The sequence below is a fragment of the Narcine bancroftii genome, chromosome 3 (assembly GCF_036971445.1).
Source record: "Narcine bancroftii isolate sNarBan1 chromosome 3, sNarBan1.hap1, whole genome shotgun sequence".
Lineage (NCBI taxonomy): Eukaryota > Metazoa > Chordata > Chondrichthyes > Torpediniformes > Narcinidae > Narcine > Narcine bancroftii.
The window spans coordinates 328,257,524-328,328,958 of record NC_091471.1 but is presented as its reverse complement, the minus strand read 5'-3'; the positions used below and the strand labels follow the sequence as shown (position 1 = coordinate 328,328,958).

Genomic DNA, 71,435 nt, shown 5'->3' with positions numbered 1-71,435 from the left:
GAAAGGTCTATGGAAGGTTATGGGGTGGGTGTTTGGCATGGACTAGAAGGGCCGAACTGGCCTGTTTCTGTGCTGAAATTGTCTTATGTGATGTTGAGGCTTTATAAGGCACTGGTGAGGAGTACAGGGTACAGCTTTGGACTCCTCGCTCAAGAAAGGATCTGCTGGCATTGGAGAGGGTTCAGAAAAAATTCACAAGAGCAATCGTTGTGATGTATACAGGTGAACATTGAGACCTTTGGGAGCCTGGTGGGACTCGGTGTATGGGGTAGTGAGAGGTTAAAGCGGTGCTGTACTCTGGTGCCGTTCTCACACTGGTGCTGCCTGGTACAGCCTTGAGGTGCCTAGGAATCGAATGAAAACACATGGTAAAGGAATGCAAGAAAAGATGTCCTGGGTTTTTTTTTTGTCCCCTCAGATGAGTCTGAGAATTGTAAACTACCCTTTGTTCCAAAAAACATGTTTTTTCACCGTGTAGGACAGGCTTGGGAAAGGGGGTGCTGCTGGTCATGAATGTAATGCTTTACTCTGAGATCATGCAAGTCTGGGGCTGATGTAGCCTTTTATCTAACTACCTTATTTGAATGTATAAATAGCTGGTGCATCCTTTTGTCGGATGGAGACACTATGAGACTGCCTCCAGTGTGATGGCAAGGGGAGGACTCTTCCAGGCAACTTGCTACTGAATAAAGAGTTAACAAGGAGATTTCTGAGTGCTGTGCTTGATTGCATCAGGAGTGACAGAAACCAGGAATGAAGCGATTAGCACATGAGGAACGTTTGACAGCTCTTGGACAGGATTCCTTGGAGTTCAAAAGAATGCGGGGGTGGGGGAAACACCTCAGAACTATTTTGAAGGTTGAGAGGCCTGGACAGAGTAGAATTAAAACACAAGAATCTGCAGACTCTGTGGTTGAAGTATAAACAAGAGAGCAAAACTTTAGGATTTAAGGGCGCCCATTTAAAACCGAGATGTGGGGGGAATTTCTTCATCCAGAGAGGGTGGAACCTCGGAAATTTGGTGCCAAGAGCGGCTGTGGAAACCAGGGTGGATTTAACGCAGAGATTTGATGGGTATCTGAATAATCGGGGTATCAAAGTTTATCGGGAAAAGACAGGAGAATGGGAGAACAGGTTCAGCTCATGATGGCATTGCAGGGGTAGACTCGACAGGCCAAATGGCCTACTGCATTCTGACCTTCCCCCACCATCGAGAACACCTACGGGGAAACGCTGCTGTCGGAGCGATTATCAAGGATCCACACCACCCAGCAAAACTCTCTGTTCTCACTGCTGCCATCAGGAAAGAGTTCTGGGGCCACAGACATCGTACCACCAGGTTCAGGAACAGCTGCTACCTCTCCACCATCAGTCTCCTCGACAACAAACTCATTCAGGGGCTCATATAAGGACATGCGCTTTAGTGATTTTTACCCTCTCTGTATCGCCCAGTTAGTTTGTTCACATTTTTTTTCCATTTATGTGTTCATTTTGTTTTTGCACTGCCAATTAGTGGTAATTCTGCCGCCGGCAAGAAAAAAAAATCTCAGGGTTGTATGTGATGTTATGTATGTACTCTGGCAAAGAATCTGGGAGATCTGAGTTGTCTTAACTGCATGGGAGAAATATAAAAATATTCACCATTTCTTTATATGACAATAAACTCAATTGAATCTGATGGGGTTTCAATGACAATGTGTGCTGGGGGCAGGGGGGAGGGGGAGGCAAGGGGGCAAGAGGGAGGGGAGAGAGGGAGGGGGAGGGGAGGGAAAGGGGAGAAGGAAGGGGGAGGGAAGGGGGAGAGGGAAGGAGGAGAGGGAATGGGAGGAGGGAAGGGGGAGAGGGAAGGGGAGGGAAGGGGAGGAGGGAAGGTGGAGAGGGAAGGGGGAGAGGGAAGGGGGAGAGGGAAGGGGGAGAGGGAAGGGGGAGAGGGAAGGGGGAGAGGGAAGGGGGGAGAGGGAAGGGGAGAGGGAAAGGGGAGAGGGAAGGGGAGAGGGAAGGGGGAGGGAAGGGGGGAGGGAAGGGGGGAGGGAAGGGGGGAGGGAAGGGGGGAGGGAAGGGGGGAGGGAAGGGGGGAGGGAAGGGGGGAGGGAAGGGGGGAGGGAAGGGGGGAGAGGGAAGGGGGAGAGGGAAGGGGGGAGGGAAGGGGGGAGAGGGAAGGGGGGAGAGGGAAGGGGGGAGAGGGAAGGGGGGAGAGGGAAGGGGGGAGAGGGAAGGGGGAGAGGGAAGGGGGGAGAGGGAAGGGGGAGAGGGAAGGGGGAGAGGGGAGAGGGAAAGGGGGAGAGGGAAGGGGGGAGAGGGAAGGGGAGAGGGAAGGGGAGAGGGAAGGGGGGAGAGGGAAGGGGGGAGAGGGAAGGGGGGAGAGGGAAGGGGGGAGAGGGAAGGGGGGAGAGGGAAGGGGGGAGAGGGAAGGGGGGAGAGGGAAGGGGGGAGAGGGAAGGGGGGAGAGGGAAGGGGGGAGAGGGAAGGGGGGAGAGGGAAGGGGGGAGAGGGAAGGGGGAGAGGGAAGGGGGAGAGGGAAGGGGAGAGGGAAGGGGAGAGGGAAAGGGAGAGGGAAGGGGAGAGGGAAGGGGAGAGAGGGAAGGGGAGGCGCTCCACAATCCTCCGCCCCGGCTCACCACTCAGCAGCTGGCGCATTCGGTTGAAGAGGCCCCCCTGTGCAGACATGAGGCTGGCAAGGATCCAGAGTAGTCCCAGTGCCAGCACGAAAACTACAATCCGCAGTGGTCCTGAAACAAGAAGCACAAGCAGATCAGAACTATCCTGAAGGCTTCTCAGATCATAATCACAGCTCCAAAAGGCAGTTGAACCACAACATGGGGTTCTGTTCCCTGGTGTTGGACAGTGACAGTATCATCCCCACCAGTACTATGCCCCGGTGTACACAATGACAGTCTCATCCACACCAGCACTGTACCCAAGCATTACACAGTGAGAGACCCATCCCCACAAGTACTGTATCCCGGTGTTCCACAATGACAGTCCAGTCCACATTAGCAGAGTACCCTAGAGTTATACACTGACAGATCCGTCCCCACCAGTACTGTACCCTGATGTTTCACAGTGACAGACCCGTCCCTACCAGTACTGTACACCGGTGGAACACAGTGACAGAACAGTCCGCACCAGTACAGTACCCCAGTGTTACACAGTGACAGACCCGTCACCACCAGAACTGTACGCTGGTGGGACACAGTGACAGTCCCATCCCCAGCAGTACTGTACCCCGGTGTTACACAGTGACAGCCGGTAGCCACCAGTACTGTACCCCAGCGTTACACAGTGACAGATCTGTCCCCACCAGTACTGTACCCCGATGTTACACAGTGACAGACCCGTCTCCACCAGTACTGCAACGCAATGTTTCACAGTGACAGACCCGTCCCTACCAGTACAGTACCCCGGCGTTACACAGTGACAGACCCGCCCCCACCAGCACTGCACCCCAGCGTTACACAGTGACAGGCCCTTCCCCACCAGTACTGTACCCCAGCGTTACACATTCACAGACCCGTCCCCACCTGTACTGTACCCGGCATTACACAGTGACAGACCCGTCCCCATCAGTACTGCACCCCAGTATTACACAGTGACAGACCCGTCCCCACCAGTACTGTACCCCAGTGTTACACAGTGACAGACCCTTCCCCACCAGAACTGTATGCTGGTGGGACACAGTGACAGACCCATCCCTACCAGTACTGCACCCCGGTGGTACACAGTGAAAGACCAGTCCCCACCAGTACTGTCCCCCAGCGTTATACAGTGACAGACCCGTCCCCACCAGCTCTGTACCCCACTGTTACACAGTGACAGACCGGTCCACAACATTACCATACTACAGTGTTACACAGTGACAGACCCATCCCCAGCAGTACTGTACCCCGGTGTTACACAGTGACAGACCAGTCCCCATCAGTACTGTAACCCAGTGTTACACAGAGACAAACCCGTCCCACGAGCTCTGTACCCCACTGATACGCAGTGACAGACCCGTCCCCACCAGTACGGTACCACTGTGGTACACAGTGACAGACCCAACCCCACCAGTATTGTACCCCGATGTTACACAGTGACAGACCCGACTCCACCAGTACTGTAACCCGATGTTTCACAGTGACAGACCCGTCCCCACCAGCACTGTACCCCGGCGTTACACAGTGACAGACCCGCCCCCACCAGCACTGCACCCCAGCGTTACACAGTGACAGGCCCTTCCCCACCAGTACTGTACCCCAGCGTTACACATTCACAGACCCGTCCCCACCTGTACTGTACCCGGCATTACACAGTGACAGACCCGTCCCCATCAGTACTGCACCCCAGTATTACACAGTGACAGACCCGTCCCCACCAGTACTGTACCCCAGTGTTACACAGTGACAGACCCTTCCCCACCAGAACTGTATGCTGGTGGGACACAGTGACAGACCCATCCCTACCAGTACTGCACCCCGGTGGTACACAGTGAAAGACCAGTCCCCACCAGTACTGTCCCCCAGCGTTATACAGTGACAGACCCATCCCCACCAGCTCTGTACCCCACTGTTACACAGTGACAGACCGGTCCACAACATTACCATACTACAGTGTTACACAGTGACAGACCCATCCCCAGCAGTACTGTACCCCGGTGTTACACAGTGACAGACCAGTCCCCATCAGTACTGTAACCCAGTGTTACACAGAGACAAACCCGTCCCACGAGCTCTGTACCCCACTGATACGCAGTGACAGACCCGTCCCCACCAGTACGGTACCACTGTGGTACACAGTGACAGACCCAACCCCACCAGTATTGTACCCCGATGTTACACAGTGACAGACCCGACTCCACCAGTACTGTAACCCGATGTTTCACAGTGACAGACCCGTCCCCACCAGCACTGTACCCCGGCGTTACACAGTGACAGACCCGCCCCCACCAGCACTGCACCCCAGCGTTACACAGTGACGGACACTTCCCCACCAGCACTGCACCCCAGCGTTACACAGTCACAGACCCGTCCCCATCAGTACTGTACCCCCGTGTTAAACAGTGACAGCCTAGTCGCCAACAGCACTTTACCCCGGAGTTACTCCGTGACAGACCCGTCCCTACCAGCACTGTACCCCGGTATTACACAGTGACAGACCCGTCCGCACCAGCTCTGTACCCCAGTGTTACACAGTGACAGACCCGTCCACAACAATACTGTACCCAGTGTTAGACCACTACGGACCCATCCAGAGCAATACTGTACCCCAGTGTTACACACTGACAGACGCTCCCCAACCAGTACTGTACCCCAGTGCTACACAGTGACAGATCCGTCCCCATCAGTACTGCACCCCAGTATTACACAGTGACAGACCCGTCCCCACCAGTACTGTACCCTATTGTTGCATAGTGACAGACCGGTCCCGACCAGTACTGTAGCCCAGTGGTACACAGTGACAGATCTGTCCCCACCAGTACTGTACCCTGGTGTTACACAGTGACAGACCCGTCCCTACCAGTACTGTTGCCGGTGGTACACAGTGACAGACCCGTCCCAACCAGTACTGTACACCGGTGGAACACAGTGACAGACCCGTCCCCAACAGTACTGTACCCCAGTGTTACACAGTGACAGACCCGACCCACCAGTACTGTACCACAGTGTTCAATAGTGACAGACCCGTCCCCGCCAGTACTGCACCCCGATGTTTCACGGTGACAGAGCTGTCCCCACACCAGTACTGTACCCCAGGGTTACACAGTGACACACCCGTCCCCGCCAGTACAGGACCCCGGCGTTACAAAGTGACAGACCCATACCCACCAGTACTGTACCCCATGGTTACACAGTAACAGACCTGTCCCCACCAGTTCTGTACACCGGAGTTACACAGTTACAACCCGTCTCCACCAGTAATGTACCCCAGTGTTACACAGTGACAGACCCATCGCCACCAGTACTCTATCCCGTCGTTACACAGCGACAGACCTGTCCCCACCAGTAGTATACCCCAGTGTTACACACTTACAGACCCGTCCCCACCAGTACTGTACCCCAGTGTTACACAGTGACAGACCCATCCCCACCAGAACTGTATGCTGGTGGGACCCAGTGACAGACCCATCCACACCAGTACTGTACCCCGGTGATACACAGTGACAGACCCGCCTCAACCAGTACTATACACATAGAAATGAATAAATGTATTCCATTAGAAAAAATAACATATAGTTTAAGAAATAATATTGAAATATTCGAACAAGTATGGGAGCCTTACATTAAATACAATAGCGAAAACCTACCGGGGACAAACATTACCTAAGTTGATGGAAGGAGAAGGAAAGAAAAGAATGGACTCTGTAGAATTTCTGGTGTATTTTTGTTGAATGACAACATTGTCTGACTGAATTAATGCAACCTAGATTGTATACCTAAAATGGATGGGGGAGGGGGGGGTGGGGGGGTGGCTTGGGAGGAGGGAGGGGGGGGAGAAAAAGTCACTGTAAATGTGTGAAAAAGAAAAAGTGTATATCATGGCTATTGTGATTTATGGTGTGAAAAATAAAAATTAAAAAAAAAATTAAAAAAAAAACAAAAAAAAAACCAGTACTATACACCAGTGTTACACAGTGGCAGACCCGTCCCCACCAGTACTGCACCCTGATGGTACACAGTGAAAGACCAGACCCCAACAGTACTGTCCCCCGGCGTTATACAGTGACAGACCCCATCCCCACCAGCTCTGTACCCAACTGTTACACAGTGACAGACCAGTCCACAATACTATACCCCAGTGTTACACAGTGACAGACCCCTCCCTACCAGCACTGTAACCCGGCGTTACACAGCGACAGACCTGTCCCCACCAGTTATCTACACCAGCGTTACACAGTAACAGACCCGTTCCCACCAGTACTGTAGCCCGGCATTACACAGTGTCAGACCCGTCCCCACCAGTACTGTAACCCAGTGTTACACAGTGACAGACCAGTCCCCATCAGTACCGTAACCCAGTGTTACACAGAGACAAAACCGTCCCACGAGCTCTGTACCCCACTGATACGCAGTGACAGACCCGTCCCCACCTATACTGTAGCCCGGTGGTACACAGTGACAGGCCTGTCCCCACCAGTACTGTACCCTGACGTTTCACCATGACAGACTCGTCCCTACCAGTACTGTACACCGGTGGTACACAGTGACAGACCCGTCCCCACCAGAACTGTATGCTGGTGAGACACAGTGACAGACCCATCCACACCAGTACTGTACCCCGGTGATACACAGTGACACACCCGTCCCCCTCAGTACTGTACCCCAGTGTTACACAGTGACAGACCCGTCCCCACCAGTATTGTAACCCAGTGTTATACAGTGACATACCCGTCCCCACCAGCACTGTAACCCGGCGTTACACAGTGACAGCCCTTCCCCACCAGTTATCTACACCAGCGTTACACAGTAACAGACCCGTCCCCACGAGTACAGTACCCCAGTGTTACACAGTGACAAACACGTCTCTACCTGTACTGCAACCTGGTGGTACACAGTGAAAGACCAGTCCCCACCAGTACTGTCACCCGGTGTTATACAGTGACAGACTGGTCCCCACCAGCTCTGTACCCCACTGTTACACAGTTACAGACTCATCCACAATACTATACCCCGGTGTTACACAGTGACAGCCGGTATCCACCAGTACTGTACCCCAGTGTTACACAGTGACAGACCTGTCTCCACAGTACTGTACCCCGATGTTACACAGTGACAGACCCGTCTCCACCAGTACTGTACCCCAGGGTTACAAAGTGACAGACCCATCCCCACCAGTAATATACCCCAGTGTTACACAGTGACATACCCGTCTCCACCAGTACTGTACCCTAGGGTTACATAGTGACAGTCCTGTCCCCACCAGTAGTATACCCCAGTGTTACACAGTGACAGACACGTCTCTACCTGTACTGTACCCCGGTGATACACAGTGACAGCCCGTCTCCACCAGTACTGCACCCCAGTGTTACAAAGTGACAGACCCATCCCCACCAGTTATGTACACCTGCATTACATAGTAACAGACCCGTTCCCACCAGCACTGAACTCCGGTGGTACACAGTGACAGACCCTTCCCCACCTGTACTGTACCCCGGTGATACACAGTGACATACCCGTCCCCACCAGTACTGTATCCTGATGTTTCACAGAGACAGACCCGTCCACACCAGTAGTGTAACCCTGTGGTACACAGTGACAGATCCGTCCCCACCAGTACGGTACCACTGTGGTACACAGTGACAGACCCAACCCCACCAGTATTGTACCCCTATGTTACACTGTGACAGACCCGTCTCCACTAGTACTGAAACCCGATGTTTCACAGTGACAGACCCGTCCCCACCAGTACTGTACTCCGGCGTGACACAGTGACAGACCCGCCCCCACCAGCACTGCACCCCAGCGTTACACAGTCACAGATCCGTTCCCACCAGTACTGTACCACGGCGTTACACAGTGAAAGACCCGTCCCCATCAGTACTGCACCCCGGTGTTACACAGAGACAGACCCGTCCCCATCAGTACTGTACCCGAGTGTTAAACAGTGACAGACTCGTTGCCACCAGCACTGTACCCCGGCGTTACTCAGTGACAGACCCGTCCCTACCAGCACTGTACCCCGATGTTACATAGTGACAAACTCGTCCCCACCAGTACTGTACCCCGGCGTTACACTGTGACAGACCCGCCCCCAACAGTACTGTACCCCAGTGTTACAGTGACAGCCCGTCTCCACCAGTACTGTAACCCAGTGTTACAGTGACAGCCCGTCTCCACCAGTACTGTACCCCAGTGTTACACAGTGACAGACCCATCCCCACCAGTACTCTATCCCGGCGTTACACAGTGACAGACCCGCCCCCACCAGCACTGCACCCCAGCGTTACACAGTCACAGATCCGTTCCCACCAGCACTGTACCCCGGCGTTACACAGTGACAGACCCGTCCCCATCAGTACTGCACCCCGGTGTTACACAGAGACAGACCCGTCCCCATCAGTACTGTACCCCAGTGTTAAACAGTGACAGACTCGTTGCCACCAGCACTGTACCCCGGCGTTACTCAGTGACAGACCCGTCCCTACCAGCACTGTACCCCGGTGTTACATAGTGACAAACCCGTCCCCACCAGTACTGTACCCCGGCGTTACACAGTGACAGACCCGTCCCCACCAGCAGTGCACCATGGAGTTACACAGTGACAGACCCTTCCCCACCAGTTATGTACACCTGCGTTACATAGTAACAGACCCGTCCCCACCAGTACTGTACCCTGGCGTTGCACAGTGACAGACCTGTCTCCACCAGTACTGTACCCCAGTGTTACAGTGACAGCCCGTCTCCACCAGCACTGTACCCCAGTGTTACACAGTGACAGACCCATCCCCACCAGTACTCTATCCCGGCGTTACAGTGACAGACCTGTCCCCACCAGTGCTATACCCCAGTGTTACACACTGACAGTCCTGTCCCCACCAGTACTGTACCCCAGTGGTACGCAGTGACAGACCCGTCATCACCAGTACTATACCCCAGTGTTACACAGTGACAGACCCGTCCCCACCAGTAACGAACGCCGGTGGTACACAGTGACAGACCCGTCACCACCTGTACTGTACCCCAGTGTTACAGTGACAGACACGCCCCCCCACCAGCACTGCACCCCAGTGTTACACAGTGACAGACCCGCCCCCACCAGCACTGCACCCCAGTGTTACACAGTGACAGACCCTTCCCCACCAGTACTGTACCCCAGTGTTACAGTGACAGCCTGTCTCCACCAGTACTGTACCCCAGTGTTACACACTGACAGTCCTGTCCCCACCAGTACTGTACCCCAGTGGTACGCAGTGACAGACCCGTCATCACCAGTACTATACCCCAGTGTTACACAGTGACAGACCCGTCCCCACCAGTAACGAACGCCGGTGGTACACAGTGACAGACCCGTCACCACCTGTACTGTACCCCAGTGTTACAGTGACAGACACGCCCCCCCCACCAGCACTGCACCCCAGTGTTACACAGTGACAGACCCGCCCCCACCAGCACTGCACCCCAGTGTTACACAGTGACAGACCCTTCCCCACCAGTACTGTACCCCAGTGTTACAGTGACAGCCTGTCTCCACCAGTACTGTACCCCAGTGTTACACAGTGACAGACCTATCCCCACCAGTACTCTATCCCAGCGTTACACAGTGACAGACCTGTCCCCACCAGTGCTATACCCCAGTGTTACACACTGACAGTCCTGTCCCCACCAGTACTGTACCCCAGTGGTACGCAGTGACAGACCCGTCATCACCAGTACTATACCCCAGTGTTACACAGTGACAGACCCGTCCCCACCAGTATCGAACGCCGGTGGTACACAGTGACAGACCCGTCACCACCTGTACTGTACCCCAGTGTTACACAGTGACAGACACGCCCCCACCAGCACTGCACCCCAGTGTTACACAGTGACAGACCCGCCCCCACCAGCACTGCACCCCAGTGTTACACAGTGACAGACCCTTCCCCACCAGTACTGCACCCCAGCGGTACACAGTCACAGACTTGTCCCCACCAGTACTGCACTCTGGCGTTACACAGTGACAGACCAGTCCCCGTCAGTACTATACCCCAGTATTACAGTGACAGACCCGTCCCCACCAGTACTGTAACCTAGTGTTACACAGTGACAGACCCATCCCCACCAGTACTCTATCCCAGCGTTACACAGTGACAGACCTGTCCCCACCAGTGCTATACCCCAGTGTTACACACTGACAGTCCTGTCTCCACCAGTACTGTACCCCAGTGTTACACAGTGACAGACCCATCCCCACCAGTACTCTATCCCAGCGTTACACAGTGACAGACCTGTCCCCACCAGTGCTATACCCCAGTGTTACACACTGACAGTCCTGTCCCCACCAGTACTGTACCCCAGTGGTACGCAGTGACAGACCCGTCATCACCAGTACTATACCCCAGTGTTACACAGTGACAGACCCGTCCCCACCAGTATCGAACGCCGGTGGTACACAGTGACAGACCCGTCACCACCTGTACTGTACCCCAGTGTTACACAGTGACAGACACGCCCCCACCAGCACTGCACCCCAGTGTTACACAGTGACAGACCCGCCCCCACCAGCACTGCACCCCAGTGTTACACAGTGACAGACCCGCCCCCACCAGCACTGCACCCCAGTGTTACACAGTGACAGACCCTTCCCCACCAGTACTGCACCCCAGCGGTACACAGTCACAGACTTGTCCCCACCAGTACTGCACACTGGCGTTACACAGTGACAGACCAGTCCCCGTCAGTACTATACCCCAGTATTACACAGTGACAGACCCGTCCCCACCAGTACTGTAACCTAGTGTTACACAGTGACGGACCCTTCCCCACTAGTACTGTACCCCAGCGTTACACAGTGACAGACCTGTCCCCACCAGTACTGTACCCCGGTGTTATACAGTGACAGACCCGTCACCACCTGTACTGTACCCCAGTGTTACACAGTGACTAACACACCCCCACCAGCACTGCACCCCAGTGTTACACAGTGACAGAGCCGTCCCCACCAGTACAGGACCCCGGCGTTACAAAGTGACAGACCTGTCCCCACCAGTACTGCACCCCGGTGTTATGTACCTCTAACCCTCTCATGGCACTTTGAGGCTGAAGTTCCTCACCTGCCAGCCTCATCACGGCGCTCGGACCCAGCCACAGCCAACCTCAGAGCAGAGAGGGAGAGAGAGAGAAAAGGGAGCCACCGCCTCCCTCTCCTCACATCACCATCGGTGCTGCCAGCGGCGGACGGAAATGACGTCCTCTACAGCCTGTCACTCAACCGTTCGCCGGGCAATGATTGAAGCGTCCCGCCCCCCACCTGCCGCTCAACCTTTGGCCACGCGTTGATTGGAGTCTCCTGGTCATTGGAGTCGCGCGTTCCGCCCACTTATCTGTCGCTCAAATGCCATCCGCGCGCTGACTGCAGCCGCTTGGTGATTGGTGTTACGCGTCCCGCCTCCACGTGTCGCTCAAACTCTATCCGTCCGATGATTGGAACCGCTCTCTCGCCCACCACCATGCCCACCCGCCCATGCCGCTCAACCACTGGCCAGGCGTTGATTGGTGCCGCCCTTCCTGCCCCTTCCCACCTGTCGCACAACCGATGGCCGCGCGGTGATTGGAGTAACGTGGTGTTTGAAGCCGCATGTCCTGCCCCCACCTACCACTCAACCGCTTTCTGCATGGTGATTGGAGCCGAGCGTCTGTCACCGCCCTTCTCACCGGCCACTCATGCCCTTGCCAACCGGTGATTGGGTGTAGCCGAAAAAGGGGCGGTCCAATCGGCAATAGAGGGCGGTCGTGCGCGGGCGAGAGGAACGCGCTGCAGCGCCCCCTCTCCCCTCCGCGGTGGGAGGTCTCCTTGCAGGGGTGGGGGTGCTCCTGTGAAGAGGAAGATCCCATGAGATGAGGAGGCATTTAAAGAGTAGTTCCAATTTGGAGTGGGGATGAGGTGGGTGAGCATGGACTGGCAACTGTGATTAAAGTCAGAGGTGGATCCCTCCAACTGTAAAACATTATAGCTCAGGAGTAGGCCTTTCTGCCCATCTAGTCTGTGCTGAACCATTTTCCTGTCTCATCCCACTGACCTGTACCCAGTCCATACCCCTTCCATTCACAGACCCAACCAGATTCCTCATAAATGTTAAAATTAAGCCTGCATTCTGCTCATTCCACACTCCCACCTAAACCTTCCCATTTTCACACTTAACCCATGTCCTCTGGTTTGTACGTAGGTGGGAAAAGCCTGTCTACATTCACTTTGTCTATCCCCCTCATAATTTTAAACATCTCGATCAAATCTCCCCTCATTCTTCTACGCTCCAGGGGAATAAAGTCTGAACCTGTTTAACCTGTCCCTGTGTAGAGCTCGTCGAAAGAATCAAAGACGTTGATCCAAACCTAGGCTTTTATTAGCAAAAGACAGGAGCTCTTCACAGGTGGCCGACCAGTCCGGAATGATCCGACCTGGCTAGGGACACAACCCTTTAAGGCCCAGACAGTAGGCGTGGCTAAGCTCTCAGCCAATCGCTGTAAGCACAGTCTAGATACTGTAACTATATACACTATATACATTGGTGATAGGTCTGTACTATCACACCCTGTAACTCAGTTCCTGAAGTCTGGGCAACATCCCAGTAAATCTTCTCTGCCATCTTTCTATTTTATTGATACCTTTGCTGTAGTTTGGTGACCAAAACTGCACACAATTCTCCAAACTTGGCCTCACCAATGTCTTGTACAACTTTACCATAACATCCCAACTCCTGGACTCAGTACTTTGATTTATGAACGCAGACCTGGGGACTGCGCTGGAGCACGGGATTACAAACTCAGCACAAACGTCAGGGATAAAACACGAGAGTCTGCAGACACTGGGGTTGAGGAGAAACTCGGCAGGTCAAACATTGTCCTTTGTGTAGCAAAGATAAAGATGCAGAACCAATGTTTTGGAGGGGTGGGACGTGTGGCGCACTAGTCCTCTCACAGACTACCTTCATGATTTGTCCCCTGCCTGTCCTTCTTCTCCAACTCGGAGCACAGAGCTTAATGCTTTTGTACTTCTCCCCTAATCTCTTCACTCACATTCTAATTCCCAACCCCCTGCCAAACTAGTTTAAACCCTCCCCAACAGACCCAGAAAATCTACCCACCAGGGTATTGGCCCATCTCCAATTCAGTTGCATCCCATCCTTTCTGTACAGGTCAGACTTTATTCCCTGGATGAGGGGAGATTTGATCGAGGTGTTTAAATTATGAGAAGGACAGGCAGAGTAAATGTAGATCGGCTTTTCTCCACTGAAGGTTGGTGAGATCCAAACCAGAGGACACGGATTAAGGGTGAAAGGGGAGGAGATTAGGGGGAGCTTCTTCACACAGAGAGCGGCGGGGGTGTGGAATGAGCTGAAGTGGCTCTCTCTCTCTCTCTCTCTCTCTCTCTCTCAATTTTAACATTAAAGAAGAATTTGGACAGATACATGGATGGGAGGGGTATGGACTAGGTGTAGGTCAGTGGGACTAGGCAGAATAAGAGTTTGGCACAGTCTTGAGGGGCTGAAGAGCCTGTTTTCTGTGATGTAGGATTCTGTGGTTCTGATATGTTCACCTCATCCCCTCCTGCTCCACCCAGTTGTGCCCACCCTCCACAAATCTGAGACCACGGTGCCTGTGTGATGTTGCGGGTGGAAGTTGAGGTCAGTATGCGTGTCGGTAATCACTCCCCTCTCTTGTGGGGCCGGGGGTGAACTCAGTCTTGTCCCTTTGTTATGTCACAGAGAGGGGATGTGACAGAAAAGGTTAAGGGTACAGGGAAGCTGACAACAGGCCCCAATGGGGCAATGGCGGCAGGTTGGTTTTGTGTGTGTGTGTGTGTGTGTGTGTGTGTGTGTGTGTGTGTGTGTGTGTGTGACTATGTGACTGTGTGGGTGTGAGAGTCTGTTTGTGTGTGGGTGCATATGTCTGTTTGTGTCTGCACATGCGCATGTATTCATAGGTCTGTGTGTGTGGGTAGGTGTCTATTTGCATGTGTCTGTGCGCGCACGTGTGTGCATGTGTGTCTGGGGGTGTGTGTGGATGTCTCTGGGTGTGTATGTGTATGTGTCTGGGTGTGTGTGTGCACTTGTGTGCATGTGTGTCTGGGTGTTTGTGTGTGTGAGTGAGAGAAAGAGAGACTATGTGTGTGTGCGAGAGAGAGAGTGAGAGACTATGTGTCTCAGTGTGTGTGCATGTGTGTGTGTAACTATGTGACTATGTGGGTGTGAGAGTCTGTATGTGTGTGTGCGTATATCTGTGTGTGTCTGCATGTGCGTATGCATTCATTTGTCTGTGTGTATGTGGGTGGGTGTCTGGCTGTCTGTGTGTGCGCACATGTGTGTCTTGGTGTGTGTATGTGTTTGTGCACGCGCGTATGTCTGTGTGTGTCCGTGTGCATGTATTCATAGATCTGTGTGTGAGTGGGAGGGTGTCTGAGTGTGTCTGTGTGTGCGCTTGTGTGCATGTGTGTCTGGGTTTGTGTATGTGTGTCTGGTGTGTGTGTGTGTGTGTGTGTGTGTCTCTGTGTGTATATGTTTGTATAGGGTGTGTGTATGTCTGGCTCTGTGTGTGTGTGTGTGTGTGTGTGTGTGTGTGTGTGTGTATGTCTGTATATGTCTGCACGTGCGCATGGATTGATAGGTCTGTGGGTGGGTGTGTGTGCGCATGTGTGCATGTGTGCCTGGGTGTGTATGTGTATGTATCTGAGTGTGTGTTTGTGTCTGTGTCTCTGTGTGTGTGCGCTTGTGTGCATGTGTGCCTGGGTATGTGTCTGTATGTGTGTGTGGGTGTGTGTGTGTGCATGAGTGTGTGTTTGTGTGTCTGGGTGTGCATATGTGAGTGTGTGTGTCTGGGTTGTGTGTGTTTGGGTGGGTGTGAGTGTTTCTGGGTGTTTGTGTATGTGTGTGTGTGTGTGTGTGTGTGGGTGTATGTGTTTGTGTGTGTCTGGGTGTGTATATGTGTCTGTCTGGGTGTGTGTGTGTATGTGTCTGTGTTTGTGTGTGTGTCTGGGGGTGTGTGTGTGTCTGGGTGTGTCTGTGTGTGTGTGTGTGTGTGTGTGTGTGTTTGTGTTGTGTCTGTGTTTGTGTGTATGTATGTGTGAGAGAGTGAGAGACTGTCTATGTGTGTGTGTACGTGTGTAACTGTGACTGTGTGAGTGTGAGAGCCTGTGTGTGTCTGCACATGCGCATGCATTGATAGGTCTGTGTGTGGGTGGGTGGGTGTCTGTGTGTGCGTGCATGTGTTTCTGGGTGTGTATGTGTATGTATCTGGGTGTGTGTCTGTGTCTCTGTGTGTGCGCGCTTGTGTGCATGTACATCTGGGTATGTGTCTGTATGTGTGTGTGTGTCTGTATTTGTGTGTGTGTGTCTGGGTGTGTGTCTCTCTCTCTGATGGTCTCTGTATCTGTATTTGTGCGCATGTGTAGTTGCCAAAACATGTCCCTACCTTAGAAACGACTGGGTTTGTATGTGTGTCGGGGGCTTGTACATGCTCTCCAGGACGGCCATCGCAGGTTCGTAGTCCATGCAGTCCTTGATGGCCTGGAAAGCTCGTGGGCCCAGCTTTGTGCGGAACACCATGAGCCGTTTCTGGTTGGTGTTGATCACCTCTGCCTGTGTAAGGATGATCACCTCTATCTAAGCTCCATGTCCCTATCCAAAAGTCTCTTCAAAGACCCTATCGTATCCACCTCCTCCACCTCTGTTGCCGGCGGCCCATTCCACGCACCCTCCACCCTCTGCGTAAAAGAACCTTACCCCTGACATCTCCTCTGTCCTTACTGCCCAGCACCTTAAATCCATGTCCTCTTGTGGCTGCCCTTTCAGCCCCTGGGGAAAAGCCTCTGACAGTCAATGCCTCTCATCATCTTAAACACCTCTATCACTGTGGTGCACTGGGGTAGCAGCTTTCCTGAACTTAACACTGTACTAAGTCTGAACATCAGTTCAAACTGGCCCCCCACGTGACTGGCTCAGGAGGGGCCGGCTCAGGGTTATATTCAGGTCGGCTGATTGACAGCCGGCCAGATGGGGTCAGCCCCTTTGGTGGTCTGTTTGCCCATGCAGGTGGCTGGTGGTCATATCACCACAATCAAGTCACCTAATAAAGGTCCTGTTGCAACTTAACAAATCTCCGATGAGACCGTGCTTGGAGTCGGTTCTGTATCTTTATCTTTGCTGTATAAAGTCCACTGTTTGACCAGCTGAGTTTCCCCAGCATCGCGTGTTTATACCACACTTGGAGGATTGTGCTCAGTTCTTTAACATAACATAACAATTACAACACGGAAACAGGCCATTAGGCCCTTCTAGTCCGCACCGAACCAAACACACTTTTCTAGTCCCACCTCCCTGCACAATGCCCATAACCCTCCATCTTCTTCTCATCCATATACCTGTCCAACCTTTTCTTAAATAATACAATTGACTCCACCGCCACTATTTCTCCCGGAAGCTCATTCCACACGGCTACCACTCTCTGAGTAAAGAAGTTCCCCCTCATGTTACCTCTAAACCTCTGCCCCTTAATTCTTAACTCATGTCCTCTTGTTTTAATCTTTCCTCCTCTTAACGGAAATAGTCTATCCACATCCACTCTGTCTATCCCTTTCATAATCTTAAATACTTCTATCAAATCCCCTCTCAACCTTCTACGCTCCAAAGAATAAAGACCTAATCTGTTCAATCTCTCCCTATACTCTAGATGCTTAAACCCAGGTAACATTCTGGTAAACTTTCTCTGCACTATCTCCACTCTGTTTATATCCTTCCTATAATTAGGCAACCAGAACTGCACACAGAACTCCAAATTAGGCCGCACCAACATCTTATACAATCTCAACATCACCTCCCAACTCCTATATTCTGTCGGACTCTGGCTTTACCTTACTCTTAATTTAGTCTATGTGTAGTCTGAGTCCAGCGTGTTCTTTGAATGAAGTGATAGGAGAAGGTATTCGGTTCAACAGTCAATTTATTACACTGCACAAGAATAAAACTTAACAGAGCTCTGGGTCAGTCGTTAGTTCATAGGTCACCTGCACAGTGAGCTATTCCCCAAGACTGACCCCTATTGTCCAGTTGGCTCAGTTTATATAGATCAACCTTATCATACAGAACAAAAGTTGGCTTCCTTTGCTAGATTTCATTATCATACAGAACAAAAGTTGTCTTCCTTTGCTAGATCTTTTTGCATAAGGGTTATCACAAGTCATCTCCTGTTTTGCAGATATCTGGGGTGTAGCACTCCCATCTTAATCCTCCAAGCCAGACTATCCTGTTGATTGGATCAGAAATTAATTCATCCCCAGATATTTCTAATCACCATTTTGTTCCTGTCTGGCCAATTTCTGCTGTTCTCTTTAACACCTCCTCATGCCTTAATCTTCCTCCTAGACTGGTTTTCCATTCCCTTTGTTTCTTGCAGGCCATTCTTTGTTCTGGTCTGGCCTGTGTCTCCTGTGCTACTCACCACCTCCTTCAGTTTGAGCATTCCTCCTAAATCGTTTTATGCATTTCCTCTCCCTGTATTTTGGAGCAGACAATTTTGCTCAGCCAACTTTGCTCCATGCTGTGATTGCCACTTAATCACATTCTTCTTTTTCCCTGACCCATGCAGTACATATAAACTTATTAATTAATCATTTCTTCCATAATGTTTTAACCCCTCGATTCCAACAGTCCCCCTTTTGGTCTCATGAAAATGAGACCAACCACCAGTTAACTCTTGGGACCAAGACGTCAGGAGTTTTTGCAAGGACCGGCATCTCCAACCCCTTGTTAAACTTAACCTCACAAACTTGGCCATTATGAACACACTTCAGTCCAGTGGGGGCCCCAACACAGTGTTCACGAACGTCAGTCCAATCAGCAAAGTACTGTTTCGGTTCGTTATGGGCCTCCCAGGCTGACCACAAACACTTCGTACAGTGGTTTTCTTCCCCAGCCCCTTCAAGGGCTCGGAACACCAGTACCCATAGTCCCCACATAGTATTCATCCCAGCTCCCTTCATTGTTTTGATGCCTATAAATTGATTATACCGTCAACCACTGATATACAGTCACCGTAGTCCAATAGTCTCTTTAAAAAGGGACGTTAAGTGTTCTTAGTCCGTGGTTGCTTCACAGGTTCTCAGTCACCTCCGTTTGAATCTGTTCCAGTGTCCGTGTTGGTGGGTCCGTTGCTGCACACTGACTCCAATGATACCACGTCTCGCCTTTTCCCTGTAGTCGAACCGCATGGGACGTCCTCTCCACCACTCTGTAGGGCCCTGTCCACCTGGGCTCCGACCTCTTTCTTTTGATGACCTTTAGCAGAACCCACTCCGCGACTGAAGGTATCGGTGTTTTCCCTTTTCTGTTGGGACTTGTGACCTGTTGTGAAAAATCTGACACCAGAGCCGTTAGTTTATCATAATAAAGCTTGCATCCCATTGAACTTACCTCATTCTTGGTAGTCTGAATTCCAGCTCCCGGTCCCGGAAACTGGTGCCCTGTTTGTAGTTTATATGGAGTGAATCCTGTCACAGACTTACCGAACTCCTTATTGACATTAATGCCAGGAGCAATGCATCCACCCAATTTAGTTTGGTCCGTGCCTGTACTTTCCCGATCTTACCTTTTATTGTTTGGTTCATCCTCTCCACTTTCCCTTGGGATTGCGGATGGTACACCGTTCCAAAGGCATGTTTCAATCCCAACATTGCTTCTACCTCCTGTAGATCGTTATTTTTAAAATGACTTCCATTATTGGACCTAATTTTTCTAGGAAATCCGTGTCTTGGAATATACTGGTTGATCAGGAATTTACATACCGTCCTTGCATCTTCTCTTTTGGCAGGGATTGCCTCCGGCCACCCTGTGAACACATCTACTGCTACTAAGAGGTATCGATAGCCACTTACCCTCTCAATCATGTCCGTATAATCAAGTACGATTTCCTGCCCTGGTAACTTAGGTAACGGGAACTGTCCTTCATGTCGCTTTACAGTCGCCTTTACATTGAAAGTTATACATACCTCACACTCTCTAATATGGTTCTCCACCATCGCCGGCAGGAAGGGGTGCCACCAATGTATCAAGTACCTTATCATCTGCTTCTTTCCACAGTGTGTTAGCCCATGCTCCTCCTCGAGGAGGGGTTTCATGAGTCCAGATGGTAAAACTGGCCTCCCGTCTATCGATCTCCATAGTCCTTGATCCTTGGTTGCCCCCCTTTCCTCCCATACCATCCTTTCCTGAGGTGATGCCTTTGCTTGTTTCTGTATTATTACTTCTACCCTACACGGTGGTAATAAGTCATGTGCTGTTCTGTCTGCCTGTATCATAATAAACTGAGGGCCGTATCCTGCTGCCCTTTTAGCGGCCATGTCCGCTTCCTCATTTCCCCGAGCCACCATCGTATCTGTTCTATCATGTCCTTTACATTTAAGAACTGCTAATGCCCTTGGTTTCAGGAGGGCCTCCGCCAGTTTCCTAACGTCCTTCTCGTGTTTAATTGGGGTCATTGCTGCTGTTAAAAACCCACTTCTAATCCATTGACTAAGCTCAACCTGTATTGTCCCTACCACATATGCCAAGTCTGTATATATATTGACCTCCTTCCCTTCTGCCCATTCTAATGCTGCTATCATTCACTGTAGTTCTGCGAGTTGTGCTGACTCCTTTCCTCTCACCGTCCCTGTAATGATTTCTTCAAATCCTCCTGTAGTTTTTCGTACCACTGCATAGGCAGCTTTCAATCCATCTGTGGGGTGTCTGTAACAACACCCATCTGTAAACAAGGTTTCATCTGGTTCTCTTAAGGGTGTAGCCTGTAAGTCAGGTCTTATTTTAATATCCTTTACTACCCTCTTCTCACAACAGTGTGGTTCTCCCTCTCCCATATTGTCTGCCATGTTAATGCCTTCATGGGTAAACGTAACATTTGGAGCATTCAGGATCTTTTCTAGTCTCGTCTGCCTTAGCGAAGTCATTGTAAATGCAGTCGAGCTCACAAATGCTACAATACTATGTGTTGTTAATACCATCAGGCCATGTCCCATTACTATGTGTGCCACCTTTTGTAAAATCTTTGCTACTCCCGCTGCATGTCTCGTACATGGTGGGTGTCTGTCTTCCGTCGGGTCTAGTGTGATACTCACATACATGAGCACACATCTTCCACCCCCTTTTTTCTGAAAAAGAACACCATCAATTGTGTGTGCTTTTTCAGAAACATCCAAAAAGAAAGGTAGTTTATAATTTGGAATCGCCAAATCTATAGCTGTTGTAAGCACTTGCTTCAATAGAATAAAACTCATCTCAGCCTGTGCAGTCCAATCAAGTGTAGCTCCCAGATTCCTCATCCCCTGCTCATTCACCAAAGTTCGCAGTGGATGTGTCAACTCACCATACGATGGGATAAACTGCCTACTATAACCTGACAAACCCAAAAACGAAAGCATCTCCTTTACTGTCTTTGGTTTTGGATGATGTAGTATCGCTGCTCGATGTGCAGGGGAAATCCCTGTGCCTTTCGCTGAGACCATTCTACCTAAAAAGGTGACCACCTGTCTGCAGCATTGCAGCTTTGAGCGAGAGACTTTAAAGCCTGCCTTGAACAGCTGCACTAGCAGGAGACAGGTGGCCTCCAAACAGGAAGTATGATCAGGTGCTGCTAATAGGATGTCATCTACATACTGGATCAGAACTACCCCACCTGGCAGTGCTAGCCCCCCCAGCTGTTCTTTCAACACCTGATTGAAAATCCCTGGAGATAAGATAAAGCCCTGCGGAAGCCGAGTATACCGCAACTTTCTACCTCTATACGTGAACGAAAACACGTCTCTTAATGGTTCTGCCAGCGGCAAGCAAAAGAAAGCATTTGCTAAATCTATGCAAGAGAACCACTTGTGGTTAGGGGTTAAAGCAGTCATGGCAGTATATGGGTTTGGTACTGAAACTGTGGGTGTTCACACAATACCATTGATGCGCCTTAAGTCATGGGCCATCCGATATTTGCCCGTGTCTTGTTTAGGAACAGGTAAGATGGGTGTATTCCAACTAGAACACGAATGTTCCAACACTCCTGAATACATAAGGCCATCAATGGTATCTGCCAAACCTTCCTCAGCTTCAGGTTTGTGGGGATACTGCATCTGCCAAATAGGGGTGTAATCTGACAGTTCAAAGGTTATGGGATCAACCTGCTGACAAAAACCCACATCTGCTGATCCCACTGACCACAGGTTCTCAGGGAGAGAATCTAGCATAGGGGCCGAGTCGGGGTGATCCATCTTCTCTCTACCATGAAAGCGATCAATCTGTCTATGCTCAAGGAGGACTCGATCATATGTCGGGGACAAAATTCTGTATGCCTGACCAGATGAGGAGAACTGCACTGTCAGTATTTGGGTGTCAGACCAGTCACTTAGGGACATCAAGTTCCGACACATCGGTCCCAAATCTTTTGCCTGGTGAGTAGTGCCAATTGCAAGGGTGACATGAGGAATGGCCTCACCTGCCATCTCATACCATTCCAGCTGTTCAGATGTCAGTGCCACCGTAGCGGCCACTCCCTCCTTTCCTACCACTATGTAGTCCGAATTAATTTCCCATAGCATGCCCTCTACCTCTTCATAAAAGGCATGCTGATACATTTCATCCCCATCCCTATCATAACAGAGGGTCATATGGGGAGGGTCCGAGGGAGGGGTATACGGGTGTAACGTCTGGATCCACGGCTTCCATTGATTATAAAGCTTTAGCAGCCCTCCCTTCTGTGGGTCCTCTGGTTCCAACAGCTCCCAGTAAATGTCAGCCCATTGTCCCTCAGACGCGGATCCTCCAGCTGCCGCCAACAACATCTGAGAACTGGAATGCAGTGTAGTTAATGGACAGTTCATAGATTATCCATTTGGAAAGGTGACCTCTATTCCGCTGGGTCCACAAAGGATCAATGCTCCGCACCTGACCAACAGGTCTCTGCCCAAAAGATTGGTAGGGCACCTGGCTGACAAAATGTATTGATGTGTAAAAGTCTGTCCCGCCACAGAAGTGACTAGTGGTGTAGAAAACGGCAGATTTTCTAGTGTACCCGAGAACCCTATCAGCTGGACGCTAGAGGATGATGTTTTATCTTGAAACAGCGCCAGTGAGTGTTGAAAGTCTGGCTCCCGTATCCACTAAAAAGGATACTTCCATGTCCATTACTTTAATCTGCAGGAAAGGGTCTGCCAACCTAGCCTGCTCGTGGGTGCTTGGGCTCCGTCACTGTGGGCAATATTGCTCCTCCTCTGTCAGCAAAGGGAATTGTCTCTTCGGAGCTAGAGCCGCATGGGTTGCCTGATGTACCGGGGGTGGCACTGACGATCTCTGGGGCTGGACCCAATGCTCATTTTGTTGTGGTCCATATCCCCTTCCCCCAGTGTCCCGAGGACCCCAAACTAGGGGGCAGTCTCTCTTCCAGTGTCCTGGCTGACCGCATACAAAACATACAGCTGGCTGCATTCGTGGAGCACCCCGACCTCTCCCTCTTACTCGGAATCCCCCCATTGGACCTCCCATTCTGGCCACATAGGTGGGACCCGGTGCCCAATTTGGGGCCGGGTGCCAACTCGTATTATTCCCTTGTGGTGGCTGCGGTGGCTGCTGAATCATCTGGTTCGCACCCTTTGAGGAAATCTTTTTTGCCTCGTTTACCTTTTTCCTAGCTTCTTCCAATTGAAGCTTAAGGAGTTGCACTTGTACCGACTCCGTACTTTGTTTGTCCTCCTTTTGCTTAGCCCTGTAACGCTTCATGTGATGGGTCAAATGTTTTTCCCATTGCTCATTCGAGCAGCCAGGTATATCAGGGTTATTCTCTAACGCCTCCCTAACTACAGCTGGCAGTCCACTCATTACTGCAGCCCTAAAGAGTGTAGTCTGCAAGGGATCTGTGGCTGGGTGTACTCCTGCTTTAACCGTCCAACTCTCCTTACACTGACTCAAAACGGTCAAGATCTCCTCATCCTCTGACTCCTTTTGTCTATTGTGAGGAGTGTGATCCTCTGACATTCCTACCGAGAAGGCATTCTCAAGTGTCTGTTCTTGCTCTCTCTCATTTGTTTTTTCTAGTGGCATACTAGTTTCCCTTACTTTACATACATTCTGTATTTCCTTTGTTAACTCCTTCATTTCCTCCACCCTTTCCTGCATAACTCTCTTAAGTCTCTCCTTCGCCTCCTGGAGTTCGTGACCTGCTAATTCAGTGACATTCACTATTCCCTCATTTATCTGCATCACTGGCATCTGGGGAATAGGATAAGGTGGTGGCAATGTCTCTGGTAACTTTGGATATAGCGGGGCTGACAGCTTAACCTCCCCCATATTCTCCTTAGTGATATGGGATCCCTTTTTAATATCATGTTGAAGGTTCGCTTCCATAGCCATGCAAGCCAATGTCATATTGTGTAAATCTGCCCTTCTCTGTTCCTTCACTTCTTTCTGTTGTTTAAGCCTTCTTCTATTCCATATAGATCCTTGTCCCTTTGCCTCATGTTCCTGTACCTCCTTGGCTGCTTCCCTCTCTGCTTCTCCTAAGTACAGTACCAGCCGGATTTTTTCAAACCCTCGAGGTACCTTCCCCTGACTCTGCAGCTCTTTCCATATCTGTTCGTACCGTGCCATAGCCTGTACCTCCTCTCCCTTCGGTAATCCTCCCAGTAATTGATTCCTTGTTTTTTCCCACTGTCGGTTTACAGATGGGGGAACTCCTCTGTCTTCTCCGAGCTCTTGCCCTACATCCCTATTTACTCCTTCCATCTCTGTTCCGATTTTTAACCCTTTAGACTTCGTACTTCACTGGATCTCTCCCCGGGTAGGATTTTGACACCCTGCAATCTACTTCGACCCTTCCCACGTTATTATAAACACCAGCGGCACACTGTACACAATCCTTAAACAAATACTTATTATAAACTATTATGATACACTATACGATTCTTAAACAGATACTTATACACTATAGAAACAAATAACTACAACACAATACACCTTATTCTAATTGGCCAAGTGTCTAAACCTATCTCTCGAGATCGCTACGAGGGGACTCCAACCCCGTTCTACTAGGGGGACTCCAACCCCCTTTTTTTCTACAGGGGACTCCAACCCCGTTCTACTAGGGGGACTCCAACCCCCTTTTGTTTTATTCTTTGGCTTTAACTAGGGCTTTTGCAGAGTAGTGACAACACACAATTTTATCGTTGCCAATAGCAGAACTTCGTTTAAACAGGCGTCTGCTTACCTCCCTTTGTAGAATGGTCACTTGTTGTTATCACCACACCACAATCGACCGGTGTTTCGTATCTTTTTCTTCCGTCACTTCTCCATCTTCATCACGTCGGGGTCACCAAATTGTCGGACTCTGGCTTTACCTTACTCTTAATTTAGTCTATGTGTAGTCTGAGTCCAGCGTGTTCTTTGAATGAAGTGATAGGAGAAGGTATTCGGTTCAACAGTCAATTTATTACACTGCACAAGAATAAAACTTAACAGAGCTCTGGGTCAGTCGTTAGTTCATAGGTCACCTGCACAGTGAGCTATTCCCCAAGACTGACCCCTATTGTCCAGTTGGCTCAGTTTATATAGATCAACCTTATCATACAGAACAAAAGTTGGCTTCCTTTGCTAGATTTCATTATCATACAGAACAAAAGTTGTCTTCCTTTGCTAGATCTTTTTGCATAAGGGTTATCACAAGTCATCTCCTGTTTTGCAGATATCTGGGGTGTAGCACTCCCATCTTAATCCTCCAAGCCAGACTATCCTGTTGATTGGATCAGAAATTAATTCATCCCCAGATATTTCTAATCACCATTTTGTTCCTGTCTGGCCAATTTCTGCTGTTCTCTTTAACACCTCCTCATGCCTTAATCTTCCTCCTAGACTGGTTTTCCATTCCCTTTGTTTCTTGCAGGCCATTCTTTGTTCTGGTCTGGCCTGTGTCTCCTGTGCTACTCACCACCTCCTTCAGTTTGAGCATTCCTCCTAAATCGTTTTATGCATTTCCTCTCCCTGTATTTTGGAGCAGACAATTTTGCTCAGCCAACTTTGCTCCATGCTGTGATTGCCACTTAATCACATTCCTCTTTTTCCCTGACCCATGCAGTACATATAAACTTATTAATTAATCATTTCTTCCATAATGTTTTAACCCCTAGATTCCAACAATTCCATGCAATGATTGATAAAGGCCAGCATACTAAAAGCCTTCTTCACCACCCTATTCACGTGAGTTTCTACCTTCAGGGAACGATGTACCGTTACTCCTAAATCTTTCTGCTCTTCTATATTCCTCAATGCTCTCCCATTTACCACGTATGTCCTATTCTGATTCTTCTTACCAAAATGAAGCACCTCACACTTATCAGCATTAAATTCCATCTGCCATTTTTCAGCCCACTTTTCTAAGCAGCCCAAATCCCTCTGCAATCCTTGAAAACCTTCTTCATTATCCACTATTCCACCTATCTTAGTATCGTCTGCATATTTACTGTGAGAGATGAGAAAAACTGACATTGCAATATGAACATGATGAAATGAAGAAAATAAAATTGATGCATAAGTAAATGAATGAAGCCAGTGCAAACAACATGAGACATGGATATTAGAAGGCAGGAAGCTGACACTGTCTGAGTAAGATAAGAATCTCCTACAGCAGCAAGTTCACTGAATGAAGGAGAGAAGGACAGACAATTGAGAATAGAAGTAGAGTTAGTCTGAATGAGATAAGGGTCGCCAAGCCCCAGATAGAATTAGCAAGGCTTGCATAAATAATTAGAAGACCTTAGATAGTATTAGCAAGTTATACATATATAATTAGTAAGCCATACAACAGATTTTTCAAGTATGCATATTTAACTAGTAAACCCTAGACAAGATTAACGATGAAGGGACTGTAGCCATGAGAGTCGGGAAGGTGTGAATGGGGTCAAGGGCTAGGATGTGAATAAGGACAATGGGAATAATGGCATAAGAAGACACCGACAGGTGACCTGGTCCTCCAAGTATACTGAAACTGCACGTAGGCAGGAAGGATTGCCTCTGCCAAACCCATCCAGGGGGCAGAAGAATGTAAGGGGGAGGGTATTCTGATGCTGAAATTTACTGTATAAAAGTTGGGTGAGCCCCAGTGTATGTGTGTATTCCCAGGGTAAGGGGAAGCACCCAACTTTGCATTGTTGCTGTAATAAATGTTCTTTGTTCTCAATTTTTGTCTCGAGCAATTTCTTTAAAGGTACATCTATTTCTAACATTTACTAATCCAATTCACCACCCCATCATCTAGATCATTAATGTATATAACGAACAACAATGGGCCCAATACAGATCCTTGAGGCACACCACTGGTCACCGGCCTCCAACCTGACAATTATCCACTACCACTCTCTGGCCTCTCCCTTTCAGCCTATGTTCAATCCATTTGACTATCTCAAAATTTATACCTAAAGACTGCACCTTCCTAACTAACCTTCCATGTGGTACCTTATCGAAGGCCTTACTGAAGTCCATATAGACAACATCCACTGTGCTACCCTCATCCACATTCCTAGTCACCTCCTCAAAAAATTCAATCAGATTGGTCAAACATGACCTTCCTCCCACAAATCCATGCTGAGTGCTCCTGATCAGACCCTGTCTATCCAAATGTTTATAAGTACTATCTCTAAGAATTTTCTCCATTAATTTACCTACCACAGACGTCAAACTTACAGGCCGATAGTTGCCAGGCTTCCTCCTTGAACCCTTTTTAAATAACGGAACCACATGCGCAATGCGCCAATCCTCCGGCACTATCCCCATATCTAATGACATTTGGAAAATTACCGCCAGAGCCTCTGCTATTTCCTCCTTCACTTCTCTCAATGTCCTAGGGAAGATCCCGTCTGGTCCCGGAGACTTATCCACCTTTATATTCTTCAAAAGCCCTAAAACTACACCTTTTGTAATCTCTATATTCCCCATATTTACCCAATTTGCTTTTTTTTATCTCACATCTCCCAATATCCTTCTCCTTAGTGAATACCGAAGAAAAGAAACTGTTCAATATCTCCCCCATTTCTCTAGGCTCCACACACAGTTTTCCGCTCTGATTTTCTAAGGGACCAATTTTGTCTCTAGCTTTCCTTTTACCATTAACATATTTGTAGAACTCTTTTGGATTAGTTTTCACCCTGCTTGCCATACCTTCTTTTAGCTTTCCTAATTCCTCTCTTAAGATTCCTCTTACATTCAATGTATCTTTCAAACATCTCCTTAACTCCATGCTTCTTATATCTAATGTACGCCTCCCTTTTTCTTCGAACAAAGTTTCCAATATTCCTTGAAAACCATGGCTCTCTCAAACCTTTTGCCCCTCCTTTTAACCTAACAGGAACATAAAGCTTTTGCACTCTCAAAATCTGATCTTTAAAAGACTTCCATCTCTCTACTACATCCTGCCCATAAAACAAATTGTCCCAATGCACACCTCATTACAGGAAGGATGTGGAAGCTGCAGAGAGGGGGCAGAGGAGATTCACCAGGATGTTGCCTGGATTGGGGAACAAGTTTTTACGAGGCAAGGTTAGCAGAGTGAGGACTTTTCTCTTTGGAGAGTAGAAGGATGAGAGGAGACTTGATAGAGGTCGACAAGTTTTTGAGAGGCAGAGATAGAGGGGACGGCCAGCGCCTGTTTCCCAGAGCAGGATCAGCAAACACCATAGGACATCTGTACAAAGAGAAGGGAGGGTTTTTTTCACACAGTTTTGGGGGCCTGGAATGCCTCACAAGGGGTGGTGGTGGAGGCTGGAACATTTAAGAGACTCTTAGACGGCCCACGGATGGAAGAAAATCAGAGGGTTACGGGGACGAGAGGGAATAGTATTTTTTTAAGGAATATATGGGTCAGCACAACATCGAGGGCCAAAGGGCCTGTACTGTGCTGTAGTGTTCTGTGCTCTAATCAAATTTGCAAAATAATGCAGGACTTGTAAGGGTTAGATTCGAAGAATAACAATGAAATATAAAATGTGAAGCTCTGGGAATGGCTGTGAGCACGAATCCTTAACTCCCCCTCCCCTCTTTCTCCATCCCTCCCACTCTCCCTCCCTCCCTCCATTCCCCTTCCACCCTTTCCCTCCCCTCTCCTTCCCTCTCTCCCCCTTCCCACTCTCCTACCTTCCTGCTCTCCTCTCATTCTCCCTCCCTCCCTCCCTCCTTGCATCTCTCCCTCCCTCCTTCCTTCTCTCTCCCTCCCTCCCTGCCTCCATCCCTTACTCCCCTCTTTTCCTCCTTCCCTCATCTATCTCTCTCTCTCCCTCCCTCCCTTACTCCCCTCTCACTCTCCCTCCTTCCCTCTCTCCACAGGTCTGGGAACGCCGGTGGCATGCAATCCCTCATGAAGTCCTCCCTGACTGGCTGAAGGACAATGACTTCCTCCTCCATGGACACCGACCCCCCATGCCTTCGTTCCGGGCCTGCTTCTTCAGCATCTTCAGGCTTCACACCGAGACAGGCAACATCTGGACCCACCTGCTAGGTACCATCCTGCGGACATGTCCATAATATAACCCTTGGATCAGACCCCGGCCTGTTACCCACTTCCCGGGGATGGGATAAAAAAAACCCTGGATCAGATCCCGGTCTGTAACACACACCTGGGGATGGGATATAAACCCCCCTGGATCAGACCCTAGCCTGTCACCCATTTCCCGGGGATAGGATTTTAAAAAAACCCTGGATCAGATCCTGGCCTGTAACCCACTCCCGGGGTTGGGAAATGAACCACTGGATCAGACCCCGCCCAGTAACCCACTCCAGGGGATGGAAAATTAACCACTGGATCAGACCCCACCCTGTAACCCACTCCCGGGGATGGGATATAAACCCCCTGGATCAGACCCCAGCCCGGAGATGGGTGAGATACAAACCAGAGAACTTGGGTTAAGGGTGAGAGGAGAAAAGTTTAGGGGGAAACTTCTTCACACCGAGAGTGGTGGGGGTGTGGAATGAGCTGATATGGTGAATGTGGGCTCAATTTTAACATTTAAGAGGAATCTGGATGGGTACATGGATGCGAGGGGTTCAGAGAGCTCTGGACCAGGATCAGGTGAGAGGGACTGGCAGAATAATAGTTTGGCACGAACAGGAAGGGCTGAAACCCTACTTATATTCTGTAGCTTCAGACCATAAGACATAGGAACAGAAATAGTCCATTCAGCCCATCTACTCTGCCCTGACATTTCATGAGTTGATCAGTTCTCCCGCTCGGCCCCACGGCCCGTCCTTCTCCTCGTAACCCTCGATGCCCTGGCTCATCCAAAACCTCTGCCTCTTAAATACACCCAATGACCCAGCCTCCACAACAAATTCCACAGATTCACCGCTGTCTGGCTGAAGAAATTCCTCTGCATCTCTGTTCTACGCGGGCGCCCTTCAATCCTGAAGTTGTCCCAGACTCTCCCATCGTGGGGGAAACAACCTTTCATCGACTCTGTCTGTGCCTTTCAAAGCGTTTCAACAAGATCCCCCTCATTCTCCTAAATTCCAACGAGTGCAGGCCAAGAGCTGTCAAACATTCCCTGTAGGATAACCCTTTCATTCCCGGAGTGAACCACCTCTGAACACTCTCCAATGTCAGCACATCAACAAGGAGCCCAAAACTGCTCACAAATTCTCCACGTGTGGCCTCATCAGTGTAATGCGTGTCGAAAGAACCAAAGACTTGTTGATCCAAACTAAAAGACTGAAGCATATCACAAGTAGGTCGACCAGTCCAGAATGACCTGGTCTGGCTAGGAGCAATCCTTTAAGACCTGCCAGTAGGTGTGGCTACGCTCTCAGCCAATCACAGTCATCCTACACTACCATCTGTACATATGTACATATACACATTGGTGATAGAATCCGTACTATCACAACCAGGGCCTTGTAAAGCCTCAACGTCACATCCCTGCTTTCGGCCTCACCAGGGCCTTGTAAAGCCTCAACGTCACATCCCTGCTCTAGGCCTCACCAGGGCCTTGTAAAGCCTCAACGTCACATCCCTGCTCTTGGACCCTATTCCTCCTGAAATGATCACGATTGCCTTCTTCACCCCCGACTCTACCTGCGAGTTGACCTTCAGGCTGTCCTGCATGAGGACTCCCAGCTCCCTTGGCATCTGGAGATTTGCAATTTTCTCCCTGTTTAGAAAATCATCCGCCCATTTAAACCATCTACCAACGTGCACAACCGCACACTTTCCAACGTTGTGTTTCATCTGCCACTTCTCTGCCCTAATCGAAGTCCTTCTGCAGCCTTTCTGTTTCATGATCCACTCCTCCACCTCCCTTGGTATCCTCTGCAAATATGGCCACAAAGCCATTCATTCCATTATCTAAATCATTCATATACGACTCGACGAAACAGCGTTCTCTGGTCCTCAGTGCAAAACACGCAGACATGTAAAAGTACGGTTTTGTAGAGGGTAGGTGTGAGCAGTTCCTTTGGTCATTCAGCCCATGGGAAGAAGCTGTTCCTCAGCCTGGTGGTGCTGGCTCTGATCCTCCTGGATCTCTCCCCTGATGGGAGCAGCTGTGTGCAAGGGATTGGTAGGGGTCCTACACGATCTTGCACACCCTCTTCAGTCAACAATCCCGGTTGATCACATTGATGGGGAGGGGGAGGGAGACCTCTCTGCCGCTCTTACAGTCCTGTGCATGGACCTCTGATCCGTTTCTCTGCAGCGACCGTACCGCACTGTGATGCAGCCGGCCAGGGTACTCTCGATAGAGCTGCTATAGAAAGTTGACATAGTGGTGGCCGGTAGCCTTGCCCGCTTCAGCCTTCTCAGGAAGTGCAGTCACTGTTGCGCCTTCATGACCAGTGAGGAGATGTTGAATGTCCATGATTGGTCACTGGTTAAGTGAACTTCAAGGAACTTGGTTCTCTTTACTCTCTCTTCTTCTCATCTGTATCAACTATAAGGGCCGGTTTCTGTAGAATTTGATGGGTCTCCAGGCACTACCACTTTCCACTAACCCAGCCTCCCTTTCCATCCTCCCCCTCCCAAACAGGATTCCTCTTCTTCCTCATCTTCGGAGTGGGCTATATGTTCCAACCCAATATCAACTTTGTGGCCCCTGTGCAGGAGAAGGTGGTCCTCGGCCTGTTCTTCCTCAGCACAGTTCTGTGTCTGTGCTTCTCCTGGGTCTTCCACACTGTCTACTGCCACTCTGAGAATGTCTCACGCACCTTTTCCAAGTAAGTCTGCAAAATGGCTCATGCCTGACACGTCAGTAACACATCTCGACCTCCTACAGATCAGAATATTACTTAAACAGCAAGCTGTGCATCTACATTTAAAGTCCACATTTGCTGCTGACACTAAATTGAGTGGAAAAGCAAATGGTGCAGAGGGTGCGGAGAGTCAATGGGAGGATATAGAGAGGTTCAATGAGTGGGGCAAGGGTCTGACAGATGGCGTACAATGTTGTTCCAGATTCCAGCAACTGCAGTCTTGTGTTGGCAAATAATGCAGAGGATATGAGAGGGATATAGATAGGTTCAGTGAGTGGGTAAGGGTCTGGCAGACGGAGTACAATGTTGGAGCATTTGACAGCTCTTGGCCTGCACTCATTGGAATTTAGGAGAATGAGGGGGGATCTTGTTGAAACATTTTGAAAGGCGCGGACAGAGTTGACAAAGAAAGGTTGTTTCCCCCAAGGTGGGAGAGTCTGGGACAACTTCAGGATTGAAGGGCACCTGCGTAGAACTGAGATGCAGAGAGATTTCTTCAGCCAGAGGACAGTGAATCTGTGGAATTTGTCATGGAGGCTGGGTCATTGGATGTATTTAAGTGATAGAGGTTCTGGATGAGCCAGGGCATGGAGAAGGCTGGGCTGTGGGGCCGAGCAGGAGAACTGACCAACTCATTATTAAATGTAAGGGCAGAGTAGATGGGCTGAATGGACTATTTCTGTTCCTATGTCATATGGTCTGAAGCTACAGAATATAAGTAGGGTTTCAGCCCTTCCTGTTCGTGCCAAACTATTATTCTGCCTTGTCCCTCTCACCTGCATCCGGTCCAGAGCTCTCTGAACCCCTCCCATCCATGTACCCATCCAGATTCCTCTTAAATGTTAAAATTGAGCCCACATTCACCATATCAGCTCATTCCACATCCCCACCACTCTCGGTGTGAAGAAGTTTCCCCCTAAACTTTTCCCCTTTTACCCTTAACCCATGTCCTCTGGTTTGTATCTCACCCATCCCCGGGAGTGGGTTACAGAGTGGGGTCTGATCCAGCGAGTTTATATCCCGTCCCCGGGAGTGGGTTACTGGCCGGGGTCTGATCCAGGGGGTTTATATCCCATCCCCGGGAGTGGGTTACAGGCCGAGGTCTGATCCAGGGGGTTTATATTCCATTCTCGGAGAGTGGTTTACAGGTTGGGATCTGATCCATGAGGGTTTATATCCCATCCCTAGGAGTTGCTTACAGGCTGGGGTCAGATGTTGGGGGAAGATTTGTATCCGATCCCCAGGAGTGGGCAAGATAAAGGCCATTAGACCTATGGTGAGGAAGGTGGGGAGAGGGGGACATGAAGCTCATTCTCCTCTCACCCCATGGCAGGTTGGACTACTGTGGCATCGCCCTGCTGACCGTGGGCAGCTTCGTGCCCTGGCTCTACTACTCGTTCTACTGCTCCCCGCAGCCCCGCCTCATCTACCTTGTCCTCATCTGTCTGCTGGGGACCACCGCTGTACTCGTGTCGCAGTGGGACCGTTTCGCCACCCCCCAGTACCGAGCCGTCCGAGCTGGTGGGTGGCGAGGGGGGTCCTTCTGGGTGGCTAGGGTGAGGGGGTTGGGGAGGAGATGGAGGGTGGTGATGGATAGGGGAGAGGCAAGGGGAGGTGAGGGGGAGAGGGGAGTTGAGTTGAGGGGGGGAGAGGGGAGAGGAGGGGTGAGGAGAGGAGGGAGGGTGAGGGGAGGAGGGAGGGTGAGGGGAGGAATGGAAGGAGAGAGAGAGAGTGGGAAGAGAGTGGGGAAGGGAATGGGGAGGTGAGAGGGAGGGGAGGATGTGGGATTGGTGGCAGAGAAGGGGGAGAAAGGGGAAGAAGGAAGGAATGGGGGAAGGAGAGGGGAGTCAGAGATTGGGACAGAACTGTGGGGATGAGAAGGGGAGCGGTATGAAGCGGGTCAAGGGGAAAGAGGAGTAGGGGTCAGAGATGGCAACGGAACGGGGAGGAGAGAGAGGAGGGACGAACAAGGGTCAGTTGGGGGGGTGGATCAAGGGTGCAAGCAGGAAGATGGGGTTCAGTAACAGGGAGGTCGGGGAGAGGGGAAGGTTGGAAAAAAGGGAGGAGGCAGAGTGGGAGAGGGCGTGGAATGTGGGAATCTGATGGGAGGGGGACGGAGAACGTGGGAGGATGAGGAGGGGTTGGGTGAGATCTGAGGGTTGGGGGAGAGGGGAGGGTGGGATCTGAGAGGAGGTGACGGAGAGAAGGGAGGCTCTGTGTCAGGGAGGGAGACAGAAAGCAGGGGAAGGGAGAGTGAATGTGAGGAACAGTGAGGGGGGAAGGTGTTGGGAGAGAGTAGGGAGGTAGGAAGAAAGGATGTGGGGACGTTGGAGAGGGTTCAAAGGAGGTTCACAAAGATGACTCCAGGAATGAAAGGGTTATCACACAGGGAGCATTTGATGGCTCTTGGCCTGAACAAGGAGAATAAGGAGAGATCTCATTGTTACATTTCAAAAGGCATAGACAGAATAGATGTTTCCCCCACAGTTGTTTCCCCCATGGTGGGAGAGTCTGGGACAACTTCATGATTGAAGGGTGTCCGCTTCGAACAGAGATGCAGAGGAATTTCTTCAGCCGGAGGGCGGTGAATCTGTGAAATTTGTGGGTCAGGGCGGTTGTGGATGCCTTGTCATTGGGTGTATTTAAGGCAGAGGTTCTTGATTAGCCAGGGCATCAATGGTTTGGCACAGGCTAGAAGGGCTGAAAGGGCCTGCTTCTGTTCTATCGTGTTCTATGGTTCAATAGAGAAGGCTGGGCATTGGGGCTGAGTGGGAGAACAGATCGCTCATGAATGAATGGTGGGGCTGTGGTTTATTTCTGCTCCTACATCCGATGGGAGGGAAAGCCGGAGGTGGTGGGTGTTCATGGGAGGTGGGACTGGACCCAGGTGGTTCCAGGGCCTGACATTTCTCCATGCTCTCCCCCCTCCCACAACCTCCCCCAGCTGTATTCCTGGGCCTGGGTCTCAGTGGAGTGGTACCCACCCTTCACTTCATGTTCGCTGAGGGCCTCGTGAAGGCGGCCACCGACGGCCAGGAGGGCTGGCTCTTCCTGATGGCTGTGCTCTACATCCTGGGCGTCAGCATCTACGCTGCCCGCGTCCCCGAGCGTTTCTTCCCGGGCAAGTGTGACATCTGGGTAGGTGCAGCCCGTGAGCCGGTTAGCGCCACTCCATTACAGCGCTGGCAAGTGGGATAGGGGCTCAAACCTCTGCACGGTCTGCAAGGGGTTTGAATGTTCTCTCTGTGTCTGCATGTGCTCATCCCCACTCCCCCATTCCCACGGGGAGTCCCATTTCCTCCCAATGTTCGAAACGCACCGGGATTTGTCGTTCATTTGGGTGTAAATTGGATGGCCCGGACTCAAACTGGCCCATTACCGTGCTGTAGTTCTAAATTTTTAAAAGATTTCACCGCTGGACCTGCCTGTTCCCTGTGCAAGAGTGGGCCCACTGTTACAGACCCTCAGATGTTTATAACTACACGATGCTGGAGAAATTCTGCAAGTCAAACAGTGAAATTTATATGGCAAGGTAAAGGTACATCACCAATATTTCGGGGCTTGAGGCCTTCGTCAAGGTAAATGAACATCACTGACGTTTCAGGGCTTGAGGCCTTCGTCAAGATAAAGGTACATCACTTCTTGGACTAAGAGTTTTGAATGGATGGAGGGGGAGGTGGGGAGGGGAGGGGAGGAGGGAGGGGGGGAGAAAACGACACTGTATATGTTTGAAGGGAGAAATGTGTATATCTTGAATAATGTGATCCATAGTGTGAAAAATAAAAAATTTAAAAAAAAGATAAAGGTACATCACTGATGTTTCAGTGCAGGGGAACATGAAAGACATCTAAACAAAAGGAAGGTGGGGTGGTGAGGGTGGGAGATGATAGATTGGAGGGGTGGGGGAGGACCACAGGAAGGGGGGAGGAGTCTAGGCTAGGTGGAGAGAGGAAGGAACTGAAATGACTAGTTAAAGGGTGGGGGGTAATACGGGGGAAAGGCAAGCTGACAAGTGGAATGCCCTGGGGTTGGATGGTGTCCAGACGAAAAATTAGGTGCTGTTCTTCCAGTCTGTGAGTGGTGGGGTGGGGTAGTGTGAAAGGCCACAGACAGACATGTGAGCTTGAGAGTGTGACTCAGAATTGAAATGGTTGGCTATGGGCTGGTCACTGTTGAACACTGATCATGGTGAAAGATCAGTATTACTGATCTAAAAGAAAAGTGAGGATTGTGAGAGATGGGAAAATTGATCTAAAATTATGAACATGGAAGAAACTAAAGTTCATCAGTAAAATGGCTGAAACCAGTTCAAACAGGATAAGTTTGGGGCTTAGGATGCAGGAAAGCAGAGTCAGCACGATTAACATAAGAATCTTCTATCCTTTGTGACAAGACCATAGGACTAAGATAAGGAATGGTAAGGTACAATAGAATGTAGGAAGTTGAGGTAGTCTGGATCAGATAAGGGTCTCCTAGCCCTGGACAGAAGTACCAAGTCATACATTTCTAATTAGCTAACCATACACAGATTTATACATATGAAATTAGCCAACCCTAGATAGAATGAGTCAACTCTGCATATCAAGAGACTGTAGCCCCGAGAATCAGGAAGGTGTGAATAAGGACAATGACATGAAGGGACACCGACAGGATACCCCCCCCCTGGTTCTCCAAGTATACTGAAATTGCACGTAGGCAGGCAGGATTGCCTAATGCCAAACCTCTCCAGCAGGAGGCAGAAGAATGTAAGGGGGAGGGTATTCCTACACTGAAATCAACTGTATAAAAGTTGGGTGAGCCCCAGTGTGTGTGTGTATTCCCAGGGTAAGGGGAAGCACCCAACTTTGCATTGTTGTAGTAATAAATGTTCTTTGTTCTCAATTTTTGTCTCGTTACTCTCGTCGTCGGGGCACTCTGTCAGTGGAGGGAGTGTGATCCCGGACGAGCCCCCATTTGTTAGGAATTAAAGTACCTTTAAAGAAATTGCTCGAGACAAAAATTGAGAACAAAGAACATTTATTACTACAACAATGCAAAGTTGGGTGCTTCCCCTTACCCTGGGAATACACACACATACTGGGGCTCACCCAACTTTTATACAGTCAATTTCAGCATCAGAATGCCCTCCCCCCTTACATTCTTCTGCCCCCTGGATGGGTTTGGCATAGGCAATTCTTCCTGCCTACGTGCAACTTCAGTATACTTGGAGGACCAGGGGGGGTTATCCTGTCGGTGTCCCTTCATGTCATTGTCCTTATTCACACCTTCCTGATTCTCGGGGCTACAGTCTCTTGATATGCAGAGTTGACTCATTCTATCTAGGGTTGGCTAATTTCATATGTATAAATCTGTGTATGGTTAGCTAATTAGAAATGTATGACTTGGTACTTCTGTCCAGGGCTAGGAGACCCTTATCTGATCCAGACTACCTCAACTTCCTACATTCTATTGTACCTTACCATTCCTTATCTTAGTCCTATGGTCTTGTCACAAAGGATAGAAGATTCTTATGTTAATCGTGCTGACTCTGCTTTCCTGCATCCTAAGCCCCAAACTTATCCTGTTTGAACTGGTTTCAGCCATTTTACTGATGAACTTTAGTTTCTTCCATGTTCATAATTTTAGGTCAATTTTCCCATCTCTCACACTGTTGTTGCGGACGGAGAAGAGATGCTGGGCGATGCGATCTCCCAATCTGCGACTGGCCTCTCCGATGTAGAGAAGGCCATAGATGCAGTAAATAAGGTACAAGTGAAAGGTGGCTTCACCGGAAAGGTCTGTTTGGGGTCTCAGTGAGGGAGGAGATGTGGGAGCAGGTTAAATTCAATGTGGTCATGACATTCAGCATCAAATGTTACCCTGACTGAACCTCCTTGGACATTTCCAGAGCGCTCCAGATTGATTTGCATGGAGAACAGACAGATGTACATCCACAAATATATATTCAATATTCCAGATATGAAAATAATATGCAAAGGTACTGAAATGTCATCCAAAATACTCACGTGTACACTCAAGTAAATTTTTGCTCTCAGGCCCCCCTCCCTTCTGGGCCCCTAGGTTTAAGCCCACTCAGCCTAATGGTCAATCCCCCCCACCCCCAGTGACACCAGTGGATACGATGGTCACCGGCCTCGTCACCAACCACGGCGAGTTGTGCTACAAAGAAGGGGTGGAGAACGTCATGGTGCGGTGCGAGAGTCTCAACGTGGACAAGATGGAGGGGATGATTGTGGACCCCGGGAGGACCAGGCATGACCACCCTCCTCCTAAGTCGGAGAGACTGGGAGATCTCTTCGCCGAGCACCTTGGCTCCATCCACCACAACGGCGTAGATCTCTCAGTGGCCGCCTGTTCCAACCCCCCCGCCGCCCATGTCCGCCCATGGTCTCATGCTCCACCAGACCAAGACCACCGGCATATTGCGGGAACAGCACCCCATCTTGCGACTGGGTACCCTCCAACCGGATGGCTTTAACGTCGACCTCCGGCTTTCATTAAGCCCCCTCCCCCAAATTTCTTCCCAGCTCTGCATCTCCCTTCCCTGTCTCCTTTTGCACAGCTTCTGTCCTCAATGACCCCCCACCCCTCAGGCCAGGCCCTCTTCTCTCTGCTCCCATGGGGATAAGGTCCAAAAGCCTGAAGACGAGCACTCAGCAGCACAAGGACAGCTTCTTCCCCTCCGCCATCAGGTTCCTGAACAGACAATGAACCCCAGACACGGCCTCACTTTTCGTGAATTATTATTTTTTACAGTAACGTGTAGGATGGTTATAATGTGAATGTGACGCTGCCACAAGACACCGAATTTCACGACCTGTTCATGACAATAAATCCTGATTCTGATTCTCATCCTGATTCTGATCATGATCCTGATCCTGATTTGATTCTCATCCTGATTCTGATTCTGATTCTGATCCTGATCCTGATCCTGATTCTGCTCCTGCTCCTGATTCTGATCCTCATCCTGATTCTGATCCTGTTTCTGATCATGATTTGATTTTCATTCTGATCCTGATCCTGATTTGATTCTCATCCTGATTTTGATTCTCATTCCGATCCTGATCCTGCTCCTCATTCTGATTCTGCTTCTGCTCCTGCTCTTGATCCTGATCCTGATTCTTACCTCATCCCTTGTCATATCTAATTAAGACCTTTTGTTGGTCTGGATTCCTCCCCCAAGTAGCACTGACTGAATTCTGAGATTTTCTCTGGCCTATCTGATCCTGCTCCTGCTCCTGCTCCTGATCCTGATTCTTACCTTGTCCTTTGTCATCCAATTAAGACCTTTTGTTGGTCTGGATTCCTTCTTCTCTGGCTCATTCTGCTTGAAGAAGGCCTCAGGCATGAAATGTCGGTGAGATATCTTTGTCTCTTACGGACTCTGAAAAGACCAGCTAAGCTCCTCCAGCATTTTGGTGTAATTTTAAATCAACCATTCTGTAGGGGGGGAGTCACGTGATGGAGTAGTGGCCGGTCAGGGAACTCCAGCCCTCTCCAGAAAAGTTAAAAAAAGATAGAGAAAAAACAAAGGCACAAACTTAAAAACCAAAACAAAGTGAAAGTAAAAGTGTGAAGACAATGGCAGCGAAGAAAGAAAAACCAAAAACAACGGGAAGAAAAGAAGAAGGAAAGACGTCGGAAGAAGAAGGTGAAGGCCTTACCCGTCCGAAGAGGCCCGCCACGGAGAGAGAGGCCCGCTCCCACAGGTCAGTGGAGGTCCTGGGCTCGGGACTAAAAAATGGCTCGCAGAGAAAAGTAAAAGTGCGCAACCGCGCATGCGCGATGCGCATGAAAAAAAACACACTGACGGGAGGGGGGAACAGCTGCGGAGTCGATCTCCACAGCTGAGAGAGACACCTGCAGCACAGCAGCAGGTTCAGAACACAGACAATAACGACAACAAGAAAGAAGAGGATAAAAATAAAACAAGGAAACAACAGATGGTCAATCCAGAGGAAGAAGAAGAAGAAGAACAGAAAGAAGTGGAAGAAGAAGAGAAAGGCAAGACAATGGATGTATCTTTTTTTAAAGAATATATGGAATCAGTGAAAGAATGGCAATTACAAGAATTTGATGAGATAAAAAGAAGAATTAAGAACGCAGAAGAAAGAATGAATAAAATGGAAGTGGCCATATTAGAATTTGCAAAAAGAGTGGAAAATATGGAAAAACAAGAAACATTTGCAGATATGGAAGTAAAAGACTTAAAAGAGAAATTAGAAAAATCTAATAAAAAAGCTAAAGAAGCACAGGAGCTGTTAGCTAAGAAGATAGATATGATAGAAAACTATAATAGAAGAAATAATATAAAGATAGTGGGCCTTAAGGAAGATGAAGAAGGCAAGAATATGAGAGAATTTATAAAAGATTGGATCCCCATGGTCCTGGGAAGACCAGAATTACAGGAAGAAATGGAAATAGAGAGGGCACATAGAACTTTAGCCCTGAAACCACAACCGCAGCAAAAACCAAGATCCATTTTAGTAAAATTCTTAAGATATACAACAAGAGAAAATATATTGGAGAAAGCAATGAAGAAAGTAAGAGAGGACAAAAAGCCACTGGAATATAAAGGTCAAAAATTTTTTTTCTATCCAGACATAAGTTTTGAACTCCTGAAGAAGAGGAAGGAGTTCAATACAGCGAAAACGATCTTATGGAAAAAAGGATATAAATTTATGTTAAGGTACCCAGCGGTACTTAAAATAATTATTCCAGGGCAACAAAACAGACTATTCTCGGATCCAGAGGAAGCAAGGAAATTTGCAGAACAACTACAAAACAAGCAGAGAGATGAAGACATGTAATAAGAGTAAAAATGACCACGATCTATATGTATGTGTGTAAAGGGGTATATGTGTGTATATATATATATATATATATATATATATATATATAGTGTGCATACATGAATGTATCCGTATTTAGAGGAAAATATATAGAGTATAGACAAGAATTCATAAGGGAGGGAAATGGAATAGAGGGAATAAGGAGGGAATTAAAAGAGTGACCTTTGTTACATATGAAAATTGAAATCTTTTCTGGCGGGGGCTGGGTGGGGAGGAGTTACGGTCACTGCAAAATCAGCTGACGTTTGCGAGTGAATTTGCAAATCCAAATGGAGAGGGGAGATGTGGTTGTCCGACAAGGGATAAAGGACAACTCAGGAGGGGGAGGGGAAATTGGGGTTAAAGAAGTTTTAAATAGGAGAATAAGGAAAATGTTTGATGTTTTAGAAATGTTGTCTTATAAAGTGTTCAAAACAAGAAAGCAGAAATGGATAAGAAGGAAAGGTAATGAAGGAGAAACGGAAAGGGAAGATAAACAAAGTATAAAATGGCTACGCTGAACTATATGACTTTAAATATTAACGGAATACATAACCAAATTAAAAGGAAGAAACTGCTAAATTTACTGAAAAAAGAAAAAATTGATATAGCATTTGTGCAAGAAACACATTTAACTGAATTGGAGCACAAGAAATTAAAGAGAGATTGGGTAGGACACGTAACAGCAGCGTCGTATAATTCAAAAGCAAGAGGGGTAGCTATATTAATTAGTAAAAATGTGCCAATTAAAATAGAAGAGGAAATAATAGATCCAGCAGGGAGATATGTAATGATAAAATGTCAGATATATTCGGAGTTTTGGAATCTACTCAATGTATATTCACCTAACGAAGAAGATCAAAAGTTTATGCAAGATATTTTTTTGAAGATAGCAGATACGCAAGGGAACATATTAATAGGAGGGGATTTCAACCTGAATTTGGATTCAAATATGGACAAAACTGGGAAAAAAATTAACAGAAAGAACAAAGTAACCAAATTTATAATTAAATCGATGGAAGAAATGCAACTTTTGGATATATGGAGGAAACAACACCCAAAGGAAAAGGAATATTCATATTACTCGGGTAGACATAAAACATACTCAAGAATAGACCTATTTTTGTTATCAGCTCGTATGCAAGATAGAGTAAGAAAAACAGAATATAAAGCTAGAATATTATCGGACCATTCACCCTTAATATTGACAATAAAGTTAGAGGACATCCCTCCAAGAATGTATAGATGGAGATTAAACTTCATGTTACTCAAAAGGCAGGATTTTAGAGAATTCATTGAAAGACAAATTAAAATGTATTTTGAAATAAACACGGAATCAGTGAAAGATAAGTTTATACTATGGGATGCAATGAAAGCGTTCATTAGAGGGCAAATAATAAGTTATGTAACCAAGATGAAGAAGGACTATAATCAGGAAACAGCAGTTGGAAAGGGAAATAGTAAATATAGAAAAAGAATTAGCATTGAAGGAAGATACAACTAAAAGAAGAGAATTGGCAGATAAAAAAATTAAATATGAAACACTACAAACATATAAGGTGAAGAAGAATATAATGAAGACAAAACAGAAATTACTAGGAAAAAAAGCACAAAATCCTAGCATGGCAGCTTAAGACAGAACAAGCTAAGAAAATGGTATTGGCATCAAGGAAAAAAGACAAACAAATCACATATAATCCAAAGGAGATCAAGGAAAACTTTAGAGAATTCTATGAACAATTATACCAAACTGAAAACGAAGGGAAAGAAGGGAAAATAGATGAATTTCTAACTAAAATTGAACTACCAAAACTACAAATAGAGGAACAAAATAAATTAACAGAAACATTTGGAATAGTAGAAATACAAGAGATAATAAAAAAAATTACCAAATAATAAGACACCAGGAGAGGATGGATTCCCAATAGAATTCTATAAAACATTTAAAGATTTATTAATTCCTCCCCTCCTGGAAGTAATCAACCAGATTGATAAAACACAAAGCTTACCAGATTCATGTAAAACAGCAATAATTACAGTAATACTAAAGCAAGGGAAAGATCCACTCACACCAGCATCATATAGACCAATATCTTTACTTAACGCAGATTATAAGATAATAGCTAAACTATTAGCAAACAGATTAGCAGAGTATGTACCGAAAATGGTAAATCTAGACCAAACTGGATTTATTAAAAAAAGACGCACAACAGACAATATTTGTAAATTTATTAACTTAATTCATGCAGTAGAAGGGAGTAAAGTGCCAACAGTAGCAGTTGCTTTAGACACAGAGAAGGCCTTTGACAGAGTAGAATGGAATTATTTATTCAAAGTATTGCAAAAATTCAGTTTACCAGAGAAGTTTATTAATTGGATTCTTCTTTGGCTTGGCTTCGCGGACGAAGATTTATGGAGGGGGTAAAAGTCCACGTCAGCTGCAGGCTCGTTTGTGGCTGACAAGTCCGATGCGGGACAGGCAGACACTGTTGCAGCGGCTGCAGGGGAAAATTGGTTGGTTGGGGTTGGGTGTTGGGTTTTTCCTCCTTTGCCTTTTGTCAGTGAGGTGGGCTCTGCGATCTTCTTCAAAGGAGGTTGCTGCCCGCCAAACTGTGAGGCGCCAAGATGCACGGTTTGAGGCAATATCAGCCCACTGGCGGTGGTCAATGTGGCAGGCACCAAGAGATTTCTTTAGGCAGTCCTTGTACCTTTTCTTTGGTGCACCTCTGTCACGGTGGCCAGTGGAGAGCTCGCCATATAACACGATCTTGGGAAGGCGATGGTCCTCCATTCTGGAAACGTGACCCACCCAGCGCAGCTGGATCTTCAGCAGCGTGGTCTCGATGCATTATATAAGGGACCATTGGCGAAAGTGACAGTAAATGGATATGTATCAAAGCAATTTAACTTAAGCAGGTCAACACGGCAGGGATGCCCACTATCACCTTTATTGTTCGCGTTAGCTATAGAACCACTAGCAGAATTGATAAGTACAGAAAATAATATAAAAGAGATAAAAATAAAAGACAAGGAATATAAAATCAGTTTATTTGCGGATGATGTTATAGTATACTTAACAGAACCAGAACTATCAATAAAAGAATTATATAAGAAATTGAAGGAATATGGAGAAGTGTCGGGTTACAAGATTAACGTAAATAAAAGTGAAGCAATGCCTATGAATAATGTGGATTTCTCAAAATTTAAGAAGGAATGACCATTCAGATGGCAAGTGCAAGCAATAAGATACCTAGGTATACAAATAAATAAAAACCTCGGCCAACTATATAAACTCAATTATTATCCACTAATGAAAAAATTACAGGACGATTTAGAGCATTGGAAAGATTTACCACTAACACTAATAGGAAGGATAAACTGTATTAAAATGAACATTTTTCCAAGGATATTATACCTATATCAGGCATTGCCAGTACACCTGACAGAGAAATTCTTCAAGGCGTTAAAGAAAATAATAAGGAAATTTTTGTGGAAAGGGGGGAAACCGAGGATAGCACTAGATAAATTAACAGAATGATATAAACAAGGGGGCTTACAACTGCCAAACTTTAAAATTTATTATAGAGCCGCACAATTAAGATACCTATCAGATTTTTATCAAACAAGGGAAAAGCCAGATTGGACGAGATTAGAATTAGATAAAATAGGGGAAAAGATACCTGAACACATATTATATAAATGGGATAAAAAATTGGTACAATATCGAAGTTCTCCAGTATTACATCATCTACTCAATATTTGGAAGAAGATTCATGTAGAAAGAAATAAAACAAATTATCAATTACCAAAACTAATATTGACGCAAAACAAGTTACTCCCTTTTACAATAGATAACCTTTCCTTTAGAGAATGGGAGAAAAAAGGGATCAAAAGAATAGAAAATTGTTTTTCAGGAAATAGATTATTATCCTTTGAACAAATGAAAGATAAATACAATATAACTCAAGATACAGTGCTGGCATATTACTAATTGAGATCCTACTTGAAGGACAAATTGGGAAGCAGTCTGAGTTTGCCAGAGGGAAGTAACTTTGAATATGTGATTACAGATACAATGATAATCAAAAGATTTATAACAAATATGTATATTAAACTGCAAGAAAAGGAAAATGAGGAAACAAATGGTAAAACTAAACAAAAATGGGAACAAGATTTAAATATAAAGATAAAAAAGGAAACATGGGAGAAGTTATGTTCTGGAACGATGAGAAATACAATAAATACGAGGTTACGTATGATACAATATAACTGGATACACAGGCTATACATTACACCTCAAAAGTTAAATAAATGGGACCCAACAGTATCTGATAGATGTTTTCGATGTAAAAAAGAAATGGGAACAACAATTCATGCAATCTGGACATGTGAGAAAGTAGAAAAATTTTGGGAAGATCTAAACCAAATATTAAATAAAATTACAGAAAACAATATACCAAGGAATCCAGAGATCTTCCTCCTAAGTAACATAAAAAACAAAGAATTTGGAATTGATTTGGAGGATGCACAAAAAAGATTTGTTAAGATAGCTCTAGCTGTAGCAAAAAAATGTATTATGTCAACCTGGAAATCGGAAGATAATTTGAAAATACAACAATGGTATATAGAAATGAATAAATGTATTGCATTAGAAAAAATAACATATAGTTTAAGAAATAATATTGAAATATTTGAACAAATATGGGAGCCTTACATGAAACACAATAGCGAAAGCCTACCGGGGACATTCACTACCTAAATTAACGAAAGGAGAAGGAAATGAAAAGAATTGACTCAGTGGAATTTCTTGTTTATTTTTATTGAATGACAACATTGTTTGACTGGTTTAATGTATCCTAGATTTTGTACTTTAAATGGATGAGAGGGGGGAGGTAGGGAGGGTGGGATGGGAGGAGGGAGGGGGGGGGGAGAAAATGGCACTGTATATATTTGAAAAGGAAAAAGTATGTATCATGGTTAATGTGGTTTATGGTGTGAAAAATAAAAAATTTAAAAAAACCACTCTGTAGGGGAGAGAGTGGAGAGCCCCACGTTCCTTGAGTTCACGTAACCAGTGACCTATCGTGAACACACAGCATCTCCTCACTGGTCAGGAAGGCACAACCGTGACTGCACTTGCTGAGAAGACTGAAGTGGCCACCGTCACGTCGACCTTCTACAGGAGCTCTATCGAGAGCGCCTTGGCCAGCTGCATTGCAGTGTGGGTACAGTCGCTGCAGAGAAACGGATTGGAGGTCCATCCATAGGACCATAAGAGCAGCAGAGAGGTCTCTCTCCCCCTCCCATCAACATGATCTACCAGTATTGTCGTCTGAAGAGGGTGGGTAAAATCGTCGAGGACCCTCCTTCCACCCACATACAGCCTATTTCAGCTACTCCCGTCAGGGGAAGAGATCCAGCAGATCAAAGCCAGTGCCACCAAGCTGAGAAGCAGCTTCTTCCCTCAAGCAATGAGAGCACTGAACAACCAAAGGAACTGCTCGCACAGACCCTCCGAGACACTCATATCCACGAAACAGTATTTATTTGTATCGATGAATACTTGCCCTGCGTATGTATTGTTTATCTGTACATGTTATATCTGGGTGTGTGTCTGCATGTTTTGCACCAAGGACCAGAGAACGCTGTTTCATCAGGTTGGACTTGTGCAATCAGAATGACAATAAGTTTGACTTAAACAAATAAAGAAATGTAAACAAACTGACTGTGCACTACAGAGTAAAAAATCAATAAAGTGTACAAGTCAGACTCCTTAAATGAGTCCCTGATTGAGTTTGTCGTTGAGGAGTCTGATGGTGGAGGGGGAGCAGCTGTTCCTGAACCTGGTGGGTGCGAGTCTTGTAGCCCCCAGTCCTCTTTCCTGATGGCAGCAGCGAGGACAGAGCATGTGCTGGGTGCTGTGGATCCTTGATGATCGCTGCTGTTCTCTGATGGCAGCGTTCCCCGTAGATGTTTTCGATAGTGGGTGGAGGGTTTTCCTTGTGATGTTCCTGGGCCATGTCCACTACCTTTTGCAGGGTTTTACGCTCAGGGGTTTTGGTGTTCCTGTACCAGCACACTTTCCACTGCACCTCTGTAGAAATTCGCCAGGGTTTCCAGTGTCGAACCAAACCTCCATAAACCGCTGAGGAAGTAGAGGCGCTAACGGGCTTTCTTCATGATGCCATTGGTGTGTTGGGTCCAGGAAAGACCCTTCGAGATCGTGACTCCCAAGAACTTACATTTGCTCACTCTCTGCACCTCTGATCTCCCAGTGATCACTGGATCGTGCACCTCTGGTTTTCCCTTCCTAAAGCCAACAATCAGCTCCTTGGTTTTGGAAACATTGAGTGTGAGGCTATTATTGGTGCTCCATCCGGCCGAGCTTTCAATCTCCCTCCTGTATGTGACTCATCTCCCCCTTTTATACAAAGAGCCAGGGAAAGGCTAAACAGGTTCAGACTTCCTTTAGAGGAGAGGAGTGAGGGGAGATTTGATCAAGGTGTTTAAAATTATGTGGGAGATAGACAGAGTAAATGTAGGTCGGATTTTCCCACTGAGGGTCAGTGAGATACAAACCAGAGGTTAAGAGTGAAAGGGGAAAAATTTAGGGGGAACTTCACAGAGAGCAGTGAGGGGGTGTGGAATGAACTGAGGAGGTGAATGCAGGGTCAGTTTTAACATTTAAGAAGAATTTGGATGGATACATGGATGGGAGGGATATGGACTGGGTGCAGGCCAGTGGGATGAGGCAGAGGAATAATTTGGCATGAACTAGAAGGGCCGAAGGGGCATGTTTCTGTGCTGTAGTGTTCTACAGTTCTACACCTCACTTATGTTTTGGGCCTGAGCCTTTCATCAAGGATATGAGCGAAATCTCAGCAGGGGTCCGGACAAAATTACCACCCAGTGAGACAGGAAGTGGGAGAGAGAGAGTAGGAGTGACAAGAGAGGGGGGGAGTTGTGGGCCAAAGGGAGATAGGAAGGAGAGAGAGGGAGGAAAAGACAGAGGAGAGGGGGGAGAAAAGAGAGAGGGATGGCGAGCATGGTAAGTGGGTGAGAGAGAGGGAAATGGGGGAGAGAGGGTTGGTGAGGGGACTGGGTGGAAGGTTGACGGTGGGAGAGAGGAAGGAAGGAGACAGGCAGCGGAACTGAGGGAGAAAGTGGACGCTGGGACAACCAAAGGAACTGCGGAGAGAACAGAGGGAGAGCCACAGAGAAGGCAGAGAAGCAGAGACGGCGGGAGTAGGAAGAGGGGAGTGGAGGAGCAACGGTTGATTTTTCCATCCGGGCCCTCCCCAACTGGGCGGTGTTAACGTCTCCGGTTCCTGCTGGCCTGCTACCTTCCCCATTCTCCAGCTCTCCACCCCGTTCCCTCTCCACAGAGCCGTTCCCCCCCTCACCCCCTGTTTGCTCCCTCCCTGATCCACCTATAACCTCCTGCCTGTGGGACCATGGCCCTCACCCCACCATTTTGTTCGGGCGCCTGTCGACATTTTGCTTGTCCCTTGACGAGAGGCTCAAGCCTGAAATGTTGGTGATGTATCTTTATCTTTATGATATAAAGTACATGGTTCAACCTGCTGAGTTTCTCCGGTATCGTGTTTTCACTTCAGCCAATGTCTGCAGACTCTCCTGTTTTATCCCTGATGTTTGTAATCCCGTGCTCCAGTGCAGTCCCCCAGCCTGCGTTCAATGGGACTGCGCGCTGCGTCGGACCTCTCCCCCAACCCCTCCCCACTAACCATGTGCTCTCTTCCGCAGTTCCACTCCCACCAGATCTTCCACGTTCTGGTGGTGGCCGCGGCACTTGTCCACCTGCATGGCGTCTCCCAGCTTCAGGAATACCGATCTGCCCTGGGCGGGGGGTGCTCTGCCGAATCCGGGGCCTGAGGTGGGGGGGGGCGAGAGACGGGGAGAGGGAGAGAGAGAGAGACAGATAGACAGAGAGAGAGAGACAAAGAGAAAGGGAAAGACAGAGAGATAACGTGAGACAGAGAGATGGGGAGGGGGAGAGATGGGTGATTGGAAAGAGGGAGAGACGAGATAGAGAGGGGGGATGCAAAGAGAGAGGAAAAGAAAAAGGGAGAGAAATGGAGAGACGAGAGAGAAATGGGGATAAGGGTGAGAGGAAGGGAGAGAGACGGAGAGAGAAATGAGTGGGGGAGAGAGAGATATGGGGAATGGTAAAGAAAGAGACAAAGGAAGAAACGACTGATAGGAGAGAGATGGGGAGAGAGAGACGGGAAGAGGGAGGGAGAGAGTGTGAGAGACGAGAGAGGGGGAGTCAGGGGCTGAAGGGAGATAGGAAAGAGAGAAAGAGGGGAGGGAGAGGGGGAGAGAAGAGAGAGGGATGGCAAGCATGGTGAGTGGTGCAAGGGGTGCGGTGGGTGGGAGAGAGAGGGAGAGGGGGAAATGGGGGAGAGAGGGTTGGTGAGGGGACTGGGGTGGAAGGTTGATGGAGGGAGAGGAAGGGAAGGAAACAGGCAGCAGAACAGATGCAGGGACACAGGAGGGAGAGCCACGGACAAGGCGGAGAAGCAGGAGCAGGATGAGGGGAGCGGCGAGAAATGAGAGACTGCAGTCGAGCAGAGGAACACCTTGAAGGGAGAAGATGGACCCCAGGGGGAGGGGGAGGCCAGTAAGAGGATGCTGTCTGATGTTGTCTCAGCTCCCCCCCCCCACAGACCCACCAGAGCGGCTCGTTGCCCCATCCGAGCCCTGCTCCCACTCCCGTGTGCAGGCCCGAAGGTCCTGTCCCTCCGGGAAAGGGGGAAGGTGGGGTGAAGATTATTCCCCACTGATGAGTGAAGCTGGAAATCGGTGGTAGAACCCGGGGGAAGAGTGGGAGTGGGGGGAGTTCGCACTCTTGCTGGGGAAAGGCAGGTGGATGGAGCAGAGGGGTCCATGGGGGAGAAGGTGACGGGAGTTGGAGGGGGAGGGTTGGCTGCGAGACTGGGTGGACGTCCAACAGGTTCTGTGTGCCCTGGACCTTCTCCCACCCTCCCTTCATGTTCCCCCCTTCCCAGGAGGCATGGGCCTATTCTGTGACTTCTCCATTCTTTCTCCCTCCCTCCTTCCCCCTCTCCGTGGGAGACAGACTCATCCCATGACTTCCCCTACCCTCTCTCTGTATCTCCCCATTCTCCTTCCCTTCCTCCCTCCACATTTCCCCTCTCTCTAGGAGACATGGGCTTGTACCATGACTTCCCTCTCCCTCTCTCCTTCCACTCTGTGAGAGACAACTCACCCCCTCCCTCTCTCTGTATCTCCCCCCTCTCCTTCCCTCCATCCACGTTCCCCCTCTCCCCAGGATACGTGGGCTTGTTCCGTGACTTCTCCACTCTTCCTCCTTCCTTCCCCCTCTCCTTGGGAGACAGGCTCATCCCATTACTTCTCCCACCCCCCTCTCCCCACCGGCCATTAGACCCACTGAACTTGGCACAGAGCAATCCGCGATTCCTGGCAAATCGTTCTTCCGGACTTTGGAAGCAAACACGATGATTAAACACAGCTGGAGGAGGCAGACAGTGAACTGCGGAGGCCTAGTTCTTCTTGACCATTGGTGGAAAGGGGCAAGCTCAGTGCTGGGGGCTTGGGGGAGGGTGGGGTGGGAGGGGGCTCATTAGATCGGAACCAGCTCTCCCACCAGAAATAGGCCATTTAGCCTGCTGTTCACTCACGAGCCCCACTGCCCTGTAACCTTCAATGCCTGAGCTCATCGAGAGCCTCTGCCTGAAGTACGTCCGATGGCCCAGCCTCCACAACCGCCCGTGGCCACGAATTCCACAGATTTGTCCTGCCCCCGGCTGAAGAAATCCCTCCATGTCTCTGTTTTACACGGGTGCCCTTCAATCCTGAAGTCCCACCTTTCTACGCCTACTCTGTCCGTGCCATTCAATGTCCAAAAAAAATTTCAACGAGATCCCCCCCTCCCCCATTCTCCTAAATTCCAATGAGTACAGGTCAAACGCTCCTCGTATGATTACCCTTTCATTCCTGGAGTGAACCTCCTCTCCAACGTCAGCACGTTAATGAGGAGCCCAAAACTGGTCACAATACTCCACATGAGGTCTCACCGGGGCCTTGTAAAACCTCGACATTTCCCATCCCACGGGGCAGTGAGAACACTGAACAACCAAAGGAATTGCTCTCACTAACCATCCGAGATGCTCGTATTCACGAAACAATATTTATTGGTATCGATGAAATACTTGTCCTGCAGGTGATGAAGAAAGCCAACGTGTTCATTTCGAGAGGAATTGAATCCAAGAGCAGAGATGTGATGTTGAGGTTTTATAAGGCCTCACGTGGAGTATTGTGACCAATTTTGGGCTCCTCGTTGAAGGGAGGATGTGCCAACGTTGGAAAGGGTTCAGAAGAAGTTCTGGGAACGGAGTTTAATGCAGACAAGTTGCATTTTGGAAGGACAAACCAAGAAAGGATGTACACGGTAAACGATCAGGCACTGAGGAGGACGGGGGGAGAGGCCTTTACAACCTGTCTCAACATGGACAAGACGATGGGGATGATCGTGGACATCAGGAGGACCAGGAATGATCACCCTCCTCTACATGTCAACCACTCTGGAGTGGAGAGCCCAAAGTTCCTTTGAGTTCACTTAACCAGTGACCTATCATAGATGTTCACTTGTCAGGAAGGCGCAATATGACTGCACTTCCTGAGAGGACTGAAGTGGCTACCGTTACATCAACCTTCTACAGGAGCTCTATCGAGAGGGCCCTGGCTGGCTGCATCGCGGTGTGGCAAGGTCGCTGCAGAGAAACGGGTTGGAGATCCATCCACAGGACTTTAAGAGTGGCAGAGAGGATCACTAGAGTCTCCCTCTATCCTCATCGACGTGATTTACTGGGATCATTGTTTGAACAGGACAGGCAAAATCATTGAGGACTCCTTCCACCCTTGCACACAGTGTCTTTCAGCTGCTCCCGTTGGGAAGAGATCTAGGATGATTAGAGCCAGCACCACCAGGCTGAGGGACAACTTCTTCCCACAGGCTGAACGATCAAAGGAACTGCTCACATAAACCCCCCCCCCCCCCCCACAAGACTCTCGTATTGATAAAACAATATTTGAATCAATGAATATTTGTCCTGCGTATGTATATGTGTGTTATGGCTGTGTGTTTTGCACCGAGGACCAGAGAATGCTGTTTCATCAGGCTGGACTTGTACAATCAGATGACTTGACCTGACCCAGCTCATCCTACCCTTCCGCACCCCAGGAAATGCTCTCATTCTCGCCCGTTCCGTCAACCACCCCCCCTCAAGGATTATCTGTCCCACAGGGAGCCAGGGATGGATGATGGGGGTATTGGGTGGGGGGAAAAAGAAGCAGGGGTCTGGTTTGGGCACAGTGGGAGGGGGCTAGGAGCCAAGGGTGTAGGTGGGCTGCAGAGCCGGGGGTCTGGGCGGGATTGGGGAGCCGCCAAACCCCCTACTCCGAAGGGCACCGATCCAGGTGGTTCTTTGCCAACGAAGACCGGTGAGAGTGCCTCTGCCCATCTGGCCCCCTCCTCCCGCAGTTGTGTCAGTGGGGAATGGTCTGGGGGGGTTGGGGAGCGGTTCAGGGGTGGAAAAGGATTTGGATGATTGGGAACCAGTCCGGGGCGGGTGTGGGAAGGGGACTGGAGAGGGGGTAAGAGATCTGGGGCATGGGCTTAGGTCCAGGGGTGATGAGGAAGGGTCCAGGGGAGGAGGGGATGGGGAAGAGGTTTGGGTGGGTGGTTAAGGGTCCAGGGAGGTGTGGAGAAGAACCCAGGGGGGATGGTGGGAAGGGATCCGGGAGGGATGTGGAGAGGTCCCTGGGGTGTGGAGAGGTCCAAGAAGGGTGGGTGGGGACAGAGAGGTCAGGGGTGATGAGAGCCCCCTGCCCCCCACAATGAAGGGGAGACCCTAGGAGGGTAGGGGCCTCAGAGTGAAGAAATACTCCAGGGTGGTCCCGGATGCGCTCAGTGGTGCTGGGAAGGAGGTGGGGATAGGGCCTTCTCTGAAAGTTGCTGCCCCACCCACACCGGCCAGATAAGGGAACAAACATTGTGCAAGGGACCCCCACGCCAAGGTCAGCGGCAGCTCGTCCTCAGGCAGCAGGAACTTCCAGTTGGCAGGACGTCCCGAGGACAGGCAGATCCCTTCCAACAACCCCCCTCTCCACCTTCAGCATGGCTGGCCGATTCCAGGTGCCACCCCCTCCCCTCCGTCTGCTCTTGGTGGTTAGCCTGTTCTGTGTCCCCACTGGTAAGTCCCACAGCGCCGGGATGGGGTGGTGGCTTCCCCTCCAGCCTGGTTTACAGGCCCGAGGCGTGGGACCTCACCAACGGGGATGGGGGCTGTTCTTTCCCACTCCCCCTTCCCCTCTGGAGGGTCAGGCACAATCCCCACCCCCCAGACACCAGCACCAGGGTATCTTAGGGTCTGCCCTGCCTCTGGGGGAAGTTCGCCCTTCAGTGGAGGGGGGTGAGGGAGCTCTGTGGTGGAGTGAGGGAGCTGTGCTGTGGGAGGGGATTTTGAGGGAGCTCTATGCTGGGGAGGAGCAGAGAGGGAGCTTTGTGCTGTGATGAGAGCTTGTGCTGGGGTGAGGGAGCTCTATGCTGGGGAAGGGAGGTGAGGAAGCTGTGCTGGGATGAGGGAGCTCTGTGCTGGTGTGAGGGAGCCCTGTGCTGGAGTGAGGGAGATCTGTGCTGGTGTGAAGGAGCCCTGTGCTGGAGTGAGGGAGATCTGTGCTGGGATAAGGGAGCTCTGGGTTGGTGTGAGGGAGCTCTGTGTTGGTGAGGAAGTTCCGTGTTTGTGTGAGGGAGCTCCACAGGAGAGGAAATATTTGTGAGGGAGCTCCATGCTGGAAGGGAGGAGTTCATGAGGGAGCTGTGCTGGGAGAGTTGGGAGGGAGCAGATGGGATCAGAGGGGGGGTCTGGCAGATGAATGGAGGCAGTGGGATTGGAGGGGGGGGTCCAGCAGACAGATGGGGGCTGGTTGGATCTGAGTGGGAGACCGGCAGACAGACTGTGGCCGGGGAAATGGCACAAAGGTCTTGTCTAACATCCTGTTCTGTGCAAGACATGGCCAACGTATTCTGCTACACTGCAATGGATGACAAGACTTTCTCCTGCACTGACTTCCTTGGGGACAACATCACCGAGGAGGATTGTTGCCTGAATCCCAAATACTGCTTCCAGAGGGAGATTAACGGAATATCAACACTGTGCCGGTGAGTGTCAGGAGAACCATTCCCATATATTATCTCCCAGGTGTGTGATGGGATGGTGTGGAGGCAGCTTCACTCTGTGTCTAACCCCAGGGAGTGTGTGATGGGACAGTGCGGAGGGAGCTTCACTCTGTGTCTGACCCCTGGAGTGTGTGATGGGATGGTGCGGAGGAAGCTTCACTCTGCATCTGACCCCGGGAGTGTGTGATGGGATGGTGTGGAGGGAGCTTCACTCTGTGTCTGACCCCGGGAATGTGTGATGGGACGGTACGGAGGGAGCTTCACACTGTCCGACCCAGGAGGGTGTGATGGGACGATGTGGAGGGAGCTTCTCTCTGAGTCTGACCCTGGGAAGGGTGTGATGGGGTGGTGTGGAGGGAACTTCTCTCTGTGTCTGACCCTGGGGAGTGTGTGATGGGACAGTATGGAGGGAGCTTCGCACTGTGTCCAAGCCTGGGAATGGGTGATGGGAAGGTGGGGAGGGAGCTTCACTCTGTGTCTGAGCCTGGGGAGTGTGTTTTGTTGGTCCAGTGTGATCGCTGATTGACTTAATGACTCTGGGAGGGTCTTTATAGCCACTACATTCAGCCCCCGTCCAGAATACGTGCCCACCACTCCTGCAGACAGATGCAGACACGCTCTCTCAGCTTCACACAAACCCACCTCTTGCCCTTTGCTCCACATCGCAGGACAGTCTCGGTCTGGAGCGAGTGGACGGACTGGTCTTCCTGCTCTGTGAGCTGCCGGGAAGGTGTACAACAGCGCCGTCGGTTCTGCCTTGGCCGCGGACGTTGCCTAAGGATGGAATCACTCCAGGCCAAGCCCTGTGTCGAACACCCCTGCTGTCAACGTGAGAACAGGATGTCAGGCAGAATGGGAGATGATGGGGGAGGGCAGTGCCTCCTAATGGAAATGGAACATAACATTGGAAAGTGTACAGTCATGCACTTTGGTAGAAAAAATGAACTGGCAAAATACTTTCTTAATTGGGTGTGACAGGACAGTGTGGAGGGAGCTTCACTCCATGCCTGACCCCAGAGGTGTGTGACGGGATGGTGCGGAGGGAGCTTCACTCTGTGTCTGACCCCAGGAGTGTGTGATGACACTGTGCAGAGGGAGCTTCACTCTGTGTCTGACTCTGGGGAGTGTGTGACGGGATGGTGTGGAGGGAGCTTCACTCTATTTCTGACCCCGGGAGTGAGTGACAGGACGGTGCGGAGGCTCTGTGTCGGGGAGGGAGACAGAAAGCAGGGGAATGGAGAGTGAACACTTGAGGAAGGGTGAGGGGGGAAGGTGTTGGGAGAGGGTAGGGAAGGATGTCAAACTGAGGGGAGTGGAGGGGAGAGGACAGATGAGGCAAGAGCTTTCTCTCATGCATGTCGGTAGATGAACTAAATGGGCAGACGATTTTCTAAAGGGGAAGAAAACTGCAAATCCCCAGATGCCAAGGAAGCTGGGAGTCCTCATGCAGGACGGCCTGAAGGTCGACTCGCAGGTGGAGTCGGGGGTAAAGAAGGCGAATATGATCATTTCAGGAGGAATCGGGTACAAGAGCAAGGATGTGTCGTTGAGGGTTTATGAGGCTCTGGTGAGGACTCACGGGGGAATTGTGAGCAGTTTTGGGCTCCTCGTAGGAGAAAGGATGTGTGGATGTTAGAGAGGGTTCAGTGAAGGTTCACTCTGGGAATGAAAGGGTTATCATACGGGAGAGTTTGACCAGTTGGAATTTAGGTGAATTAGGGGGTGAGGGGGTCTTGTTGAAACATTTTGAACGTTGAAAGGCGTGGACAGAGTTGACGTAGAAATGTTGTTTCCCCCGTGTTGGGAGAGTTCAGGACAACCTCAGGATTGAAGGGCGTCCACTTAGAACAGAGTTGTGGAGGAATTTCTTCAGCCGGAGGGCAGTGAATCTATAGAATCTGTGGCCATGGGCAGTCGTGGAGGCCAGGGCATTGAAAGTTACAGGGAGGAAAGGCTGGGCCATGGGAGAACAGATCAGATGGCGGGGCAGCCTCGATGGGGTGAACAACCTCTTTCCTATGTCTCGTGCCCGCCACTTGACACCCCCTTCCCCTGTTTTGCGTTTCAGAGGACGGCGGCTGGAGCAGCTGGGGCCCATGGGACCCCTGCTCGGTCACCTGTGGTGTGGGCCAACAGAGGAGGCAGCGCACCTGCTCCCAGCCTGCCCCCTCGTGCGGCGGCCAGTGCTACGGGCCTCAGGAGAACCATCAGGAGTGCAATACCAAACAAACCTGCCCCAGTGAGTATGTTCCCTCAACGCCCTCCTCTCTCCCCCCCCCCACCCCATCAACCCTGTGTCCCCCTCACACCCTCCCACTCACTACTTCCACCTGGAAACAAGTGTGCATGGTTATAGCATTGCAGCACAGTGCAGGTCCTTCAACCCTCAATGTTGTGCCCACTCATACACTCCGACTAAACCTCTCTACCCCGTAACCCTTCATTTGTCAGAATTCCATCCGTGGGGTCATTGAAGACTCTCTTAAATGTTCCAGCCTCCACCACCACCCCCAGCGAGGTATTCCAGGCCCCCACAACTCTGTGTAAAAACAACTTACTCCTAAACTTCCCTCCCTCCACTTTGTACAGACGTCCTCTGGTGTCTCTGCCTCTCAGAATCTTGTCAACCTCTGTCAAGTCTCCTCTCATCCTTCTATGCTCCAGAGAGAAAAGTCCCAGCTCTGCTAACCTTGCCTCCTGAGACTTATTTCCCAGCCCAGGTCGCATTCTGGTCAATCTCCTCTGCCCCCTCTCCAGAGTTTCCATGTTAATCCACAGTGCCTGGAAACCTTGTTTCTCTCCAAGAACCTTTTCCAGGTTTAGTAAGCCAATGAAGGCGAGAATCCGGGGGCGGGGGCACATTCTCCGCCACAGCAGGGGAGATGAAATTCAGAAGGCAGGGTTTTTTTTTAAATGTAGGCATACAGCCCTTGTCCACTCCCTCCCACCCCTCGGGACCTACCAGCCCCACCCCACCACCACCCCGCCCCACCATGCCAGATCTGCGCCCACACCCTCCCTCACTGCCATTCTGGGCCCCAAACAGCCTTTCCTAGTGAACCAACACCTCGCTTGTGGATAAGGGGGAGCCGCCGACTGCATCCAGTGCTCTCGCTGTGGTCTCCTCTACGTTGGGGAGGTCGCTTCGCCCAGCACCTCAGCTCTGTCCACTGCAATAACGTGGATCTCCTGGTGGCCACCCATTTCAATTCCCCAGCCCATTCCCTTGCTGACACATCTGTCCGCAGTCTCGTGCTCTGCCGGCTGAGACCACCCTCAAATTGGAGGAACAACATGTCATCTTCAGACTGGACCCCCTCCAACTCTACGGCATTAATGTTGACTTCTCCAGTTTCTGTTAGAGATCGCCCCCACATCTTTTCCCCTGTCTCTTTCTCTCTCTCTCTCCCCCATCTCTCCCTCTCTCTCTCTCACCCCTCCCTCTCTCTCTCTTTTTACCTGTTTCTCTTCCCTCCCTCTCTCCCCTTTTCTCTCTCTTTGTCTCTCTCTCTCTCTTTCCCTCCCTCTCTTTCCATCTCCACCTCTCGCTCACTCCCATCTCTCACTTCATCTCTCTCTCTCTCTCTCTCTCTCTTTCTCTCTCTCTCTCTCTCTCTCTCTCTCTCTCTCTCTCTCTCTGGTCTCCGTCTCTGTCTCTTTGCCTCTCACTGTCCCTCTCTCTCCTCCTCTCTCACTGTCCTTCCTCTCTCATTGTCCTTCTCTCTCCTCCTCTCTCTTCCCCCTCTCTCCCTCTCTCTCTTCCCCCTCTCCTACCCTCTCTCTCCTCTCCCTCTCCCGCTCTGCCTCTCTCTCTCTTCTTCCCTCCCCCTCCTCCCTGTGCGTCTCTCCTCCCCTCTCCCTCTCCCCTTTTCCCTCCGTCTCCTTTCACGGAGCCAAAAATCAACCCCCCCCCTCACTGTACCCCCCTCCCCCTTACAGCTTTAGCCTGTTGGTCTGGACTCCTCCCTCCCCATTTGTCCCACCCCTCCTTTCTCTCCACCACTTTCCTTTCTATTTTTTTTTGAATATTTTAAAATGTTTAAAACATGTGATAGTACAGATTCTATCACCAATGTGTATATGTACATATGTACAGAGGGTAGTGGAGGATGACTGTGATTGGCATATGTGTAATGTGTGCTGAAAGAACCAGACTTCTTGTTGATCCAAACCAAGGCTTTTATTAACTAAAAGACTGGAGCATATCACAAGTAGGTCAACCAGTCCAGAATGACCTGGTCTGGCTAGGATCAATCTTTTAAGACCTGCCAGTAGGTGTGGCTACACTCTCAGCCAATCACAGTCATCCTACACTACAATCTGTACGTATACACAATGGTGATAGAATCTGTACTATCACATTCACCCCTTCTTTGAGAACCAACCCCAGGGTGAATGGAGGTTAGGGGCTGTACCAGTCAGGGGGTCTGACCATCCGACATGACCGCCGTGGCACTGGGATTGGGGTCGCCGGAGTCATGTCGCTGGCAGGCCTGTAGGGTGCAGCCATTGCCTCGCTCAATTCCCCAACGCCGTTGTCGACAGTCTGGCCTGAGCTGGTGGGGTGTTGTTGGTCCCTTTGTTCAAGCACATGACCTGGGGGAGAAGGAATAGGGGGAGGTTGGGTTAAAAACACTGCTGCATCTGATCCAGCTTGGGCAAGGTCCCTTACCGAGACTGTGTCCTTCCATCCGTCTGGGTACTCAACGTAGGCATAATGTGGGTTCTCATGGAGCAGAGTCACTTGGTCAACCAAGGGGTTGTTCTTAGAGTACCGGATGTGGCGTCGTAAAAGGACTGGACCGGGAACCGTGAGCCATGCTGGTATGGTCGTACCCGACTCAAATTTCCTTGGGAAAGAGAACATCCTTTCTTGGGGGTTGGCATTGGTCGTGGTGCATAGGAGGGAGCGGATGGAGTGTAGGGCACTAGTGAGCACATCCCGCCAGCGAGAGGTGGGGAGACCTTTGGACCAGAGGGCAAGCGTAACTGCTTTCCAGACGGTAGCATTCTCTCTTTCGACTTGCCCATTACCGCGTGGGTTATAGCTGGTGGTCCTGCTTGAAGCAATATCACGCTCCAGAAGGTACTGCCGCAGCTCTGCGCTCATAAACGAGGACGCCGGTCACTGTGGATGTAACTGGGGTACCCGAAGATGGGGAAGATGCTGTGCAGGGCCTCTATAACTGAGGAGGCAGTCATGTCCGAGCAGGGCACAGCAAACGGGAAGTGGGAGTACTCTTCGATGGCCATAAGGATGTAGGTGTTATGGTTGGTTGACGGTAGGGGCCCCTTAAAGTCTACGCTGAGACGCTCAAAGGGGCGTGTGGCTTTGATGATGTGGGTGTTCTCCAGACAGAAGAAGTGGGGCTTGCACTCAGCGCACACTGGGCAGGCCCGGGTCATGGAGCAAATCTCCTTGACCGTGTAGGGCAGGTTGCGAGATTTGACAAAGTGCGCGAACCTAGTGACCCCTGGATGACAGAGCTCCTCATGGAGTCTCTGCAGCCTGTCCAGTCGTATGTTGGCACAAGTCTCCCTGGAGAGCGCATCTGGCGGGTCAATGAGTTTACCAGGCCGATACAGTATGTCATAATTAAAGGTGGAGAGCTCGATTCTCCATCTGGCGATTTTGTCATTCTTGATCTTACCTGGACAATGTCACCATCTGCGGCCATGACACAGAGGATCATGACGCCAACCTTGAGAAATTTTTTCAGACTGCAACTTGGCTGAACTTGACCTACAATTTCGACAAGTGTGTCTTCCAGACCACTCGGCTCACAATTCTGGGTTGTGTGGTGGAGAACAGGGTGGTCATGCCAGTCCCTGACTGCATGCGTCCCCTCATGGACTGCCCCACCACCCCCCCCCCACACCCAGAAGGCACTCAAACGCTGCCTGGGTTTTTTCTCCTACTATGCCCAATGGGTTCCACATTATGCCGACAAGGCACGGCCACTCATCAAGACCACCTCCTTCCCCTTATCAACCAAAGCCAAAGCGGCCTTCGACCGAATCAAATCGGACATCGCTGCTGCAATGCTGCACGCCATCGACAAGTCCATTCCGTTCCAAGTTGAGAGCGATGCGTCTGACTTTGCACTGGCTGCCACTTTGAACCAGGCCGGCCGGCCAGTAGCCTTCTTCTCCAGAACCCTCCAGTGGCCTGAGAGCCGACACTCCTCTGTCGAGAAGGAGGCCCAGGCCATAGTCGAGGCAGTACGTTGTTGGAGACACTACCTCACTGGCAGATGCTTTATGCTGCTGACTGACCAATGCAGAAGTCTCCTTCATGTTTAGCAATTCCCAGCGAGGTAAGATCAAGAATGACAAAATTGCCAGGTGGAGAATCAAGCTCTCCACCTTTAATTATGACATACTGTATTGGCCTGGTAAACTCAACGACCCGCCAGATGCGCTCTCCAGGGGGACTTGCGCCAACATACAACTGGACAGGCTGCAGAGACTCCACGAGGAGCTCTGTCATCCAGGGTCACTAGGTTCGTGCACTTTGTCAAATCTCGCAACCTGCCCTACACGGTCGAGAAGATTTGCTCCATGACCCGGGCCTGCCCAGTGTGCGCTGAGTGCAAGCCCCACTTCTTCCGTCCGGAGAACACCCATATCATCAAAGCCACACGCCCCTTTGAACGTCTCAGCGTAGACTTCAAGGGGCCCCTACCGTCGACCAACCGTAACACCTACATCCTTACGGCCATCGACGAGTACTCCCGCTTCCCGTTCGCTGTGCCCTACTCGGACATGACTGCCTCCTCAGTTATAGAGGCCCTGCACAGCATCTTCCCCATCTTCAAGTACCCCAGTTACATCGACAGTGACGGGGGTCCTCGTTTATGAGTGCGGAGCTGCGGCAGTACCTTCTGGAGCATAGTATTGTTTCAAGCAGGACCACCAGCTATAACCCACGCGGTAATAGGCAAGTTAAAAGAGAGAATGCCACCGTCTGGAAAACGGTTACGCTTGCCCTCCGGTCCATAGGTCTCCTCACCTCTCGCTGGCGGGATGTGCTCACTAGTGCCCTACACTCCATCCGCTCCCTCCTATGCACCACGACCAATGCCATCCCCCATGAAAGGATGTTCTCTTTCCCGAGGATATCTGAGTCGGGTACGACCAAACTGGCATGGCTCACGGTTCCCGGTCCAGTCCTTTTACGACACCATGTCCGATACTCTAAGAACGATCCATTGGTTGACTGAGTGACTCTGCTCCATGCAAACCTGCATTATGCCTACGTTGAGTACCCAGACGGACAGGAGGACACAGTCTCGGTAAGGGACCTAGCCCAAGCCGGATCAGGCGCAGCAGTACCTTTAACCCAACCTCCCCCTATTCCTTCTCCCCCAGGTCATGTGCTTGAACAGAGTGACCAGCACCACCCCACCAGCTCAGGCCAGACTGTCGACAACAGCGTTGGGGAATTGAGCGAGGCAATGGGCGCACCCTACAGGCCTGCCAGCGACATGACTCTGGCGACCCCAATCCCGGCGCCATGGCAGTCACGCCGGATGGTCAGACCCCCTGACCGGTACAGCCCCTAACCTCCATCCACCCCAGGGTCAGTTCTCAAAGAAGGGGTGAATGTGATAGTACAGATTCTATCACCAATGTGTATATGTACAGATTGTAGTGTAGGATGACTGTGATTGGCTGAGAGTGTAGCCACACCTACTGGCAGGTCTTAAAAGATTGATCCTAGCCAGACTAGGTCATTCTGGACTGGTTGACCTACTTGTGATATGCCCCAGTCTTTTAGTTAATAAAAGCTTTGGTTTGGATCAACAAGTTTTTGGTTCTTTCGACGTGCATTACAAAACCACATTGACATCAAAGTCTAATAAAGTCCATACATAGAACAATATAACAAACCACACCCCCCTTCCTTCCCCTCCCCACTAACCCCTCCCTCCTTCCCCTAAACTACCCCCTAAGAAGGAAAGGAAAAGAAGATAATCAATTCTCGGCCATGGAACCATTACTGGGACAGATCGAGAGCTCAAACCTTCAAACCAACATCTTGTCAATCTGGGTCACAAACTTCCGTAAAGAAATGATATTTGTCTCATGAATTATAAGTTATCTTTTCAAGAGGGAGACAAGATTTCATTTCGGTGTGCCATCTCTGCATTACCCACACCAAATCCAATTTCCACGTGCTGCCCAGCTAAAAGTTACAGCTAAAAGTAAAAATTCAATTTGATATACGGTTGATCTTAATTTTAAGGTTGATCTTAAGTTTAAATTTTAATACTTTTTCCAAAAAATAATTGAACGTCTTGACTTTGGGACAAGTTGAATGAAGGAGTGTCTCTTTACCACGCCTAAAACACAAGCTTGATGACATCAAGTTAAATCTCTTTAATTTTTGAGGGGTGAGATATAAAGATATAATTGATGGAGAAAATTATACTGGACTAATCCGTACCTTACATTAATAACCTTTAGTCATGTTCTCTTTAGATAAGTCCCTCTGATCATTTTCATCTATCTTTCTATGTAATGTCGGCCTTCTTCCACAAACGTGGCTTCCCTTTCATCACTATTAATGCGGCCATCACCTGCATCTTCTCCATTCCCCGCTCATCTGCCCTACCGACCCTAGAAAGAATAAACACAGAATCCCCCTCACCCTCACCTACCAACCCAGCAGCTTCCACATCCAACACATTATCCGTCAGAATTTCCGGCACTTACTACAGGACCCCACCATGAGACACATTTATTCTTCTCCCTTCTCAGCCTTCTGTAGGGACCACTCCCTCTGTGACTTGATGAAGGTCTCAAGCCCCGAAACGCCAGTGATGTACCTTTACCTTGACGAAGGGGGCTCAGGCCCTGAAACGTCGATGATGTACCTTTACCTTGACGAAGGCCTCAGGTCCCGAAATGCCAGTGATGTACCTTTACCTTGACGAAGGACTCAGGCCCCAAAACGTCAGTGATGTACCTTTACCTTGATGAAGGACTCAGGCCCTGAAACGTCGATGATGTACCTTTACCTTGACGAAGGGGGCTCAGGGCCTGAAACGTCGATGATGTACCTTTACCTTGACGAAGGGGGCTCAGGACCTGAAACGTCGATGATGTACCTTTACCTTGACAAAGTGGGCTCAGGCCCCAAAACGTCAGTGATGTACCTTTATCTTGACAAAAGCCTCAGTCCCCAAAACGTCAGTGATGTACCTTTACCTTGACGAAGCGGGCTCAGGCCCCAAAACGTCAGTGATGTACCTTTATCTTGACAAAAGCCTCAGGCCCCAAAATGTCAGTGATGTACCTTTACCTTGACAAAGGGGGCTCAGACCCCGAAACATCAGTGATGTACCTGTACCCTGACGAAGGGCTCAGGCCCCAAAACGTCAGCGATGTACCTTTACCTTTGCGAGGTGCCATTTGGCCCGCTGAGTTTCTCTAGCATCTGTGTGTTTCTTCACTGAACCACCGGTGTCGACAGAATCCTGTGTTTGACCCCTGTCTTTTGATTTGAATCAGTTTCCCATTTCAATCTTGATTTATGAATGTTTAACTTGGGCACTTCCCTTTGAAATAATCTATACATCTCAGAAATAAATTTGCTTATATCTCCTTTAGTAAGTAACAACTCTAAAGCAGATTGTCTGGGTAATTTTGAATTTTTCAGTAGGAGCAAAAAAAAAGTATTATTAGGAATCTCATATTTTCCCTCCATTCGATTACCCGCTTCGAAACAATCCTCCATCTTTTTAATCCCCAGTTGATTCCGTAGCTTCAAAAACTGATTGTTAACAGTGAAAGGGGAAATGTTATTCTGATATAAAGGTGTTTTCGATGAAATATTACCTCTCATGATCAATTTTATTCCATAATTCAATTAGATGTTTCAAAATCAGTGGGTCTCTACCAACTCACAATTTTGAACTCCAATTATAAATAAACTCTTGCATATACCTTGCTCATCAACTTTAGCCAAACCTATATTTGCCCAGACTGAAGATTTATTCAAACCAGACACTTACTGCACAGCTTTATATTAATTCGGAAATGTGGAAGTTGTAATTCAAGTTTCTAGGTTAATTTTTCCAAGAGTACTCTCAGCCTTCCTTTTCTTGGCCACCACTGTGAGGAAGGGCCCAGGTCTGAGATGTTGAAGAGATTCTTCTACCTCCTGCACCAGCTGAATTCCCCCCGCCAGTGCCTCTGTGTGATTTTGACACAGGCACAGCGCCTGCTGGCCTCCGTGCTTCGCTTCCACAAACACATGCTGCCCGATTAAGCTGCAACCCCTTGTACATTGCGGTGGTGGGGGTGGTTGGTGGGCCTGTGGGACCGGTCAGTGGAGAGGGCCGTGAGGCTGGTTGCAGGGCTCAGGGTGGTCAGCTTATAGGGCGCATGGGAAAGTGTACGGTTGTGCACTTTGGTCGAGAGAGAAAAAACTTGGGCGGATGATTTTCTGAATGGGGAGAAAAATTGAAAACCCCCAGATGTCAAGGGAGCTGGAAGTCCTCATGCAGAAAGGCCTGAAGGTCAACTCGGAGGTGGAGTCGGGGGTGAAGAAGACAAACGCATTCATTTCAGGAGGAATCGGGTACAAGAGCAGGGATGTGACGTTGAGGCTTTATAAGGCCCTGGGTGAGGCCTCAAGTGGAGCATTGTGAGCAGTTTTGGGCTCCTCATGGAAAGGATGTGCAGACATGGGAGAGAGTTCAGAATGATTCCGGGAATGGAGTTAATGCAGATAAGGGAAGGACAAACCAAGAAAGGATGTACATGGTGAACGGTCGGGCACCGAGAAGTGTGGGAGAACAGAGGGACCTGGGAATAGAGAGACATAATTCCCTGAAAATGATGTCACATGTGGACAGGTTTATCAAGAGAAGCTGTTGGCATCTTGGCCTTCATAAATCAAAGTATTGAGTACAGGAGTTGGGATGTAATGGTAAAGTTGTACAAGACATTGGTGAGGCCAAATTTGGAGAATTGTGTGCAATTTTGGTCACCGAACTACAGCAAAGATATCAATAAGATAGAAAGAGGGCAGAGAAGATTTACTAGGATGTTGCCCAGACTTCAGGAACTGAGTTACAGGGAAAGGTTAAATAGGTTCGGACTTTATTCCCTGGAGCGTAGAAGAACGAGGGGAGATTTGATCGAGGTGTTTAAAGTTATGAGGGGGACAGACAGAGTAAATGTAGGTTGGATTTTTCCACTGAGGGTGGAAGTTAAGAGTGAAAGGTTTAGGGGGAACTTCATCACGCGGAGAGCAGTGTGGAACTGGCTGAATTGGTGAATGTGGGCTCAGTTTTAACATTTAAGAATTTGGACGGGTCCATGGATGGGAGGGGTCCAGAAGGCTGGGTGCAGGTCATTGGGACGAGGCAGGAAAATGGTTTGGAACAGACTAGAAGGGCCAAAGGGGCCTGTTTCTGTGTTCTAATGTCCTTTGGTGGAGATGGGGGTGAAGAAGGCAAACGTGTTGGTAGCGTTCATTTTGAGAGGAATCGAATCCAAGAGCAGGGATGTGACGTGATATATAAGACCTTGGTGAGCCCTCACATGGAGTGTTGGGAGCAGTTTTGGGCTCCTCATTGATGTGCTGATGTTGGAGAGGATTCAGAGGCGCTTCACTCTGGGAATGAAAGGGTTATTATACAGGGAGCATTTGACAGCTCTTGGCCTGGACTCGTTGGAATTTAGGAGAATGAGGGGAGAAACTCATTGAAACATTTTGAACGTTGAAAGGCGTGGACAGAGTTGACATAGAAAGGTTGTTTCCCCCACAGTGGGAGAGTCCGGGACAAGAGGGCATAACTTCAGGATTGAAGGGAATTGAGACGCAGAGGAATTTCTTCAGCCAGAGGTTGGTGAATCTGTGGAATTTGTGGCCATGGGTGGTCATGGAGGCTGGGTCATTGGGTGGATTTAAGGTAGAGATTCACTAACCAGGTCATCAAAGGTTATGGGGAGAAGACTGGGTTAGCTCATGATTGAATGGCAGGGCAGACTCGATGGGCTGAGTGGCCTGTTTCTACTCCTGTGCCTTACCGCGTGGCTTCTCGTGGGTCTGGGACCGCGAGATGCCTGTGTTTCTCTCCGCACTCCAGGAGCCCACGCTGACCTTTGGTTCTTCCCCATCCAGCTCATGGGTCTTGGTCACCCTGGGGGGCCTGGGGGGCCTGCAGCGAGACGTGCCGCCGTGAGGGGTCCGAGAGAAGCCCAATCCGCAGGCGAGGGCGGATTTGTGGCAGCCCAGCCCCCTCAGTGATCCCGCCCGGCAGAGAATGCGCTGGGGAGGGTGAGGACATCGGTCACTGTGACTTCCTGCCTCACTGTCCTGGTGAGTGGGGGAAAGAGAGGTGGAAGGGGAGGGGACAGAGAGGGAGGGTAGGAAAAGGGGAGTGAGGGAGGAGGGGAGAGGAGTGAGAGAGAGAGAGGAGGAAGGAGTGAGGTAAGGGGAGGGGAGAGGGATGGAAGGAGGGAGGGAGATGGGAGAGATGGAGGGAGGAAAAAGTGAGGGAAGGGGATGGATGGATGGAAGGAAGGGGATGGAGGGTGGGGGAAGGGAGGGATGGAGGGGAAGGGAGGAGAGAGAGAAGGGCAGAGGGAGGGAGAGATTTTTTGGTTGGTGGGAGGAGGGAAGGAGGGATGGATGGAGGAAGATGAGGGAATGGGTAGGATGGAAGGCAGAAGAAGGGAGGGATGGAGAGGGAGGGAGGAAGGGAAGGGGATGGAGGAGGGAGGGAGAGAGGGATTGAAGGAGGGAGAGAGGCGGGAGGGGGACCTGGAGAAGGTGACCGTTCCAGGCCTGACTCTCTCCTGTTTCTTTCCCCTGCCAGTGGCTGGAAACTGGGGGCCATGGTCAGCCTTCTCCCCATGCACGGTGTCCTGCGGCCTGGGGAAGTTGCTGCAGAGGAGGCGCTGCGACCAGCCGGCCCCCAGACATGACGGGGCCCCCTGCCTCGGCCCTGATACCAACCAAAAGGTCTGCAATACTCAGCTGCCCTGCCCAGGTACCACTCTGCCACCGGGGTCTGGCGGAGGGGGAGGCGGGAGAGCTGGAGGAGGGCCACAGGATGGGCTAGGGTCCGGTGGTGGGGATTAAGGGAAAGGGGGAGGGGATGGTTGGGAGGGACGTGATGCGTCCCTGACTGATCTCCCCCCACCACCTCGGCCCTGCAGTGGACGGGGTGTGGACCCCGTGGACACGCTGGTCGAACTGCGAGAGGAAGCGGACGAAAATCCATTGTCGGAGATATGGTGGGCTGCAGCGAAAAACCCGCAGATGCTTGGGGACCGACCACGGGGGCAGGCACTGCCACGGTCAAATCATCAACCAGCGAGCCTGCTACAACATTGACGGGTGCCACTGTGAGTCCACGCCGGGCCTGGGAGAGAGGGGGGTGGGAAGGGGTCTGTGGCCAGGGAAGGAGGGGGCAGGGGTCCAATGGAAGGGAGGGGGGTAAACAGAAGAAAGTGGTGGATGGGGGTGTGGGGCAGGTGCATGGTGAGGAGGTGGGCAACAATGAGGGGAGGGGATGGAATGGGGGAAGGGGGGAATGGGGAGAGGGTGAGAGGGAGGGGAAGGGTGAACAGGGAGGGAGAAGGGAGAGGAGGAGGAGAGAAGGGAAGGGAGAACGGGGAGAGGGGGATTGGGAGCTGGAAGGAGAGGGGAAAGAGGAACGATGAGATGGGAAGAGGGAGAGGGAGGGGGGAATAGGGGAGAGAGGGAGTGGGAGGGGAAGGGAGACAGGGAGAAGGGGAGGGGAAGGAGGAACGGTGGGGGAGGGAAGGGAGGGGGAATGGGGAGAGGGTGGGGAGAGGGGGTGGGGGGGGAACAGGAAAAGGGTGAGGGGGTGGGGGCAAAGGAGGGACAGGAGAGGGGGTGGGGAGGGAGAGAAGGGGTGATGGGGATAGAGGGATGGGGAGAGTGGCCAGGCTACTGGTGCACTGAGGTGAGGGTGGGTCTGACCCTGTTTCTTCCCCCCCCCGCCATTCGCAGATGGGAAGGGCGTGTGGACGGAGTGGGGGAGCTGGAGCCTATGTACCCCATCGTGTGGTGTGGACAGCGTGCAGTTACGGAAACGGACGTGTGAACCCGACTACCCTGACTACCCGTGAGTGACGGGATCAGAGGTGGGGGGAGTGCATGAGGTGGGGGCTTCACTGGGGTGGCACAGTGAAGGCAGAAGGGACAGGAGCAGTGGTCCCATGGTAAAGGGAGTGGGCAGTGGTCCTATGGTGGAGGGGAGAGAATAGTGGTCCCACAATGTGAAGGAGAGAGCAGTGGTCCCACAGTGGAGGGGAGAGGGCAGTGGTGTTACAGTGGAGGGGAGAGGGCAGTGGTGCCACAGTGGAGGGGAAAGGGGAGTGGTTCCACGGTGGAGGGGAGAGGGTAGTAGTTCCATATTGGAGGAAGCAGTGGTCCTTTGGAGGAGGGGAGATGACAGTGGTCCCACAGTGGAGGGGTGATGCCAGTGGTCTCGCTGTGGAGGGGAGAGGGCAGAGGTCATATGGTGGAGGAAGCAGTGGTTCCACGGTGGAGGGGAGAGGGTAGTGTTCCCCAGTGGAGGAATCAGTGGTCCCACAGTGGAGGGGAGAGGGAAGGGGTCCCACGGTGGAGCAGAGGGAGCAGGGGGTCTGCCGAGGTGGAGGGCTCCATCAGAGGGAGGGTTCTTGCGCTAGAGAGGGCTTGCTGGAAGAGGTAAGGTGGTCCCAATGAGGAAGGCAGAGAACCAAACCGGGTTAGGGACCGAACAGTTTTCAAGGGGTAAGGCCCATACCCAGTGACCAGCCCCTGTGTTTCACAGGAATGAGACGGGATATGAAGAAAAACAACCGGTATTTTTCTGGGGAGTCCCAGAGTACGAGTGCGATGAACTGGAAGGCCAGAAGAATGAGGTTACAAGGTCCAAACCCTGCCACAATGTTCCGGAATGTGACTGAAGTAGGTGCAGTCTCTGGGGACCCAGGCACTGACTCTCAACTGGGGGACGGGTCCCACACAAACTGACCTTCACTGGGGGACAGGTCCTACACACTATGACCCTCACTGGGGGACGGATCCCACACACTGGACCTCACTGGGGGATGGATCCCACACACTGGACCTCACTTGGGGATGGATCCCGACCCTCACTTGGGGACGGATCCCGACCTTCAATGGGGGATGGGTCCCAAATACACTGACTCTCACTGGGGGACAGATCCCACACATAGGGACCCTCACTGGGAGATAGGTCCCTCACACACTGACCCTCATTGGCAGTCGGGTTCCACACTGACACTCACTGGGGGAACACACTGAGCTTCACCTGCATTAGTTCTGTGATCTCTGATAGACTGACCTGTGCCTTCCTGCAGGTTTGGTAGTGGATGGAGGTGGGATTGTGGTGGCATCACTGGACGTTATCTGAGACATGGCTGCTGGATTCTCAAAGTAAACTATATATCAATTCACATGTCTCCTGTATGTTCACTGCCTGATCCTGTTAGTCCTTGGACAAATCTCACCAACACTTTCACACCCAGATCATCTCCCGCACCCCTTCCCTGTGGTACATTGCTCTGCCTTTCCATTTATATACTCCCCTCTCTGATGGAAGCACCTTCTAAACTCTCCCCCTTATCCTGAGATCCCGAACACTTTTATGGGAGTGCGGAGGGAGCTTCACTCTGAATCAGAACCTGGGGAGTGTGTGGTGGGACAGTGCGGAGGGAGCTTCACTCTGCGTCTCACCCCAGGAGTGTGTGATTGGACGCTGAGCTTTATTCTGGGTCTGACGCCGGGAGTGTGGGATGGGATGGTGCGGAAGGAGCTTCCCTCTGTCTGACCACGGGGAGTGTGTGATTGGATGATGTGGAGGAAGCTTCCTTCTGTGTCTGACCACGGGGAGTGTGTGATTGGATGGTGCGGAGGGAGATTCACTCTGTATCTGACCCTGGGGAGTGTGGGATGGGACGGTGTGGAAGGAGCTTCACTCTGTGTCTGACCACGGGGAGTGTGGGATTGGATGGTGCGGAGGAAGCTTCCCTCTGTGTCTGACCACGGGGAGTGTGTGATTGGATGGTGCGGAGGGAGATTCACTCTGTATCTGACCCTGGGGAGTGTGTGACGGGATGGTGCGGAAGGAGCTTCACTTTGTGTCTGACTCCGGGAGTGTGTGATGGGACAGTGCGGAGGAAGCTTCCCTCTGTGTCTGACCACGGGGAGTGTGTGATTGGATGGTGCGGAGGGAGATTCACTCTGTATCTGACCCTGGAGAGTGTGTGATGCGTTGGTGCGGAGAGAGCTTCACTCTGCATCTGACCCTGGGAGTGTGTGATGGGACGGTGTAGATGGAGATTCACTCTCTGTCTGACACCTCGAGGGTGTAATGGGACGCTGCAGAGGGAGCTTCACTCTGTGTTGACCCCTGAAAGTGAGTGATGGGTTGCTGCAGAGGGAGATTCATTCTGGGTCTGACGCTGGGAGTGTGTGATGGGACGGTGCGTTGGGAGCTTCACTCTGTGTCTGACACCAGGATTGTGTGATTGGACGGTGCGGAGGGAGCTTCAGCCTGTGTCTGACACCAGGAATGTGTGATGGGACGGTGCGGTGGGAGCTTCTCTCTGAGTCTGACCCTGGGTTTGTGTGATGCGACGGTGCGGAGGGATTTTCACTCTGCGTCTGACCCCGAGAGTGTGTGATAGGATGGTGCATAGGGAGCTTCACTCTGTGTCTGACCCCGAGAGTGTATGATGGGACGGTGCAAAGGCAGCTTCACTCTGTGTCTGATACCGGGAGTGTGTGATGGGATGGTGTGGAGGGAACTTCACTCTGTGTCTGACTCCGGGTAGTGTGTGACAGGACAGTATGGAGGGACCTTCACTGGGACGGCGCTGAGGGACCATCACTCTCTGTCTGACCCCGGGAGTGTGTGATGGGACGGTGCGGAGGGAGCTTCAGCCTGTGTCTGACACCAGGAATGTGTGATGGGACGGTGCAGTGGGAGCTTCTCTCTGAGTCTGACCCAGAGAGTGTGTGATTTGACGGTATGGAGGGAGCTTCACTATGTGTCTGATCCTGGGAGTGTGTGATGGGACGGTGCGGTGGGAGCTTCACTCTGTGTCTGACCCTGGGTTTGTGTGATGCGACGGTGCGGAGGGATTTTCACTCTGCATCTGACTCCAAGAGTGTGTGATAGGATGATGTGGAGGGAACTTCACTCTGTGTCTGACTCCGGGTAGTGTGTGACAGGACAGTATGGAGGGACCTTCACTGGGATGGCGCTGAGGGACCATCACTCTCTGTCTGAACCCGGGAGTGTGTGATGGGATGGTGCAGAGCGAGCTTCATTCTGTGTCAGTGCCGAGAGTGTGTGATGGCTTGGTGCGGAGCGAGCTTCACTCTGTGACTGACACCGTGTAATGGAGGACTTAGACCAGCTTATGTAAGAAGGGATGCATA

At 50.1% G+C, this 71,435-nt stretch overlaps 2 protein-coding genes across 2 annotated transcripts; both read left to right on the top strand.

The window, feature by feature from the left end:
• The first annotated feature begins 14,413 nt into the window (after nt 1–14,413).
• On the top strand, nt 14,414–48,703 carry LOC138759166 (adiponectin receptor protein 2-like). Its single transcript, XM_069929181.1, has 7 exons — nt 14,414–14,453; nt 25,816–25,885; nt 29,003–29,174; nt 31,693–31,879; nt 33,249–33,436; nt 34,860–35,053; nt 48,511–48,703. The coding sequence occupies exons 2-7, from the start codon at nt 25,835–25,837 to the stop codon at nt 48,637–48,639; spliced, it is 921 nt and encodes a 306-aa protein (XP_069785282.1). The 5' UTR covers nt 14,414–14,453; nt 25,816–25,834; the 3' UTR covers nt 48,640–48,703.
• A 4,066-nt stretch (nt 48,704–52,769) lies between these two features.
• Nucleotides 52,770–69,445, top strand: LOC138759165 (properdin-like). Its single transcript, XM_069929180.1, has 10 exons — nt 52,770–53,003; nt 53,821–53,971; nt 54,658–54,818; nt 56,058–56,228; nt 66,129–66,326; nt 66,826–66,999; nt 67,169–67,357; nt 67,989–68,103; nt 68,797–68,933; nt 69,350–69,445. Exons 1-9 carry the CDS (start codon nt 52,928–52,930, stop codon nt 68,930–68,932), a joined length of 1,371 nt encoding a protein of 456 aa, XP_069785281.1. The 5' UTR covers nt 52,770–52,927; the 3' UTR covers nt 68,933; nt 69,350–69,445.
• The last annotated feature ends 1,990 nt before the right edge of the window (nt 69,446–71,435 follow it).

Bases quoted from the DNA above. Each gene is read 5' to 3' on its own strand.
- LOC138759165 (XM_069929180.1), top strand. From the start codon at position 52,928: ATGGCTGGCCGATTCCAGGTGCCACCCCCTCCCCTCCGTCTGCTCTTG. The intron at 54,819-56,057 runs GTGAGAACAGGA...TTTGCGTTTCAG, and splicing joins CGAACACCCCTGCTGTCAAC to AGGACGGCGGCTGGAGCAGC. The intron at 66,327-66,825 runs GTGAGTGGGGGA...TTCCCCTGCCAG, and splicing joins CTTCCTGCCTCACTGTCCTG to TGGCTGGAAACTGGGGGCCA.
- LOC138759166 (XM_069929181.1), top strand. From the start codon at position 25,835: ATGATTGATAAAGGCCAGCATACTAAAAGCCTTCTTCACCACCCTATT. The intron at 25,886-29,002 runs GTGAGTTTCTAC...CTCTCTCCACAG, and splicing joins TTCTTCACCACCCTATTCAC to GTCTGGGAACGCCGGTGGCA. The intron at 33,437-34,859 runs GTGGGTGGCGAG...AACCTCCCCCAG, and splicing joins GTACCGAGCCGTCCGAGCTG to CTGTATTCCTGGGCCTGGGT.